Source organism: Amblyomma maculatum, chromosome 1 (assembly GCF_055883805.1).
Source record: "Amblyomma maculatum isolate TAMU_Amacu chromosome 1, ASM5588380v1, whole genome shotgun sequence".
NCBI classification, from domain to species: Eukaryota; Metazoa; Arthropoda; class Arachnida; order Ixodida; family Ixodidae; genus Amblyomma; species Amblyomma maculatum.
This window is the reverse complement of record NC_139344.1, coordinates 456,592,023-456,664,111: the sequence shown is the minus strand read 5'-3', so window position 1 is coordinate 456,664,111 and position 72,089 is coordinate 456,592,023. Positions and strand designations below refer to the sequence as shown.

Here is a 72,089-nt window from a genome sequence, read left to right as displayed (position 1 = left end):
ATTAGAATTTTTGCTTCCATTACTGCTCCCTTGATGGAACTTCTGTCCGACAGTTTCGACCTTTCGTAGTAGTCGCCAACATGCGAAGATGCCTTCAATGCTTCACGCTTTATCCTCACGGCATCACCTGTCCTGCGTCACTTCGACCCCACAGCGCCTAACGAGGTCCACACGGACGGCACAAATCAGGCTATACTGAATACGTGGTCGCCTATGCTAGCCTACACTCACGAAGGCTGAATACAATTACTAGTTTACTAAAAGGGTGTTTAGCGATTATTTGGGCTCTTATTAAATTCCGCTCTTACCTCTATGGCCGCCCTTTTGAGGTAGTGACGGACCACCATGCGCTTTGCTGGCTTTCCTCACTGAATACCCGTCTGGCAAACTGACAAGATGGGCTCTTCGTCTTCAGGAGTATGATGTTCGCGTTGTTTACCACTCCGTCCTAAGCATCCCGACGCCGATGAACTTTCCCGCTGCCCCCTTACAGCTGAGGTCGCGAGCCTTTCCTCTTCCGACGATTCCCCGCCATCGCTTCACATCAATGACATGCCCTCAGCGCAGCGGCAAGATCTCTAGATAAATTCTCTCGCCGATTTTATCTCCAATCCTACGGCTCCTTCTCCATCGCGTGCTCTCCACCGCCATGCTTCCTACTTCGCCATTCAGTTAACCTCCTCTACCACCGCAACTACGGCGCAGATGGCCGCAAGAGGTTGCTAGCTATTCCCCGGCAGCTACGTTCGCAAATCTGACTATTCCCACTCTGACCCACAATCCGGTCACGCGGGCATGTTCAAGACATACACTCGTCTCCGGCTGCGTAACTACTGTACTCAAGTACGTTCACTCATGCCTCACTTGTGAACGTCGCAAGCCATCTCCTCAACGTTCTTTTGGAGAGTTGCTGCCGTTCCCTGCCCACCACGCCCTTTAGACCGCGTCGGCATTGATTTGTACGGGCCGCTTCCCTACACTGCTGCTGGCAACAGCTGGGTCATCGTAGCCGTTGATCATCTGACGAGGTATGCAGACACCGCCGCCCTTCCATCTGCCACAGCGTCAGAAGTAGCTTCCTTCATTTTGCAGCGATTTGTTATTCGCAACGGCGCACCTCGAGAGCTGCTCCGCGACAGAGGATGCTCTTTCTTGAATGACGTTGTGAGAGCCTTGCTCACCAAGTGCAACATTATTCACAAAACCACCTCCGCCTATCATCCCAAGATTAATGGCCTCACTGAGCGTTTCAATCGTACCCCTGGCGACATGTCTTCTATGTACGTCGCCTCCAACCACTCAAATTGGGACCTCGTCCTTCCGTGTGTCACGCTTACAATACCGCAAAGCAGTCTACTACTGGCTTCTCTCCTTTTTTTCTCCTCTACCGCCGTCACCCCTCTGCTACAATTGACACCATACTCCCGTGTCAGCCAGACATAGCCGAGTATACTCCTGCTTCTCAAGCCGCCCAGCATGCGGAAGAATGTCGACAAATTTCCCGCGCATTCACAGGTAACACCAAGTACCGCCATAAATCCAACCATGAAAACCAACAATCGACACCGGACTTCCCGCCTGGCGCTCTTGTGTGGCTGTGGATACCTTCCAATGCTCCTGAACTGTCTTCAAAATTTCTTGTTAAATACTATGACCCATAATCTGTTCTGGAGCGCACCTCTCCGAATAATTATGTGGTGGAACCTCTTACGCCGTCTCATAATCTACGCCGGCGCGGAAGTGAGGTTGTTCACGTCCAGCGCCTCAAACCCTAGTACGACCCTGCCGTCTTGCTCACGCCGTAAGTCACCAGCATGGCTCCTCTTCGTCCCGCAGGTAATCGGGAAGAGGAAGAAGTACTGCACGGTGAACATTCCAGTCAGTTGCATCGTGATCGCTGTGCTTGTTGGACCTTGCTGTGTTCGCTGTCGCTGATCTGCCCAGTCTGAGTACCTCACTAAACCCCCCTCTTACAATGCGAACAAAGCAGCCCTTGATAAAGAGCCTTAAAATATGGGAACAGTTGTAAGAGTCATTATTGCGCGTACTATGAGAGATGAGAACTACAAGTACACGATAGAGTTGCGTTACTGTGAGCTCAATGGAAGGTCCAGGACAACACCTGCTTCATAAACCTGTGCAGCTGGAGATTGTAGAACTGCATTTTCTTGAGAAAGTTTTCAGGAAGATCAGCTGTTTAGGATGTATTCGTCCAGCAGAGCTCACCACAGCCAAGAAACCTGAGTGCACATCCGTGATACCGAAAATGTGGCCTAGAACGTCTGCCTAGATTGCAGGCATCGACAAAACGTATAGTAGCGCATCTAGTGGGACAGTGCAACTTGGCCCTATATAACTATCCGGCTAAATAAAGGTTTCTTCTCTCTCTCTCTCTCTATCAAGCGCAGGAAGCGTGGCACCCCTACGAAGTGCTTGACAAGCTTCCGAAAAATTCTGGCGCTACACTTGAATTTGTTTAGTCGTCGGGAAGCTGCGGAATTATCCAGTTACATATGTCTTAACTGTTCTCACTTGTGGGATGACCTGCATATTCCAGCGGACCCCTTGTCCATTGGGGAATGGTGTCACAGAACAAATTTTGTTTCTGGACCCTCGTGCTTTTGTATTATCTTACCAGTTGTCTTATCCTTGATTATCTGTTATAGGTGAGAGTACAGTTCTTTTGCATCCACTGAAAAACTTACGGTAATGCTACGCTTTCACTTAAATGCCTTAACGACCTAGCTTGAGTCCCAAGGAAAGCGCCCGTCATCTGTCGTTCCACAAATAGTCATCTTGCATGCTACAAGCTATTCTGGTCAGGAATTTACTTAAAAAGGGTGGTCTTTCGTACGTCCTTAAAGAAATTAATCCTTCTTAGTGTACCGTTTCATTTTCTGTGACTAGACTTTGGGCCTAATACAGATGCATGTCTTGTAGATGTCGAATCACTGTTGGCTTTATAGCATTTTTCATGTTGCTTTCACTGAGTGTTTAGTCATAATTTCAATGGCGTTTTCTTGTAAATTTATTTTGGTAACGCTTTCATGTTTATAACTTGCGGGATGATCATTTGGCCATGGTCCTTTATATAGCTCACAGTGTTGTACACTGAAGACACATGAAACAGAGATTCGCCGCGCCGGGGTAGCGCAGTGGTTACGGCGCTCGACTTCTGTGCCCAAGCTAGTGGGATCGAATCCCGTCCTCGAAACGCCGGGAGGCGTTTCGATGGAGGCGAAACGAAGTGGCGTCCGTGTGCTGTGCCATGTCAATGCACGTAAAAAACCCCAGGTGGTCGAAATTTCCGGGATCCTCCGCTACGGTGTCTCGCATAGCCTGAGTCGCTTTGAGACGTTAAAGAGACACTAAAGACTAAATATGAAAAAGGGATTCAAGATGCCTTTTTATATTTAGACCCCAGAGGTTATGCGCCCATTCGATGGTTGAGCCGCTTCACCGTTGGCTTCGTTTCCGGTGTAACTGGGCGAAAGAGCATACCGAACCGAAGAGAATTTATTGAGAGAAAAAAGAGCCAGGACCGAAGATTATCAAGATCTGTCAAGCTAGCTGGTAGCGATCCATTTGTATCAGCAGGGCGCACACAGTCAGAAAAAAAAGGAGAGGCAGATAGGACAGAGTGCTACAAAAGAAGCGAAGAGTGCTTTGTAACTACATATACATACACACAAGCATTTCGCACATTCCTTACCTCAATATATCTAAAAAACGCTAAAATACCTGTGTTCAAATTTATCATTGTAGGATATCGTAATCCTCCATGGAATGTTTGTTACTGAAACGGTAAATTACAGATAGCCACGCCTTTGTCTCGATCAACTGCGTTTTCAGTTAATCGGTTAATTGACACGTGCTGCATCAAAAATTTCCTTCAGACCGTCAGCTCTACAGAATTGATTGCAGTATTTGGCGTGATTGCGCGTTATTTCTGGCTTTATTGCCTCGTGTGTTACATAGATAGCGCTACATATCGTGCACCTCATGTTTTATTTCGCCCGTGCAACAAATATCCCCGGCTTCATCGTCATGTTCAGACACGAGACTCTATGCACGAGACCACTAAACTGTCGCCGCCTATCATGCCTCGTGCGAAACTGTAACACTGCAGTAAACATCATCTTCATCAAGTTCCAATTGCAAACCACTCTCGGGCTGGACACTGAGCATTCTCGTCTTCATAAAATTCCATCTGCGCCACTCCTTCTTTTAGCTTTTGTAAATGCACCATACATCTCGCTAAATACAGAGACCGTGGCCGTGACAGACAAACTGCCAAGACCATTAAACAACGAGAAGCCAGAGTAGCACATTTGCGATAAGCGTATACCTAGCGCAGAGGCGAGCCAAGATCCAAACGGCAGCAGCAACTGCGGCTGCGGTCTGTGGCTAACGCTCTTGAATTTGGGTCAAGTATGGTTGATCCTCTATAGTACTCTTTTTCTTTATTTTCAAGATAACGCATATTATGCCTCGTCCTAAATTTCTGTTTTAATGACACCTTCAAATTCTGCGAACTAGGTGCACAAGACCGTTACAAAGGGCAATGTTCCCAGCACCGAACACCACAGCAGCATCCTTCCATCCGGTATGAGTTTGCTCATCGTAAATTTCAAGCCTGTTTTCTGCTCGGCTCACGCCCCGCCTCTTCCGTTCCACCTACCGGAAAGGGAAGAATTTATTTCTTCATGCTTAAACCAAAGGACACGGTTCCTGTCCCTCCAAGTTGTAACGCGGGGACTTCTAAAAACCTGGTCGCTTAGACATAGACGTATACCGAAAGCCATCCGGGGTGGTTTGCTTAGACACGTAGCCCTCCACAAACTCCACTGATACTCATGAACTGACGCCTTCGGCCACTGCACGTGTGAGGTATATATACAAAAAATACCAGGTGGGTGGCTGCTGCTTTTATTGCGCATGCATGATCAGCCATACGACGCTATTTATTCTGAACTGATTTGCTCTATTTTTGCCTTGTACTGCCGTTGCTGTTGTTTGTCATTACAGCCTGAGCAAGACTTCTTTATTTCTTTTGAGGGGGGGGGGGGGGGGGCGTGCTTTACCTATATATCAGATCCGCATATTTACCAATACTGGATCTTATTTTTTTGGATTATAAATATTGTTCGTAATATTATCCAGGACAAGATAATCAAACTAGGCAAAGAGTTTTACACGTATCTATGCAGTAGTCGAAAAAATCGGGACTATTATGAGAACCCAACTTGTTCACGACAATCGGAACTTCCTGTTGTTCCGAAGATTGACATAAACACTTATAAGCTATTACAAATAGGGGACAGCAGCTCATAAGGTCCCTGCAAGTTTGTGGGTGTATTGTGGGGAATATCACGCTATAAAACCTAGCCATCATCTATGCGAATGCCTCGCAGCAGCATACCTTGACAGCACCGCAATTTCAGAAAAATCTAACATTATCTACTTCTTGAGAAATGTTACGAGAATTACTTGAGACAAAAAAAATTACACAGGTTCAATGCTGCTGAACCGAGTGTGAATCGAGAGCTTTGGCTCCGAGCGACCGAGCGTTACATCGAACACAACCAGCGCTCCTATGAACGCATCAACTTTCACCGCTGTTTTAAGTCGTGGTGGTAAAGGTATTTATTGCATGTAAATGTGGGGGACACTTGTGCTCCACCTTTAAGGGTATGACGCGATAGCGTAGGCTACCAGCCCACATATAAAGCGCCGCTTTAACCAAGCCGTATGAACGTGTCTTGGTGGCCTATAGGGTAACGTGAATACCAGGGACCTGTGAGGCTTATTCTGACATAACGGTTTCATGTGAAACGAGAGACCCAAGTTGGCAGCTTTTGCCATGGTGCCGCGGTGCCACGCTGCCACGCCGCCACGCCGACGGTTTGAAAAACTACAGCAGTGTAGCCTTCACTACAAAACAGGCCGACGAGCATACTGTCCGTTACGCACGCACTTTAGAACCTCTATGCTTAGAAAGCTGGAATTTCGTGATGTTTTACAACCTTTTGCTAGGCTTGATGCTACTCCGCACTTGTTATGCGCTATTTATTTACTAAGGCAATCAGCAATAAAATCAGGGTGCCCTTAAAGTTCAGTCAACTAAAGGATCAGGCAGGCATTTTTTTTTGTAATGGCTATCTGTGATAGACGATATCTACAATATTATCCAGGTTATAGAGGGATGCTCGAGATATAAGCAATTGCTATACGTGACAATCGTTGATTACGAGAAATCATCGCCCTTAATGGAAACCTGAAGAGTCATGGAGGCATTAAGAAATCTGGATATAAATTAACCCTATGAGAAAATACTAGAGGATGTGTATGGTGGCTGCAGAGCAACCATTGTCCCTCATAAAGAAACTAACAAAATTTCTCAAATTAATCGTCCTAGGCATAGCGACATGAACTCTCCCATACTATTCACTGCTTTCTTAGAGTTAGTGCTCAGAGAGAAGGATTGGGAACAGTTAGGCATACAGGTTAATGAATAATACCTTAGTAATCACATATTCGCTTATGACATTGCCTAGCTGAGTAGCTGGGGTGACGAAATGCAAGGAATGATACGGGCTTAACAGGGAAAGCTGAACGGCAGGCATTATAAGTAATATCCGGAAGACTAAAGTAATGTCTAACAGCATCGGAGAGGAACAGCAGTTTACGATAGGTAGCGAGACACTGGAAGTATTAAGGGAGTATGCTTATTCAGGACAGGTTGTGACCGCAGATCCTTATCACGAAAAGGAAATAACTAGAATAACCAGATTAGGACAGAGCGCATACGGCAAGTACTATTGGATCATGAATGGTAGTCTACCAATATTCCTCAAGAGTAAAATATGTAGCAGCTGTATCTTACCTTTACTCGCCTATGTGGCAAGAATGTGGAGGCTAACGAAAAGGCTTGCACTTAAACGGAGTAGAAAGCAGAGAGCTATAGAACTAAAAATGTTAGGTGTAACGGTAACATACAAGTAGAGTGCCGAATAGATTGGAGAGCAGCTGCGGACGTACGAGACTCCAAGAAAAATCAGAAGAAATGCATTTTGCAGTGCGAATACACGATAATGGATGATCGATAAGGGTAACAGACAGGATTTTAAGGGAATGCGAACGTAGCAGGGGGCGGTAGAAACTGAAGTAAAACTTGTTGCTGGGCTAGTTTGTTCATGATCGTATGGGCGAAATAAAAGTAAAAGCAAAGAAGAGGAACACAAGGCAGGAGGCAGGACAATGCGGTACAGAGTTAAATGGGCGGATGAGGTTAAGGTGTTTTCTGGGATCCAATGGATGCAGCTGGCACAGGACTGGGGTGAATGGAGGGGCATTTGCCTCGCAATCGATGTAGTAAGGCTTCCGGTGAGGATGATACCAACTAAAACTGATCATGATCAGTATCAGTAAACTGGTCATGATACCAACTCCTTTCAGTGAGTCATATCACGGCCAGTTTTACTTAACTACCATTTCTATTGAAGTGCACTGTAATAGTTTAATACACCGCTAATAACTTTTCTTCAAACAACTGAAGTTAGCCACAACCTGTACACAGAAACCCACGCTTGCTCAGCGATACCTCAGCCTCTAAAACACAAAAGGGTATGCAAATAAAAAATTGAGCGCCGAATACGCATACAATAACACTTATTACACCCTACAATATTTTTTTAATTTCATGCTGCAGATCAAGTTACAGACCGAAGCAGAACAAGCACATAAGTAGGTACAACACATTCAAGACCAGAATATAGAGCAAAAAGACTAAAATTAAGCATGAAGCATCACTGCGCGGTGTCCAATCACTCTGCGATTACACGCGATGTACGCGGGGAAAACAAACGAAATTTCAAGTATGCCAATTCGGGTAAAGTACGGATTAAGTGCACAGAGCTTATGGCGGCGTGCAGAGCATGTAGTTTAAAACCGTAAGTAGGGTGCAGGGTTAAGCGCCAACTTGTTATAAGCAAAAAAAGGAATTCTTGACGAATATTATTCTTTGTATGAAGGAAGTGTACATATCAAAATTCATAAGCTCAGGTAAAGACTCAAAGGACGAATATTTGGAATAAGTAAATCTTACGGCTTTTCAACTGAATTATTTCAAGGCTTTTTATAAATGTTGCTTTCAGTATAACGATCCCACACCACGCATTGATACTCGAGGTTAAACCTGGTTAGTGAATTAGATCACAATTTAACTTGAGCGGGGCTTTCGGAAGTTCATTCCGTAGTTTACATAGCTTGCGAAAGATGGAGGAGCAGATATTTCAAGCTGTCAATTCCGGGACCGACCATTATTAATGTTGCACCCGGGTGCTTTAAAGTTGCCGAACGCGATGCCGCTGATGAGAGGGTTTGTTTTTACATGTCACGCGAAGCTTTCATTAGCACTATTTCTGGCACTATGTGAGAGTGTTGGATAAAAATATAAATATCAATCTGGTGATTAGTGGACGTAGTATCACTGTACAGAATGCAGTTGTCTGCAAATAAACGAATTTCAATGTCAGGAACAATTGTATCAGCAATGCGATTAATATAGAGCCGAAATATTAAAGGGCCAAGTACACTCCCTTGAGGGACTCTAGAAGTGATTGCGAAACAGTCCGATTTCTCTTCGTAGGTTTTCATACACTGTTTACCGTTACTTAAGTATTCTAAAATCGAAAAACTAACAAAACTAACTAACATTGCTTTACGTTTTAGCTCGAAGGACACTATTTAGAAAGTTGAATATTATCCCCTTCTAAAACGGATATCACGACAGGTAGGTTTCAAAAACAGAAGGACAATGCCTTTCATGGGTTCAACAGATTGTTGTCCTTTCAAGGCTTTGTCCTTGCTTTTATACCCGTATTCAGGCGTCCGGTTTTCGCTTTTCGCATGCCTACATATATTTTTCCTTTAATGTGCTGCCGGATGCAAGCAAACTACCTTTTTTGAGGTTGTTTCGCTTTTTCAGATACAATAATAATGGGAAATGCGTGTGTTCGCTAAGCAGTCTGCTTGTAGAATTTGTCGCTTCCCAGCTACTCAGCAGTTTTCCCCTGAAAGACTCGCAGTCTTCCTTTTCATCTGCTATCTAGCTGGACCACTGGTACGTTTGTGCTCTGAATATTTTACTTTGCATGCATTGCATATAACAGGAGGCATATTGTAGCATTTAGAACAGCATACTCTCGACTCCCATTTTCATAGCCGCTGATGGCTTTTAATCACTTAATTTACCCTCAGTAAATACACAGTTCTGGGATAAAGATAGGAGCCATAAAAAGGCTTCTTCGCGCAGGCTGCTTGCTTCGGTTTATGTTAGTATATATTACCAGAGTTTAACCGTTCAATTCCTCTTTCCTCTTTATGCTCCATGATTACTCGACTGCGGACAAGCACAAATGTCAGTTAAAAACATTTGTTTTACCAAAATGCGCCCATGAATGCGATATATTGCTCCCTGTTCCTTTGCCGCCGTCTTGGGCCTCGGTGGTGACAGTAGTTTCTAGCGGGAAGCTTAACTGACGACCGTCAGCTTTCGTTAAATAAGAATGCTTCAGCCGCATCATCAAAACAATTCGGGCTTCGCACAAGCAAGGTGTGTACTCAGGGGGGACCCTTCCGTGTATAACTGTTGCTGGTATGTTTAGCAACTTCCAATAGTTGTCATACGAGAAGCTACAAAAACGTTAGGCATACTCAACGGCGCAAGTAGCATTTGCAGTGCCACAACAGCGGCGGAACAACTTTGGTAGGAAATATGCGTAATCGAATCCGGATGGTAGAGCTGTTTTTACATTAGGCTGTGGAAACAGAGAGTACTAGTTCATTGGTCGTTCATAAGGTGTACAGAAGACGAATTTTAACAGGCATCAATATAATTTTTCGCTGCATATTTTTTCTGAAACGCAGTTTATTTCTGCTGCTGCTTCCTTCCAAGAAATCTTGCAAGTGCAGTCAAATTGCCTTCGATATTGATTGCCGCAGAAATTAATTAGATTGCATTTTAATGACCCACGAAAAGTAACGCAATAATTTAAAATATTTATCGTGTTTGGAAAGTAACAAAAGAGTAGAGTAGCTTTAGCTTCATTGAAGTTCATAATGGCGTAAGAAATTACGTCACGCTTTGAATAAAGCATTTTATTGTACATGATAAAGAACCGTTCTTCAAGCGTTCATTAGAACGGCCCTAAACGCAGTTTGCATAAAATTGGTGACATCACGTTTCGATATGACATCTAGCTAGTGGTGGGTAATCCCTTCTCGCCCTCTTTATTCTGAAGACTACTTCCACTGCGTTGGCCGCAGCTGCTCCAACAATTGCTTGTTGGCGCACATCGCCCGGAAATCGTCCCGGAAGGTCATTGCCTCGGAGTGCTCCTGCATGGCCCCGAGCCTGTGAGCCGTTGGCGCTCGAAAATGTGCACTGCAGGTAGATAATGTGTGTCTCGTTCCAAGCGGTGATCTGCAGGAGAACCCTAAATTCTGGACCTGCAAAAAATCCGTATAGGTGCAAAATCCGTACAGGGACGTCTGCATTTTAATTCGAATCGGTCATAAAAATTTGAGCTCAATAAAGAAGAGGGGATGGCGCCGATTCCAACGCACACATCGCAACACTTCCGTGGTAGTAATTTCGCTGAAATGGCAGGTATGGCTTAGGGCAGTTATTTCCAGACCCCACCACATTTATAAATTATTATACCACTGAGAACGCTGTTCAATAACTACATTCAGGTGTACATTGTTGCGTTGTGCTACTATCAAATTGCATGCGCTGGAGAGGAAAACATGGCATATTACCAAATAAACTAATTAAATTACTATAATTTCTACATGTCCTCCCCGTAAATAAGCACGTTCGCCAGTGTGATGTGCAAGCCCCCTTTGCTGCCATGGCTTTCTGACTGGAAAATTTCGTTAAGTATTTATGTCGGCTCTATTACGTAAATGTGCGTCCCATAGGTTAATGTACCTGCTGTTACCATCTTCTCTTGCTCCGAAAAGGAAAAAAAATAAAATTTCTATTGAATTTTGATTCGATAACCTAATGTCGTTACTATTTGTGATCAATTAGCTTGCTTACTTGTGCTGCGTCATCTGCTGAGTGAGGAGGGGATATCCTTCTTTTCTACAATGTTTGGCATGCGGAGTACTCGCACAAAAGTCGTTGCCGAAGTCTAAGCATTTTCCCCTCCCATAGCAATACGAATATCATCTAATTTAAAAAGCAACCGCGCTAATTTACATATGCGATTTCTTACAGTGATCATCCCTTAGTGATGCATCCACGGTCGAGAATGAGAGCACGTTTATTAGGCTACAGCATTATGTAGTTGCCGCGCTCCTCTCTTGACCCAAATAAGTGTTTAATGTGAATGGGTTGCGTAGGCAAGCTAATAATATCAGGACACAGCACGCTGGATGGATCTAGTGCCACGGAGAACAATATAGTGTGCACGCCTAAATACACTGGTCAGATAACGAAGAGCCCCTGTAAACACTCAGTCCGCGCTGTCCGGCACCCGACGCTGAAGGCGGCTTTGCTTTTATCGCGTTTGCTGCCCCACTTAGGCGTCATTGGTGTCGCAAGATCACCACGTCAGAAGGATTTTGTCTCAAGTGAAATGACGCATCTGTAAAAGTAAAGCATCTAATGCCGCCAGATGCGAAAAATAACAAATTTCTTATTTGGTTTAATCACGGTACGAAAAAATTTCATAGTTCTGGAAACCTTGAAAAAACTACAGTGTAACTGAGGTCGCTCGAGCACGCTGAATTTGATTTCCGTCTATGTGGTGTACTATTTAGACATGGAGGATGCCTTCAAAAAAAAAAAAAAATGTTACTTGTTTCCCATTTTTAAACTTGCTTTAAACTTCATGCTTCAGCGCATCTTCCAAATTCGTTCAATTTTTATGATAACTGTTGATTAGTCTGAAAAGGCGGCGCACTCCTTTATAGATAAAAAAGCTTTGTCGTTCCCGTGATTGTTTGATCACATTGTCAGCACAAAAAACGGTGCAAATTCAAACCTTGGGCTCAATTGGCATTCATGATAAGCCCTCTAAGCACATCCATTCATGTTGCAAGGTTTTTTTCAGTGCTTTCAATTACTATTCATGCCTTTTTCTGTTAATTTTCGCAGGACAAGGGCATATAATTCTTCAAAGAATGTGGGAGCTGGTCATCGCCACCGTAGTCCTCCTCATTGTTCACTGGCTCATGTGAGTTCCTCCTTTCCATATGGTCACAACTTAGCAGAGATTACAATTCAGCCGTTATTTCTTAGTAGAAGTAGTGACGCCAGGTGGTTACAAATTAGGCATCGCATGGAGCAAGCATTATAAACCAACACCTTTAACTAGGTCCAAGTTTTAGCTGGTTTAATTATTTACAAACTACTCGGTGCCCTTGCAGACGTGGCGCATGGGTTTACTCTTTATATAAACAACTTGAGACAAACAAAATTCACAAAACACATAAATTTGCTAACTGATAAACAACCACAAAGCTGCATCTCACCCGATCGCATGTTCTCGGGCGTCCTCTGCGGGTATCTGATGCTGATGATGATGATGAGCGCTGGGTGGGACACTAAGGCGCCCTTTGTTTGGACAATGGCGTACTTTAAATTGACAGCATTCCAGTGGCCACCGCATGATGGAACTACCACGTCAGGTCAAGCAAAGAGAATATGAAACGCAAACATACACTGCTTCCGTATTAATAACTGCTTCCGTAATTGTAGAATCTCTATTCACCCACATATTCTTTTGCATGCAACTTATGATACCATTTTCGGTGAAAGACAGTACGGCGTAGTTATAAACTTCGTTCGCACCGAAGCCGTACGAGCCTACAAGAAAAAGAAAAGAAGCAGTACTACCCTCTTTCTGTGACCTAGTCGGTGGCCTGTACATCACCCATTGGAACTGCTATGGGTTCGAATCGAACGTCAAATAACTGACATTTTTAAGCGCAATGAATTGGTTTAAAAATAAATCATTACTTACATACCGGAATCTTTATTTCATGTCACTTCATATTATAATCATTTTCACTCAGCGCGTGACGTAACTCTCGACGTGAGCATTGGGGGGTGTTTCAGGTTCCCGCTTGAGGTCGTGTGGCTGTGAAGTGATGACTCTGTGAACCAATCAGGATTTTTGCTCCCGCGAACTACACCGAAGCTGGGTTGTGAACTGAGCTCCTTAATGCTATCGCATTAAAAGGGTCTTGAACGTTGTTACTCAAAATCGGATAAATGGAGAGTCTTTCAGCCGACATATAAACAGCAGTGGCGATGTCGGTGCTTTGTGAAGTGCGGTAGCATATTTAAAAAGCAGAACTCATAAAGTGATGTAGACCCAAAATTTTCTGCAAACAAAGCGGCAAGTTCTAAGAGTTAGCACCCACTTGTACAGTGAGTCCCAAGTTCCAACTACAGTGGGATTGATGTGGATATCGCGGAGGTACAAGACGATTAGTAGAAAGCACGCTGTAATATCAGGAATGTACCCAAGCAAAAATCTTTCATATAAGAACACAGTTATGAGAAGCGTCATTACTCAAATTTGGTTATCCCTTCGGCCTTTCCAGCATGTTCAGTACGTAGCTTAAAACGTTTTCATTTGAGCACAATGTGCCTATAAAGGTTATTCACATGGGGAGAGGAAATAGATGTTACACAAAATGAGTAGCTTTTACGTGGTCTGAAGATTTGTAGTTACAGCTGCAACGCTGCCACTCTCAACAAAGTGTCAACAAAACGTGCCCTGTGTGTAGCTGCCCAGCACTGCAGAATGTGTCTACAGTGATCACATCTGCCACTTGTCTACGCAGAAGCGAATCAAATTACATGGCTTAATTGATTTTCTCAGCCATGCACTTACAAAGCCAAAATTCAGCGCGCCGTAGTTAACTGTGCAATACCTTTGGTTTAGCGCGCTTGTAATAGTAGTCAGCGTAATTAAAAATAGCTGTCACAGAAATTATAAGAGGCGATTACTGTTCAAGAGTAGTGTGTGGCATGATCAGAGAAATGCGCAACGGAACAGTTAACAGCTGCTGTTGTAAGGGGTGGAACGTTCCCTACGCAGAGGAGCAGAGTTAGAGTAGAACAAAACATTCTCTTGCGCAATGGGAATGTTAAAAAGCATTTGACTTCACATGGTGCACGAAGCAATTACGGGACGAAGAATGTCTCTGCTTCTCGCTGTCCTGTTGTGGGACCGCTGTGTAGCATGTTTTGTGCATTGTACAACTTCAAGGGCCGTCCATGCAGAATATGCAACCTCTATCAGTCCATTAGTTCAGCAGCGACAATGTTCCTTTTCGTTTTCTCAATTGCGAAAAGATCAAAAATGTCTTTCTAACTTCCTGTAAGTTCTTCCGCATATCTGTGTGATGCATGACACCATATAAATATTTTTGTGAGAATAAATAAGTACCCTTTCTTTTGCAGGAAAAGAAGAGAACATTTTCACTTCTTCAGAAAGTTAGGTATACCTGGGCCAACGCCGAATATTATTTTCGGGAACATGCTAGAAATGTACAGGAAGGTGAGTGTTACATTACAGGCACAACGTATGGCAGTTACAAAACCGCACTGAAAGTCGGAGCAAATTTTTCAGAACCGCGAATTTAAATACTTCCTTGGCGGTATCCACCTGTCACCCGTTAATAATTAGGAGGTATTATTACCGATGCGCCCTTAATGGTGCGCACACTCCCAGACACCCTTAGAATGAGTGGGGGTAGCTTTTCCGGTCGCAAAGGAGATGCCCTCGACCTGCGTGGCAAGCTCAGCCGGAATTCAACCACCTTGTAGTGACAGAGGGGGTGGCCGTTTGGTGCCCAGCTGTCGCCGGTTCAAGCCAGAGTAAGGTTCGGAGTCAGAAGTAACAAACAAAACACAATTTATGCACAGCAAGAGACGATACAAAGGAATACACAAGAACACTTGAAATGCACAGACGAGAAGTTCACAGAATGCAAACGCTAAGCATGCAACTACAGAATGATTCAATAACACAGAGGCTTTACAACAGATCAAACACGAGAGAGTTACATAAACAAACACGAAATCGTTCACCGGGCGCTGTTGTAGTCCGACGCCTCAAGAGTCACGATGTGGCCGCCATACGAGACGAGCGCCGCTCCCTTGTCCGTGGGCTTGCCAGCAGCGGGCGATCCCCGGGAGTCCAGCCGAAGCACTGGCGAACACGCCGCAACCACTGGCTAACTGACTGACTTCACAAGCGGCGCGGTCTCTTTAAATAGGGCGCGCCGCGTCTGTTTGTTAACCCGCGCCAAAGCTAGCGCGCACACACGCTTAGTTTCGCTGGTTAGAGCGCTCCCTTCTGCTCCCGTCGCGCCGCGCGTCGTCATTAGCTAGGCCCCATAGAAGGTTCTCGATTTTTCTGGCATATTCCAGCTTGATGAGTCCGCGTGATCACCGGGTGATGGGAAAGAGGGCGGCGGCGCTCTCTCGCGTGGGGAAGGAGGCTTTTCTCGAGCTTTCCACGCGACGCCGCGCGGGCCGCGCGCCGTGTCGGCTCAATAAAAATGTGCGCGGATTTCGTGACACCACCATTGTAAGTACCAGATTTTTACAGCCACCGCCGCCCCCGACTTCCCGCTAGCCGCGTCCACGTAGGCGACCTCTCCCGGCTTCATTTTCCCCGCTTTCTTTGCGAGCGTCTCGGCCCTCTTTTGTCTCCTCTCCTTGTTGTACGTAGGGTGCATGTTTTTAGGTAGGGGGGGGGGGGGGGGGCACTATTATATATTCGCGACACTCTCGTGGAATGTCTACTTTGTGGCTTGTTCCTCTATCTGACTGCAGTCCCACCCAGCCGAGGGTGGTTCTGCCCGTGGTGGTTCTGCTTAATCTTTCTAGTTGCGCCATGCGCACAGCCTCCGCTATTTCCGTCCAATTGTTGTGCACCCCCACTTCGAGGAGGCGTTCAGTCGAGGTCGAGATGGGTAGTCCCAGAACCCTCTTCGCGCATCGTATGATGAGTGCGTCTATTCTCTGCTTTTCGTCTGATCTAATGTTCAGGAATGGTTTGGCGCAACATATGCGGCTAGTGATGTAAGCCTGCATTAGTTTCAGGATGCTTCGTTCCTTAAGGCCCCGACCCTTTAGTGCGATTCTCCTGAACAGACCCGTGACTTGTGTGGCGTACGCGTTCAGTTTCTTTACCGTTGTATCGTTGTACCCATCTGCTTGTAGAAACAGCCCCAAGATCCTAATTTGTTCGACTTTTGGCACTATTTGGCCGTCTACTGTTACGCTGATGTTTATCTGGCGTTTACACCTGAGCGCCTTCGGGTTGTAGATAAACAGTTCCGATTTTTGTGGAGAGCACGAGAGGCCCCTTTCGGCCGCGTAGGACACCACGGTGTCCGCCGCCGCTTGCAAGCGCTCCTCGATGCTCGCATCACTCCCCTGGGTAACCCACAGGTTGACGTCGTCCGCGTACATGCTGAATTTCAAGTTTTCCTCTTTCCTCAGTTCTGCCGGGAGGTTTCGCATGGCAACATTAAAGAGGAACGGGGACAGCACCGAACCCTGTGGCGTACCCCTGCTTCCTAGTTTGACGGTGGAGGATTCAATGTCCTGAAACTTTATCGTTCTATCCGACAGGAGTCTTTTACGCAGTCGTACGTTTTCTTTCCGACCCCCAATTCTTGGAAGCCAGAAAGAATTGCCGCGTGTTTTACGTTATCGAACGCCTTTGTCAGGTCTAGACCTAGTAGTACCCTCGCGTCCCTGGTTTCGCTTTCTATGATATCGTGTCTCAAGCGGAGCATTACGCCCTGTGTGCACAGGCCGGGCCGGAACCCAACCATTTCGTGCGGCCACAGGTCCCCCGCCACCCCCCCCACAGGTCCCCCGCCAACCAGCAGCAAGCTGTCCGCCTGGCGGCTGAAGCCGCGAAGAAACACTGTCACTTCGCCTGTCTTTAGTAGCGGAGGCCCCGGCCTCCGTCCCATAGGCCTGCGTGCCGGGGGCGGGGAGCAGGGGGCCTCCTACATCGGTGAAAATAAAGTTCATAACAACAACAACAACCAGATTTTTACCGCTTTGAGACGTTGCACCTGTTACGTTTCGAACTTCCCAAGTAACGAGACGATGCACGTGTCGAAATGAGCGTCCGTTTTTCTAAGAGGACCGCACGCGACCACCTCGGAGTTCGCGGACCAGAACCACCCAGGACGCAGCAACGTGGTGTCGCATGTCGGCAGCGACTGCAGCAGTTGTCCCAGTTTGTGTCCGGGGGACTGTGCACAGAGGCGCTAACGAATTCGCCGAAGAGCGGGCGAGCCTGTGTTTGGAAATAGAGAGCCGCGGCGCCTGCGTGTTAGCACCGAGGAGAGAGAGCGGGTCATCTTCCCCCGTGGTGAAGAGCGGTCACTGCATTCCTTTCCCGCGGAGTGCTCCAGCGCGAGGGGTCCGCGTGGGTGGCGCGCGGTTCCGACCTTGGACAGCCAGCAAGCCTCCTTGGGACCCCCATGCCTGACTTCCCCCGGCGGAGTCGCCATCGTGCCGCTAAAGTGGAAAGAGTGCGCTGGGGGGACGTTTCTAGTGGGCGGTTCCCGAATGTCTGCAAATCAGGAACTCAAATGTGATTGGACTTTGACCAAATAGAAAATTCCCCAACTAGGTACTTGGGGACAAAAAAGTTGTTAAAAACGAGAGCACGAGTGCTCTCTCGTGTGTACCTTCTCAGATTCACCATGTAAATAAACCTTCGTTAAGTTCTCTAACTCTCGGCCAGTCTCTGTTTGGGTGACCACCGCCCAATGTTCAAGTGCCTGCAGCCCGACGTCTGACTCGGCTTTTCGCTGCCCGTTGGTCCGCTACTGGAGTAGACCCAACGCAACACACCCCATAAACCACATAAATGGCCCCAATTACTAGTGTGGAAGCTCTACTCTCGGATGCCAAACCTCAAGGTCATCTGACTCCTAACATTCGACCTTTAACTCTGGCGCTGTGCAGCAAGCACCATCATCATCGTTCTCCAGGTTTATTTGCCTCCACAAGCTAGGTACTCATTTATTATCAGTATCATTTGCGCCTTGCCACAGCTGCACCGCCACAAGAATTGCAGCGACTCAATTTTCAACAAGCGCCAGAGCGAACAAATTGGATTCCTTGGCCCTAGCTCAGGCAAAAGAGCACAATGCTGTCGCCGCAACAGATCACACCTCGTGTAAAACTACTACACATTCTCGCGCTGCGGAGCAGACACCGTCATTCTCATGAAGTCTCACCTGCGCGGCTTCTTCATTTGACCTAGGCGAATATGCTGTACACATTGGCCGCCCAAAGAGCGCGGGCAAGTTCCGCGAGCATAGTATCGTGCGAATCCCCCAGGCAGTTTAACACAATGAGGCAGCGTAGAGTAGAGCAAGTCACTCTAGCTAAAGGTAGACACCGCATCTTTACAGGCAAGCTACCAAGAGCATCGAACAACGAGAAGCCACATTATCCGTTGCCGAGAACCTAACCAAATGCGGACGCGAGCCAAGATCGAAGCACCAGCAGCGTGTGCGGGTGGGGCCGATGGTTTACGCTCGTGAAACTTGATTCAAACATAATTGAACCTCTGAAATTTCTTTTTTTTTTCTTAGCACCTTGTTTTCGAAGAATACTCCAGTCATGCACGCTTAACCTCATTGTACCAGATACAGGCAGCCCCATATTCACTGCAGTCCTCTGTATACCATCTGCAATCAAGCGAAGATTGTTCAGCAACCATGAGTAACTGCGTGTTTTTTTCGTTGTCCTGAATTGCTTTATTCTGGGCCAATATTGCACATGACATGTTTTAAACATCACTCTAAAATAGCAGCATATTTCATGTTTTGGGGCAAACAGACCCTTTCACTTGGAAGACACTGCTAAACCTAAGGAGTCAGACACAACTTAGGAAGGCAACGCCAAATACCCTTCAAAGCATGGCTATGTAGTGGCGCCCACTGCTTATGACGACGTTGCGAGCAAACCTGTGCTAGAACGGCTAATTGGCATAGTTGTTAAAGATTTATATCAACGGAGCAGCGCGCACAGACGACGGACGAGATAAGGACAAGTGGCTTGTTGTCTGTTTTTTGTCTCGACCGTTATGTGTGCGTGCTGCCGCGTTTATGGTACAAGTCGTATTTTGTGGATGATACATCCATTAAACTACGATTTTGCGCTAGACAATCACTACGTCATGAGTATCGGTCGATGTTATTATTTGGAAGGCATCCTTTAAGAAGCGATACCTGCTGCCTTCTCGAGTTATATACCCTTTTTACAAAGAACTCATTTGGGAGCTTCAGCCTTCGCTGGCTTCGGTTCGGGTACACCTGTCTCAGCACATCGCACCTGCCGGGACAAGTGTTCCACTCATCGGTTTTTTACATGCAACTCAACTATTTCCACGCCTGGGGCTACTTTGTTTCCGCATACCGCTTATACTCGTTCTCCCCATCCATGTCATCCAAACATTAACGCATACCGCACGAGCTTTGAAACACGATCCCCCTTTTTCATTTATCACATCTGCCACTACATGATCACATTCACCGGCTTTGAAGTGGGAGCCTCTATATCCGTGTACTGCACCTGCCGGCAACGCGCACTCTCGCGACAGAATGTGAAGCGCCATGGTTCTACACATGTCGCACCTTTCGCGACAAACTCCACTCTTATGGCGCATTCGGTTGGGGGGACGAGCAGTACAGAGCAATGCCGGAGCACGCCGAGCGAGGGTGTAACTGCACCCCCACGAGAACGCTTTCTGCGTGTAGAGAGCAGAGCGTCACGACCATGGAACCGCACTTCTCTCCCCAGCATTCTCCGCCTGCCCGCAGTGGCGGCCGTTGCAACCCGAGAAGAGGACAACGATCGGTATAAAACCGCTTGTTTTGTATGCCTTTGTTCTCACAGCGCGGCGATTTGCCTCCTTTTGGCCCTTTCGATGCCAGCAGCGACCCTCAAACATGCATACTGCACCTGAGCAATGCTTCCCGCTCGCCGAACCCACGTTTTGCAGCCGCTATTTTGAGCGTCGCCGACTCAAAAGAAAAAGCAAAAGGCGCGGATATGACGCTTTATGCCATGTTTTAGACGAGGGAGCAGCCGGGAGTGCACTCGGGTGCTCTCAGCGTAGGAAAAGCCCTCTTCCTCTACCATTGGAAGCCAGTGATTGTACTCCTGCTCTCCCACTGTAGGGCGCCCGCTTGTCTGAGAGTGCGCCTGCTCTCCCATTCGAATTCCCCCTTAGCTCGTGGCACTCCACTCTTTACATACCAAGCCTGCCACGAGACGCGTTGTTTCCGGGACTTTCCTACGCAAAAACCATCTCTCGAAACATTGTCCTCGCTCAACATTGCCAAGATATTGGTGGCTAGAGCATGACCCTGGGATGCTTAGACCTCTGCGATGAGATGAGAGCCATGATGACGCCAAGGTAGAAGAATTTTGCAAGCGATAACCAGCGTACGGCCTCCGGTGAAAGGACTGTGCGTGCAGGCCACCTCTTGCAGATGCTTCCTCGTGTAGCTTCACGTCTTGCACTTAAGGCTTCATTAGCACAAAAATGTTCTTCTATGCCTCCACTCGACGCCTTCCACAGTGGCAGTTTATTAAAAAATATCCGTAACAGGACATATTACTGCAAACTTTTGCGAATGATAATTGCGACTTATCCCGCTATCGCTGCCCGTTCCAATGATATGAAGTTTGGCCCGAGCTAAGGTTTTCTTTAAAGGCTAACAGCAGGAGTGCTCACTGGTTTTAGATCCGCTGCATACGGCAGGTGCAGGGCTGGATCGCCAATGTCACCGACTACTGAAAATTGCACAATGCACCCGTCGATTTCCCTGGCCTGCTGTTGAGCTCTTTCGGGGTTGTATGCTCTGAAAATCTGTAGGCGAAAAGTATCTTGCGCATTAGCGTTTTTGGGCCATACTTTTATAAAGCCATTTCAATCTATCGTGATCATTTTTAATGCGTGCCGCTTTAATCGCTCTGCGTTTTCCTGTCGTAGCTGAACCTTTTTTTGAGCTTCCTCGTGCTTTCTGCTGACCTTAGATGCAATATATGACCCGTGTCTGACCAAATATGAACTAACTGGGAATAGAGTATACTAAACGACGGGAATCCTGTTGTTTTCCGTCAGTTGCTTTACCATTCGCTTTTTGTCAGTGACCGTTATAGATTAGAACACGCATTCCGGTCGATACTCTTACGTTGACCGGAACATATATAGTACCACTTGTAGGCAGGAAAAATGAATTTTACTTATTTTAAACAAAATAGAGCCGGAGTTGTGTTTAGATGTCGGCAGGTAGCAATAAATAATATTTCTTAAAGAGAATAACGGATCATCAGATGTACGAGAAAAACCCGTACTGACAACGCTTTTTTATGTGTTACTCAAGATCCACAAGCCCAAACGTGTTAACATGCTAGTAGCTTTATTTAGACGATTGTTAGCACACAATCTTCCTGATTGTTTTCTGCTAATAAAGAAGAAAATTGTGAATGGAGAAAATTGCGTTAAATATCTGCGCCAGTGCGACTCAAAAGGAGAGGTGTAATTTCTTGCAAGCATGAATCCATCCAAAGTGAGGAGTCTCAATGTTGGGAATCATTTTTATAAATAAGATCTGTCGGACCTGGCAGATCCGACATAGTCTGTTGTTTTATACTTCTAAACAACTTACGTACTCCGTCCAGTCTGGGCGTTCATGTTTCTTTCCTCTGTTTTGCCTTTTTCTAGTCTCCGGCCAAGGCTTATAGAGAATGGATTGACAAGTATGGCGACGTTGTTGGGTACGAAATTCTTCATATCATATTTATGCACTGAATGCAGTAGACCAAATTTAATAACATTTGTTATTGGGGCATATTTTACGTCGCAGGGCAAGTAATCTAGGATATGTTTATTATTTTATGTATAGTTACTTTTTTTTGTTGCAAGAGTCATCGGGAAACCTAAATTTTTGAAAGCAAGAACCCCTGCGGACAAAGGCACAAGAAGGTAACTTCGAACAAAGAAATTTGAACTACTGTCATTTTCTAACACCTCACTGAAAGCAAGTTTTTAAACCAATTGGTAGCACATTTCGGCTTCTGCTGTAAACAGAAAGGTTGTTTTTATAGCTAGCGTGAGAACCGTCACACAGGGCTTATAAGTACGTTCTGCACACATCCCGAGCACCTTGACAAGCGTGATTTCTTGTCTTTTTTTTTCAACAGGAAACAACTTATGAGCGTATCTTTTTTCCCATTGAATGGTTGCACCACAACATTACAATATCACGAAGGCTAGTTGATTTAGCATTGCAAAAAGGGGAAATGACATCGCTTTGTCCTGTGTTTTCGCAGTTCCTCTTTTTAGAAACATTAAATATAGCGACACATCAACCTTTGCGATGCTTGTGTTTTTCTGCCACTTATTTTCCGTTATAAATTGTGTTGGTAATCTATATTAATAATTGGTAATCTTTGTGCGAGTGCAACACAAACTTCTAAAGTAAGAGTTTCTTCGGCATCCAAACAATAAATCATATCCATTAGTGTTTTCGTATTATTGTTTTTGAAGAGTCCGTAGGTGCCTCAAAATATATATTCATTTGCGCAACTCATTGTTTTTCTATGTCAGTCTTATCTACTAGCTGGGAGCAGGAAAAAAATATTTAAAAACACAACTTCGATACGCATTGGTAGGTTCGACCTTCGACCACTCCAATTAATTATACGATCATAGCAGTGTTTTACAATGTTGCACAGGTGACTCGGCATTCAAAATGATGTCCGATAAGGGTGAACTTGTTACGTAGGATGGCACGAAAGCTATCAGCTTTTGTTTACACATGAAGCGCAGGCTTGTTTGTCGTGTCGGTCAGCTGGTTAGCGAGCAGTGTTCATCGCACTTTCTCGCGACCCGAGATCGTGGAACAGAACCACGCGTGGGTCGTCAAGGGAAATACTTAAGTGCTACAGATCGTAATGTAGACAGTTGTATTTATTTTGGAGCCTTAAAGCTATGAGCTGCATCGAAGCCTTCCGTACGTTTCCTTGTTTGCACAAACCATCGGTCCAGTACGGCACTGCGTTGGCAATGCGCTAGTCCTATATGTGGTCAGACATGAATTAATGAATCAATCAATCAATCAATCAATCAATCAATCAGACAATGTAAAATATTGTGTGGGATATAAAGAAGTGGCACAAGAGCAACTTGACAGGTCCTTAAACCATCCGGTGGAAGCAGCAGCCGAACGAAAAGAAAAACATTTATTGGGTGGCAAACCAAAGAAGGACAAAGGAAGAGAGGAAGAAAAGCAGTCTGATAAATGTATTCATAAAGCATTAGGAATAAAAAACAAACAATACAATAAAGAAAACAAAACTACTTGTACACAAAGTAGAGACTAATAAGCGCCAAAATATCTTAGTGGTATGCTCTTAGGGCATAAATAAATGTCAACAACGCCATGGACCAGCTTCTTGAAAAGTGTCTGCAAGTTGCACGAGAGCCTTTGTTGCGCATAGTTAGTGCGTTGATATGGCACAAACAAATGTCCTGGAAATCTTGCAGCATAATGCCTTCTATTTTGTGCCCACTTTGAAATAGACCTGATATGATTCATTCCTTTTATATTCATTACCATATGTCAATGCTAAGGAAAACTTGAAGAGGTCAAGCATACCTAAGTCTAAAAATGAGTGAGTTGGAAAGTCAAATGGGGCTTTGCACACAGCACGAATAGCCCTATTTTGCGGAAGGAAAACGCAATTGATATTGCTAGCAGATGCTGTGTCCAAGCAAGACAGCCATAATAGAGGCAGAAAAACCAAATAGGTTTATGGCAAAAGCTTAATCTTCTGGGGAAGATATTTAATAGTGTAAGGAAGATGAGAAACTTGAGACAGGTTGCTGGTCAGAAGACTGGTATAGCAATTGCGGCATTTTTAGGACGAGTCGTGATCAACGAAAAACACCTGATGTTTTAATAGAATTAACGAGCGTGGTTTTGACCAACCAAGTACAATATCGCTACTAAGCATTCTTACTCCCCGCCTAAAACAAAACTACTTTTGTTTCTTCAGTGTTAATTATAAACCCATATTTGGCAGACCAAGTACATAGTATTTAGGCACACAGTTCGCACTTAATGTTCGAGGACATAGTTCGCAACTGTAGCCAGCGCTGCAGCATTACTGGAAGAAAACAACGAAGTTGTATCATCAGCACATATAAGGAATTTTGTTTAGCGGTGTACATTAACAATGTCATTGATAAAGACAATAAACGTAAAATAACCCATGACGCTGCCATGCGGAAAACCAATAAGTAGAAGTCTAAATTGGGAATAAATGTTAATGATTTGCACAAATTGACATCTTTGCAACAGGTATAACCTTATGAAGATTAAAGCAATGCCACCAATACTACAGAGACATTTAAGTAACAGGAGCTCGTGGCTGATACAGTGAAAAGCCCTACTAAAGTCGAAAATTCCTGGAGTGAAGAGACGTTTTTGAAACATTTTTTTAATATAAATTCATTTTGCTGAAGCAGTGCAAGTTGAAACAATCTGTTTTTTTTTTTTCGAACAAAATTCTAATATTGGGCCATTGTTTGTTCCCCTGCTAGAGTTCCTCTCCCTAATATGTCGCGCAAGTGTGCACATGCGAGAGTATTTTTGCGTCAGTGTGCTCCAGAAATGTATTCAAATGGGAAAGGTTTTGGTAACTATAGGGTAGCACGATGACGCTCTATACGGAATTATTCCAAGTTGACACTAACAGATCGTAGGGAACAAAATGTAGCGCACCAAGACAAGGACGAAGAAAGAACACACACACAGCGCTTTCTCCGTCCTTATCTTTTGCGCAACATTTTGTTCTCTTCGATCATGTACCAACAAGCCCGTGTCTACCCTTCTTAATGACAATAACAGGTTCTTGTGCCGTGCTAAAAGCCCGGGGCTCTTTATAAACCGTGTAATACGAACTTGAACAATGATAATAAAAAGCGTGTTCGCGTTTTAATATATGCCTGCAGAAGACATAAACCTAACCGTTACCGTAGCCTCGCTCCTGCACCTTTCTTTTTTATGTCTTAGTCTCACGTTGTGGGGAATTATTACCCCTGATACGTGTTCTTTTCCACAAAGTTCTGTACCATTTTCTTTTAAAAATATCCTGTGTTTTGTTTTTTATTCTTTTAACCTCGTCGCTGCTCTGATGCCTGGACCGCATAGTCGGATCTGCGCAGAGAAGGGTTATAGATCACCAACTTCCATAAAAGCGAGCTACGAGTGGCTTTTATCTGCCTCTTCTCGCAGGTACTTCAACGGTTATCGGCCAGTCATCCTCGTGGCTGACCTGGACCTACTACGACAGATCCAGATTAAAGACTTTCACGATTTCACGGACAGAGGAGTGAGTAGAGCATAAAATGAACCACTGCTGATAAACACGCAGATCAGACATCAAATGGGCTTGTTACCATAAAGCGGCATTACTAGGGACGCCTAAAGGGATGCAAGGGACATCCAAAAATTTTTTTTCAGACATTTCTTCCGCAACTCTCTTTTCTTTCTGATTATCGTTAAGTTTGCCCGGAAGGAAAACAGCTATTTATCACGGGAAACGTTCCATTAAAACTTTCCCCGCCATTAAGCTCTACCTTGTGACGTCATCGCTGTAGGGATCTCTGTGACTACACTGTGCATATTTACGGCGGTGGGCCTAACCTTGGGCGTCCGCTAAAAACGTCTGCCCACAAACGGCAGAGTGCATGCGCTTTTTCGTATTCATTTTTTTTTTTTAGAGCTTCATAGTGCAGTTAAACAGGCAGGCTCCAATTTGTACTTTGTGCCCCTTCATGTATTGCACAGATAACTGATACCTTTCTTTGATAGCAACTGCATAGCCAGAATAGTCCGTTTGCTGAAAAATGGAGAGACATTACTTGGATAGTTCTCGGGTATAACATAATAATTGCTGACATAAACTAGATATTATTTCTTGCTCGTTTCCCAAAGAAAACTGAAAAATAAAGATTTTTAAAGCTCAGGAATAGAACCTCTTTCTGGAAAAAGAAAACATGCGACAGAGCACAATATGGCCTTAAGGCATCCTTCCAACCCGTTCTCAACATCATACATAAACTCGTTCAGTGGCTAGGGCATCTGGGAACGAACATGTCAAACAAAACAATTTTGCACGCAACAGAGAGCGCGGATTCTCACTCGAATGTCTATATTATGTTCCTTTCAAGTTATTCTCTTCTCGTGCCACCTTTTCGTGTATAGGGCGTATGTATTCACCTGAAGGCAGGGGCACCATTCCAGATACGGCGCACAGCTTCAATACTATAGTAGCCGGCGTGGTGTACTATATATATGCGACTGTAGCCTTTGCCGTTCAACATGCTGAACAGAATGGCTGTTACTGTACAGCTCGTGGTTACTATGTAAGGGTTTCCAAACAGCTTCTCGGCAGTTACTTTTAGGCATGACGCTAACTGCAGGGGTTTAAGATTTAAAGTAATAAATATCGCAATCACGCGTCGTCGGTATCCTAGAAAGTCGCGTGGACCATAAAGGGAAAAGCTGCCCCATGAGATGCACAAAAAAATAGAAAAGGACGTTCCAAGAGGTGCCTACCATTCACATCCCATCATTACCGTGCGAACCAAAGGTGCAAAGAAGACAAAGCACGAATTTTATCGCCTATTTACTGCGTTCGATAAAACTGAAAGAGGCCAGAAAGATATGAAATAGCAAATCAGGTCTACAACGAAAATAACTTTTTTTTTTCTGTCCGCTCCATATTCAGTATTTAGTGCGATCTTTAAAATTTAGCTTTTTTGTGCAACTAACTGTCCTTTATTTTTACAGCTGCTGTTCCAGGCCAAGCGTCCCCCAAGCCCTCACGACAAGAGCATCTTTCAGCTGACCTCCACCCGCTGGAAGGAAGTGCGCAGCGTCCTCACGCCTTCGTTTACCACCAACAAGCTTAGAGTTGTAAGCATGCATCACAATATTTCCGTTCATGTCACTCGTGACCTTCACACAACGCCGTCGTACGTTCACGCCAACCTTTGGCTCTAAGTAAGCCTTTACCCTATTCTGCTTTGTAGCGAAAATAGGCTTGCACAACTTCCTAATTTCGTCAGGTAATAATGGCACGCTCTGCCCCACGACACATGCCTTCTTGAAGTTGTTCATTTACAAACTAATTTCGCTGTGCCGTTCACTTTTGATACTTCCAGCTATTTGAAATTACATAACGATGCTCGTTTTGCAAAGCAATTTTTTCGAGAGTGTTAACCTCTTCGCTAGATGCTGTGCAACATCACTGGGGTGTATTTGCAATCGCTATCTCGTTCAAGGCGCACGAAGTGCCGCGACTAAATGTCACCTCGGTTTAAAATAAGACATTTTTTGTTGGCTTTGCGAACCTTACGGAGGGCTTTGAAAGGCACGCAGCCAAGTTGGCAGTAATGTTTCATTTTCGACAATTTAAGAATCCCTGTGATGTAAAGTTGTCTTGAGGAACACGGTCCCAATGCTAAAGTTGTAGATGCTATTAAAAATCAGCCGACCAAAATGTTTCCACCAAGCTGCTGCTTGCGCAAACCAGTTTTTTTACCGGTCTTAAACGATAACCTATATTAAAAGCATCGTCTACGTGAAAGCGGTTCTACTTCAGGGCCCCAAGACCAGTGTCAGAGAACAACGCGTTCTTCTGTGTGGAGAGCTGTACCCGATGACGCTTTGCGTTCACGCTTAACTAGAGGGGTTCATCAGCAGCTGGTCAAGTGTTGGCTTTCTTTGATAGGAATCAAATAAAGATGCGTAAATTTAACTTCGATAGAAGCATAGCAGCTCGCCATTTGCCGAGACGATCTATATCTTTTGCGTCGACAATTTGTTCATTAGGGCTATTTCAAAATGAAGATCAAATTATTGTATGCTAATAAATTCAATTTGTCACACGAAAAAATGCTGCAGGATAGTTCAAGCCACTTTGTTTTCACTGGAGCTAGAATACTGTGTTATTAAAAAGCTTCATAATATTTGGCTCAGATACCTGGTATATGCAGAAGGCACACTACGCTAAGCAAGCGCTTTTATAAATTGCAGTTTTTCTTTAATGTTACACGAGTCTATATATTCTATCCTGAATGTTAAATAAATGATTTTTATAGCATGCATATTTAAGCATACCAAACTCGGATATTTCAATTTAGAATACCGAAACGTGATTCCAGTGTCGGCCATATAATCTGGGAATGTGCTAGCTCCCCAGGGGCTAAAACAAATATAAATTGTAGAGAAGCCTGGGAAGCCCTGCTGCGGAGCGAGGTCCTTGCTCCACAGCAGCAAGCCATCCGCCTGGCAGAAGAAGCCGCGAAAAGCCAGGACCTCTTTGCCTGCTTCTAATCGCGGAGGTCTCGGCTCCCGTACCTTAGGCCTGCGTGCTGGTCGCGGGGAGTGGGGGCCTCCTTATCTGGTGGAAAATTAAAGTTATCACATCACATCCAGTGTCGGCCACATAAAGATCGCGAAGCAAAGTCAGATTCTCTTATATATAGCCGCCACTGGATTATTCACGCGCCACAGACGAATGTTGATCAGTACAAACAGAAATGTAATAGCCTCCACTGCAACCACTGATTATTGAAGAGGAGGCCATTACATTTAACATTCACTTAGCGCAGTGTACTTCAACGTGGCTCACCGCTGTTTGCCAGTCTAAAAAAATAACTTCATTACCACCGTTTGCAAATTCACTCCCCACGATGAAACACGCAGCAGAATAGGTGACAACACATCGAAAAGGTGCACAGACACAAACACACAAATCAGTTCAGTCGTTCAGTCGTGTCCGGCTCTTCGTGACACTATGGACCATGCACGCCATGCTTTCCGGTCTCTCACTATCTTCCTAACATCACATAACTTCATCTGCAGTGCCTCGAGGATGCCTTCTAACCCTCGCGTTCGCTGCCTACCCCTTCTCCGGCGACCCTCAACCTTTCCCAACATCAAATCTTTCTCCAGCGACTCCTCTCTTCTCATCAGATGACCAAAGTAGCTGAGCTTTAACTTTAGAATTTGACCCTCCAATGAGCAGTCAGGGTTTATGGTTGACAATATCGACTGATTTGATCTTCTGGCAGTCCAAGGAACTCTCAAGAGTCTTCGCCAGCACCACAATTCAAACGCGTCAATTCTTCGGTGGTCAGCCTTTTTCACAGTCCAACTCTCGCATCCATACATCACAACTGGAAAGACCATAACACACACATAAACAAGAACGATGCTGCGCTGACAGCTAATTATTTGTACACCAACACCTTCTTCCTTCTCAACTTCTAGGTACACATCATTGCATCTTTATAAACAATTACAAATAAAGTAAAAATCATTAGTTGTCAGTGCAGCATCGTCCTTGTTAATGTGTGTGTGTGTGTGTGTGTGTGTGTGTGTGTGTGTGTGTGTGTGTGTGTGTGTGTGTGTGTGTGTGTGTGTGTGTGTGTGTGTGTGTGTGTGTGTGTGTGTGTGTGTGTGTGTGTGTGTGTGTGTGTGTGTGTGTGTGTGTGTGTGTGTGTGTGTGTGTGTGTGTGTGTGTGTGTGTGTGTGTGTGTGTGTGTGTGTGTGTGTGTGTGTGTGTGTGTGTGTGTGTGTGTGTGTGTGTGTGTGTGTGTGTGTGTGTGTGTGTGTGTGTGTGTGTGTGTGTGTGTGTGTGTGTGTGTGTGTGTGTGTGTGTGTGTGTGTGTGTGTGTGTGTGTGTGTGTGTGTGTGTGTGTGTGTGTGTGTGTGTGTGTGTGTGTGTGTGTGTGTGTGTGTGTGTGTGTGTGTGTGTGTGTGTGTGTGTGTGTGTGTGTGTGTGTGTGTGTGTGTGTGTGTGTGTGTGTGTGTGTGTGTGTGTGTGTGTGTGTGTGTGTGTGTGTGTGTGTGTGTGTGTGTGTGTGTGTGTGTGTGTGTGTGTGTGTGTGTGTGTGTGTGTGTGTGTGTGTGTGTGTGTGTGTGTGTGTGTGTGTGTGTGTGTGTGTGTGTGTGTGTGTGTGTGTGTGTGTGTGTGTGTGTGTGTGTGTGTGTGTGTGTGTGTGTGTGTGTGTGTGTGTGTGTGTGTGTGTGTGTGTGTGTGTGTGTGTGGTGTGTGTGCGTGCGTGCGTGCGTGCGTGCGTGCGTGCGTGCGTGCGTGCGTGCGTGCGTATACATGCGTGTATGCGCATGCGCGCGTATACGTGCGTGTGTGCGCATGAGAGCGTGTGCCTCTTCTTTGTGTTGTCACCTATTCTGCTGCGTGTTTCATCATGTCTGACCGCCTAGCTCGACGTATTATTGTCACTCCCCCATCTTTTGTTTGTCAAATGTAGTCAGGGCTTGAAGTTTTCTTTAAACGTCGGTAGAGCAACATTCATGGCATCCGTCAAATTAAAATCATCCGCACTGCAAACAAAAATTTTTCCTACCCTGTTAACGCTCTTTGGTCTTTAAAGGAGTAGCGAATGTTCTACTGTGCTCCTCAAAACCATGTTGGGACGCTTGAAGACTTTTTAACGAGGATTGCGCTGGCGCTTTCTGTCTAAATGCATATATCCATGTAGATAGTAGAATTAGCATTCAACACGGCATTACTGCTCGGAACAACATTTATCAATATCCTTTCTCATGTTTTTTTTACTAATTGGAGAAATTTCAAAAACTTTTTCCGTTTATTTTTAGGACGCTATTTAAAGCATTTTCCGTTGGTTATCCCCAATTCTTCTGTTTCTTCCGATTCAAGATGTCTCCGGGCATCATCTCAGCTGTCGAGAAGCTTGTCTCCAAGATTGACCAGAAGGCGGAGACAGGCGAGGAGTTCGAAGCCGGCGAAATGTACGCGGCATTGGCCCTGGACGTGATCTGCAAGAGTGCCATGGGCATCGACTACAACCTGCAAGACCACCCGCGACATCGCTTCCTGGTCTGCTGCAGACTGCTCTTCGGATGCGCTTTCTCCTTCATCGCCGTGTTGCTTAGTACGTATAGCAGACCAACACTGCTGTCATCCGCGTTCAATTCGCTTACCGGTAAATAATCCATTTCGGATTCCTATATTGCGCACTTATTACGGAGTGTAAATTTAGCAATCGCGATCATAAAGTCCTCTTTCTGTTTCAACATATTTCGTTACCCTTTTTGGTAATTATCAACCCCTGTACCTGCAAGTCGGCACGGTTATCAACGTGCACTTTAAACCTCAAATGTCGAAATAACGTGTAATAATATTGTAGTGTGCTATAAAATCATTGTGACCTTATCTAGCCCCGTAACAAGCGTTGCTGCTGAAAGAGCATGCTTTAGTATCCCTTTTTTAACTTCCGTCTATCTCCTGCGTGAAACTTCTCGACAGGTTAACTTGTATTTCGACTGACATTGAAGAAATGTACGGCCTTAACGGACACAAACATTTACCGCCTACAGCCGCATTCCCGGGATCAGCAGGCCTGCTGCAGTTCATCAACTTTCGCCTGCTACGCTGGCAGAACCGCGGTGTACATCCATTTGTCGAAGTGCAAGAAAAGTGCAAGCGCATTGTGGAGCAGAGGCAGCTCGACTCGACGGTAAGTAATTCGCTGGTCCTAATGGCTGAAACTCTGTCGCTTCACTTCGAGTCCATACACTAAGCTTCCACGCGTATATCCAGCCTACCGATGTCAAAAAGTCTCGAGTGGCTACTTTGAGGAAGCTCGCTGAAGCCTAATGCATACCACGCAGCTTGTACCATAAAGGTAAAGCCTTAAGTTCAAGTTATTAAACCTGAACAGCAGGCTTATTTGCGAAAAAGAAATGTCATGATGCGAATTTAGGTAAATCCTCTTGGTATTTCGCTATGCTGTTGGCATGCTGCAGAATACCTAAATCCACAGAAATTGTTGTTGTGCACGGCATTCAGTGTAATTTTTAACGTTACCTAGCCACCTACACATTTCGCCGAAACCATTAGCAGGAGATCCGCCTGACTCGTCTTTCAACTGAAGTCCATTGTAGCTGTAGGTTTTCTTTTTTGTCTTGCTTTCACTTGGTTTGCCTAATCTAGCTAATCATGCAACAGCCAAAGCAAGTCAAACCAATAGTAAATCTAAGAGAAAGGAACAAAATACTAAGAATACTGATAAGGCTGACCGCGTAACTATGGGAAGAACGAGGAGAAAAGAGAAGGACAACGTCGTCAAGGGAGAAACGAACGTGACGCTTTTTGCAAATTTTTTTGTGAAAAGAGAAGGACAACTTCGTCAAGAGGGAAACAAACGTGACTCTTTTTGCAAAATTTTTTAGTGAACAGTTATCTAGTTTTGGTCATTAATCTTTACTTTCCATCATCGTCATCATCAACTACGACACTGCAGGGAGAAGGCCTCTCCCATTTTCCTCCAATTAACCCTGTCCTGTGCTAGCTACATCCACTTGCCCCTGCGAACTACTTAACCTGAACCACACACCTAATTTTCTGCAGTCCCCTGCTACGCCTTCCTTCCTTTTCAATCCAATTGATCACTCTTAAATACCATCGGTTATCCTCTCTGCGTACGTGTTCTGCCTATATAGTCATACACCTATTCGCTTTCATCTGCTGTCGTACTGGTTAGGGCTCAGAAGAATTAAAAACGTGTGTGTATTTTAAGTCATGCTTCTGAAAAAATGATAAACCCTTGCCGGTAGCCGCTCGCTTTCACGTCCCGATAATTAGCGAGGCGGTAGGTTAGAGGCATCGGAGCGTAGACTCCGTGTAGTGCACCGGCTTCACAGTACTAGAAAGGCACTTGTTAAGGCGAAAGCCTTTATGGCTTACACTGTCACCGTCCGTTTATGCGGTCCGACTATAGCTGTCAATCAAATGACCTCATCACCCGAAATTGAGACCAACGTCATCAGAAAAATAAAAATCCGGCCTCAAACGCGAATCGAACATCCATCTCTTGTATCTCCATCCGAGCCCTTTAACCAACTATGCCACGCCCGGAATAACTGTCTACCATGAGGAGGATAGTTAAAAATAAATAAATTACTTCCCTATCGGGAACACCCGGGATAGTGAAACACACAAAGTATTTATCCTTGTTAGCAGTAAGGATGATAGTAGCTATAGCAATGATGCTACGGTTAGTGTTAATGACAACGATGACATTAGCGATGATAATGACTGTGCATTTAGTTGATAACAATAATGAGGGTAAACGGGATGCACTGTGCGCACCACACTGCACTCGGGATTTTTTATGCAGGCTCGCACCTATTGGAACCACAGTGTGACCTACAAAAATTCATTAAGCCTCACCTTAGTGTTCTCCGGACGGCCGCCATGTGCTCCTTATGTTCTGGCACCAAGGTCACAGGCGGCGCGAGAGAGGCGAATTGATTTCATGCTTAAAAACATTAGGGAATTACTCTGTCGTGCAAGACGGATGACACAGCAATGCTGTTTGCGTTTGGTTCGACTACGTTATAGTAATTGGTTCACTGGAAAGGAAAGGTGCAGTATCTGTCACACTTGTTCTGTGGACACCTGACCCGCGCCGTAAGAGGAGGATTATATTTCAAGACATCATAGTGTATATGTGTTGTCTTCGGCGAAGAAGTGCGTCCTGTAAACCAATTTGAATTGCGCCTGATTCCTGCTGTACGGCATCTACTTCTGTATGTTCTGTGCTGTGACGTTCGAGGAAGCGCCAAATGAAAGGCGCCGCAGGGACGCCTGGATTGGACGCCCGGTAGGGTGAGCTTCACCTAAGTAATCTCGACCATGACCGATCAGATCTCATGATGGCAGTTCTGGTTATTAGACATAATCGGAGGTGACGTCACGTCCGATCGTGATGACGTCATTACTGAGAACACATGCAGAACACGAACACACAAGTACATCATGGACTTTTTGTCAGACAGAACTGCCGGCATGAAATTTCAAGACATTCAGTCCCCCCCATGGATGTTAGGGAGCTGGGGGGTGCAGCAGGACTTGGTTCTCTCCCCGTTTCTTCTAAACGTGGCAGCGAGGGGCCTCCCAGAAGGTCTGGGGTCATAAAGGGGCTAAATTTCAGTATTTTTGCGGATGACATCAATCTCTGGATTAACCAGGGTAGTGATGCGAGCATTGAGGAGAGCCTGCAGGTGGCGGTCACTGTCGTAGACTACGCTGCCAGTAGGGGTCTATCATGCTCGCCGCAAAAATCGGAATCATTCATCTATAACCCAAAGTCACTCTGATGTAAGCGCAACTGGGAATTTGACATTAAAGTAGGAGGGAAACCAGTTCCAAAGGTAGATAAAATCAGACTCTTAGGACTATTCATTCAGGAGAATGGATATAATGACGGAAAAATCAGAAAGCTAGAGGGATTCGCCACACAAGCCATTGGAATATTTAGGAGAACTGCGTTTAAAGGACGAGGCCTGAAGGAAAGAAGCTTGCTTAAACTCATCCAAACTTACGTAATAAGTTGCGTGAGCTATGCCACACCGTTCTTAAATATCAGGTCAGAGGAGAAGAAGAGGTTAGACTCTCTCATTCGACGGTGCATAAAGAGGGCCCTGAGCTTACCAATTACCACATCCACAGAGAAGCTCCTTTGTATGGGAGTGCACAATAGCTGGGACGAAATAGCGGAGGCTGTCGGAGTTTCGCAGCTGCAAAGAATAAGTCGAACGACCACGGGCAGAACTGTACTCGAAATTGTAGGCCTGCAGACAGATTGGGGACTACGAGAAAATCAAGCATCCCACAGGACTACTGAGAAAATCTAATCATTGCCCCCCTCCCTCGTAACATGCATCCCATATTCAACACAGAGAGGAGGGCGAAGAGGGCAGGAAGACTAATCAGACGCTTCGATTCGATGGACAGCAAGTCGGTTGCGTACGTGGATGCGGCAAGTGGCAAAACGGGTGCGGCGGTCGCCTCGGTGGTCTATGGCCGAGGGGCCCCGGTATCAGCCGCCACCATTAGAAGCCGCAACACGGAAACGGCTGAAGACGTTGCAATAGCGCTCGCTTGCGACAGAACGCAAGCCAATTTCATAATCAGCGATAGCAAAACGGCTATTTGAAATTTCGGAAAGGGTAGGGTCTCGCCTGAAGCGGCAAGGATTCTGGCCAGTATACGAATAAACAGGAAAATTCGCCTAATTTGGACCCCTGCACATACGTCCGTTCCTGGCAACGAAGCGGCCCACAAGTTAGCCCGAGCTCTCTACTTCCGGGTAACTGTGGAGCCGCCCGACTGCCGGAACATGGACGAGCGTCTGCAAAATTATACGGAGATTCTTCAAAATTGCAGGTTAAGCTGGAGACTGGTGCCACCACCGGATAAAAGTCTAACAATACGGAGGCCATCGCATGGCGGTGCCTGCAAGCTGGAAACTTGAAACCCGGTCTGGGCATATTATGTCCAGATGGACGATAAAAAAAAAAAAAAACGATGAATGCAAGCACTGTGGGGAGAGAGGAGCCCTCGACCATATAATCTGGGAATGTGCGGCTAGCTCCCCAGGGCTAAAACAATTTAATTGTAGAGAAGCCTAGGAAGTCTGCTGCAGAGCGAGGTCCCTGCTCCATAGCAACAAGCCATCCGCCTGGCGGAAGAAGCCGCGGAGAGCCAAGACTTAGTTGCCTTAATCTGATAGCGGAGGTCTCGGCTCTCGTCGTTAGGCCTGCGTTCCTGGAGCTGGGATTGGGGGCCTAATTATCTGGTGGAAAAATAAAGTTGTTATCACATCGCATCCCACGCAGCTGCGCACGCTGCACGGAATAACATCAGGCTTAAACACCATCGCTGTTTAAAATGATGACCGTTTTATCCGCATATGCGGATGGCTGCCTATGCGACGTTAAAGCTGGAACTTATTTCAGCCTGCACGTACGTGCTGCGTGGAATTTGTGTAGGAGTGCTACGCAACAAGTCGGCTAGTCTGACCTATATTGTCAAAAGAAGCTTTGAGGATTTTGACGCAAACACGTGCTTCTACTTTCTTCGAAACTAAAGCTCCGCAGGAAGGATCTGCTGCAGCTGATGATCGACGCGAAGCACACCAGCGTTGACCTGGGATCGGTGGGGTCCAGTCAACTCACGGCGGCCGAGGACAACGAACATGAACTGACTGACACAGTAAAAACCGGTAAGTCTGTTAGTGACAGTGCTAACAGTAACATTGAGAATGAAGATTCACCATATCAAAAATGATAGGTAAATTTCACTGCGCGATACCTTCGCGGAACTTAATGGTTTTCACAATATCAATGGGATGCGTTTTTTATAAGGAAATTGTGTATGCTGTGGGAGTTCCCGAATTCTTTTTCAGTTTTTGGGCTCCCAGCTTACTTTTTTGACATCGAAAGTACTCGGTAAACGTTTTTATGTATTCGTAATGTGATGAAGCAGGTACAGTTATTTTGTAGAGCATGCAAAATCATATTGTCTAATACTGAACTCATCTATGTAATTAGCACCTTGCGGGTAGTAGGGATTGTAGAAGTATTTTACATATACCTCGTAGTCATGTATTAACTTAAGATCTTTTGGCCTCTCCCTACACTGAGATGTTTTGAAATGTTAGAAACCGATAGTCTCTGAGAAGGTATGAAAGACAAGAAAGATTCAATTTACGTTTAGGCCGTTTTCTTCTCTCTGCGCAGCTTGGTTTGCACTTTGAAAGTGTTGCGTGGTGTGTTTGCTTTTTATATTGTCGAAACTTTCGAACGCAATCATTCTTGGCTTTTTTGTTGCTCCTAGACTTGTAACTGGCACGCCTTGTATGGGGACCACATTTCTCGTCAAGCCACCTTTTGGCTTTTGATTTTGCTTCGCAACACCATGATGCTGAAATAATTGCTTCATTAAATAATAAAATGAATTTAGAGAAAGACAAGTAAGAAAGGAAATTGACAAGCAACTCCTCTCGGTGGATTTGTCCAGAGTAACTGTCGCAATTCAACAAAATCCCTTCGCCTATGTCGACATTAAACTTGTTTGTTTATGCGTTTAGGCCAATTGCCAATTTCAGTTTATTAGTCCATTTCGCAGACATATTATAAAACTTGTTGGGTTGGTTTGGGTTTTATAGCGCACGAGTAACTAAGGTCATCGTGTGTCAAACATAGGCGTTTTATACAGAGCGGTTTTAGAGTGATTTGAATCGCGCAGGAAGATTCGCATTTATCCAATACAATTACAGGAATATCAAAAAGGGTGTTTAGGTTCCTACAAGAAAGCGCTACGTTTATGTCACTATCTGCAATAATCCGAGGTTAAGTGGCGGTTGTTTGCATATAAGCTTGACACAGTGCGCCGAAATTTGGGTTTAATGACGAGAACTTCATCTTACGTCGTCCCCCGTTTATTTCTCGTACATCCGGTCGCACCGCGAACATGTCATCATCCCTTGCATGCAGTCTGGACTTCGCGCTTCGACCAATCTTCTTTCGCATCTTTGCTCTCACTATCAGACGCATAAATGCCCCCTCCTCTTCCTCCCCACCTTCGAGAAAGAAAGCAAAGGAATATCCTGCGGTGTATGAATCACAGAGCAATTTAAGTAGTGATATCAAAGCTGCGTTTGGCAATAAATATAAAAAAATGTATCGCGGAACCGCAAATTGATCATGTACATAGCGTAAACGTTGCTTAATAATGGCGCGGCAGATAATTCAGACGTCATAATAATGTTGTCAATAACTCTAAATGGCCTCCAGACGCCCCTGAATACTCAGGGGGAAAATACATGCCATGCAGTGCTTCACTCAGCAATAATGTGTTGTGAATTTGTAGAGAAATAAAAGCAATCCCTTGATATTCTTAAACCAAGATCTTCCGGCTTCAAAGTGCTCAGTCGAGTACTGTAAAGTTTGCACGTTTTGTACAATCGATATCACTTAGTGCTGTCACGTTGCAAGGGGAACTCGAGTTAGTCCGATGCATGGCCTCATTCTGCGGTCTATAGCAGCCTAAACCAGTTCTCAACCCGAGATTTCACGGTAACTAGCCATTTATATGACGTTAAACGGCGCATAAGGAGCTATGACTATCAAGCGCCAAGCGCAGGTGAAAAAAATTGCTGTAATAGAAACAAATAAACGCTCTTTCTTAATTTCAAAGGAAACTCATCATGGCCGATTAAAATAAAATATTTCCCACACACTAATACACTGCTTTTAAGAAAATGTTCGAAACATGCATATGCGAGGAAAATTCTGAGTACTGCTGCTCTACTTTGTCACATAAACGACACGTCTCTTTTCCTCACCAATTCAACAAGAGGGCTGCCAATTTTTTTGACATAAAGGTGATTCGCTGTAAAAAATAGCAATAGATGAGCTTATTTGAATATAGAGAGTAAGAATGAATGGCACCATGCTATAGAAACGCGCTTCCTGCAGCGAAATACCACCCGCCATCGTGCTGAAGGCGTACCTCTACAATAATGCTACAATGAAGTAGGTTTTCTGAGCAGCCACCGCCTTCCGCAAGATTTCTTATTCGTGATAAGAGGTCACCACCTTCAACATGATTTATAATCCTGATAAGAGTTTATTGAAGGCAGCAAAGCCGAAATTAAATTATGGCACTCAGGTTTTGGCCCCGTTTTCGACACCGAAGCATGCATGGCGAGGCTTATTACGTGGCCAAGAGACATTGGTGGCGATGGCTGCGCCGCTTGATTGCGATGCGGCGTCAAAAGCGTACGACAAACCGACCGCCCTCCTCAATTGCATTCAACGTTCAACTCTACAAAATTCCATGATGCTTCCTCTGCCAACAGGTTTCGGTCGCCATGTAGCCGACCAGTCGCCGTCCACAGAAAGTGATGAAAGAGGCCCTGTTGAGATACGCCACTTGTGCGGGCTGGACGCGAAGTCAGTTACTGAACTCTCCGCTTAACACTATTTCGCAAACACGAAAAATGATATAATTTTTTCATGGCATTTTCATGGGAATTTTCTTACTCTTAATGAAATGCGTACGAAGATTATACGATCGGTTATTATTACCTCTTACGATCTTCATTTACACTCCTTCCTGTGGTGCCCATCTTGTTGCGTCCACAGACGTTTCTGGCAACGGGAACCTGTCGGTCTTCAAAAAAGCTGTCCTGGATGACGACGACATCACGCAGAACGCTTTCTCCGTTCTCGTTGCCGGGTGAGGCATTCTAGCTACATTTGAAGACGGAACGCGTTGCTTCGCTTGCTCGATAAAGCTTAGACTAGCAAGTAAAAACATAAAAAAGGGTGCAGTTGTTTTCCAACAACTGGTGTTGATCGTAATATTTAGCCTCAGCCACTCACGTCAGCATGAGCTTTATGTCTGAAGATCGCCATCGAAGCAGAGAGCAAATGAGCACATACTCGTGTGTGGTAGCGATCCGGAGCTACTCTTTTAACATAATGGCATGCTTGACACGGGGTGTGTTCGAGAAACAAAAATCATTCCCTTCATAAAAGTACAGGAAATGACCTGGCCTATAAATTGTGCGTCTTTGGTACGAGTGTGCAGATATTGCTTTTGTCCACAAAAGCAATATCACACACCAGATTCAATACAGCTTTGTCAGGTCATTAAGACTGCAGCCAGGGCATTAGATGACCCATTTAAACAGCACCTTGCACCCCGCTTTTGGGTAGCCTCACCATAGTATATGGTGAGGCTACCCAAATATAATATAAAACAGTGTAAAAATGATGCAGATGACGCAAGTACGGCTGAAACAAGGGTTGGCGTTTGAAGTTGAAGTTCAAATTTGAAGTTTTGAAGTGGAAAAATGTGCTTCCAATATATACAAACAAACGAATTATACAATTCTGGATTGAGATGGGGTTTCTGGACGGCCAAAAACTACCTTAGCACTGTCGGTGTTAGGCAGTAAGTTTGAGTATAAACCTCTGAAGCTCTGCAACCTATACAAACACAAAATAAACAAACGCGGAGGCTTACTAATGCAATTTAAAAAACCTTTACTGTAAGCGGGAGCACTGCACAATGCATAAAATGTTTCGATAAGGCATCGTGATATTTGTACCATTATGTATGAATACTGCGCTGGTGTAGATATATCACGCTGGCGCAAAGCTTTGAAAAAGCAGATATTGTAAGTGGACACAGCAAATGCAGTGTTACCTCATTTTAAATATCTTATGTAGCCCGTCCGGCTAAAGGAACCGAGACCGAAAATTGTTCACATAAATATTCTGCTATAAAATTATTCACTGTTCATATATTAATATTTCAGCTTATATCATGTTTCTTAGAGCAATAAATGTCTAGAACAAAGGGCTCTCAAAACACAATTATAATCTCTCCGCCTCTTGAAAGGCTAAGATTAGGCTAGGTGTCTCTTAAGTTTTATTTCTTTATTTTTAGTAGCTGAATGAAATTATGTCTTTTGTAACGGACTTGCTAACAAATAGAGGTACTAAAAGCTTTGCTCTGGTTTGAGGCCACAAAGAGAGCAGCCCACTCTTAAGCAGATCAGCAACAGTTCGAAGCCTAAAGTTACCTTGCATTGAGAATTTGTCTTTCATGAGTCATTAGTAAAGCAGTTTCTCGTAATGTTAACATATACTCGACAAACCTGCGTGGCAGTCTACTGCAGTGTTCTAAACCCATATGTCATGTTGGTTTATTTCATTCCTTCATTCCTTGATATTGACATTGCCCCTCTTGAAATGAAACGCGTTTTTCTGCCTCTTATACGGTGATCCGTAGCTGCAGAAAAAAACACAAAATATATCTTAAACCGCAATGATAGAAGCCTGCACTTTTTCGGGGCACAAATAGAGCAACTGTTTCAAAGGGGCAAGTCGACACACACTGATTCTCTTGTTTCGCATATTCATTAATGATTTTATTCCCTTTCTTGTCCCGCGCCGCTTGCTTCCCTGTCTCCGTATAGTTTCGAGACGACGAGCAACACGATGTCCCTGGTGACGCACACGCTCACGCATTACCCAGAAGTGCAAGAGAGGATGAGGGAGGAGCTGCTCTCGGTTCTTGGACCTGACGTGCGTGTTGTACCCTTAAGTATCTTTTATTTTGATAATGCTAGAAATGACCTAGAAGCGAAAGCTCACCGGCGTCGCTTGTGAAGCTTTATCTTCAATCAGTGGTGACTGAGGAGCATCAGAGGTAGACGTGCCACAACGACGGCAGGCTAAGCTGAATAGTTGTAACGTCCCATGGGCGCGAAGTCACGTCAGGCGGAAGGTCGTCTGAAGGTAGCGGGTTGCTGCGGTGGATCACAGCTTAAGTCCGGAGGACTACTTGGTAAACATCGGTTGCGGCGGAGTCCCAAAACTAGACGTGTAACATATCAGGCTTCCAGGACCGAACTACTCGTCCCTGGCTTGCGCACCGGGCAAGCGACTTTATGTTTCTTATTTTCTTCTTTTCCCCACTACATAGCAGCCGCCAAGACACGAAGCGTCAAACTTAGCGGCACCGCATGGAGCGTCGATGGGCGCTACAGCCTCCCGGGGGCGTAACTCCGATCTCTCAACTGTAGACCCCAAACCCTTCATAAGCACTGGTTGTATGTAAGTGAGTTAAGCGGTGATCCCTGCGCATAAATGTCTCTGAACGCAACCTGAAATTGCGACACTCCCATGGAAGGCGGGAAATAAATGTGGCATTAAATAGTGCCAGCGTTATCATACGTAAGCATTAGATGTCTCCTCCCAGCTCATTCCCGGCCGGTAGTGCGGCTAATTACAATATGAAAATCATATAATGCAACCTCAAAAAGAACACATTCCTGTGGAATATCGTACTAACTTGTTTTAGTCTCGTCAGTTGTAGAAAAAAAAAGAGCATGAAAAAAAAATGCCACACGAAGTGGATTCGAAATGCTATTTCGATGTTCGAAACTGCAGCCTTAATTCATCGCACCAGATAATTTGTATGCTAATCAGTGGACCCTATTGTTGATAGAACGAATCGTCCCTCTCGGCTGTCATCAAACACCTGTTGTAACGAAACACCAGCTGCATGGTTATAATGAAATATTGATTATACAAAAAAAACCTGCTATAGTATGATATGCCGTCTATTACTAAACATTGTCTATTGCAACTTGATAGCGACAGTACAGAGGCGATAGTTTGTGATAGGGATTTTGTGCCTTTATACGTTGCGATAACTTCGGCGGTACGCTACATACCATAGGTTGCAGAACGATACAACAACGGAAGAGAAAGTAGTGAAGAATGCATTGAAATACAATGATCACCCTATTTTCCTTTTTGTTATCTAAAGCTCATCGGAATGGAAACAGTAAAAGGTATGGTTTGATGGAGCATACCTCAGCAATCTGCTATTCGCGGATGTCATTGCCTTGCTGAATATGGTTCCCGAGTATGGTATGCCTTGCTGAGCATCTGAGTATGCGGAGTTTGGTGCTGAGTAGGAAGAATGATCAGTGACCTAAACAGAAAAAACAGAAACGTAGGAGAGGACTAAGGTAATGTTCAACAGCCTCGGAAATATACAACAGCTAATAGGTAACCAATCACTGGAAGGGGTCGGCTAATATGCATACTTAGGCCACGTAGTAACCGCAGATCCGCACCACGTAAGGTAAATAACTGGGAGAATAAGTTACGATGGCGCGCATTTGCCACGTGCTCGCAGGTTATGACTGGCAGCTGACCGCTATTTCTCAAGAAGAATATTTATAACAGTCGAATTTTGTTTGTACTCACCTAAGGGGCTGAAATGTGGACGCTAACGAAGAGAGCTCCACTTAAAGTTGGCGACAAAAAAATATGGATCGGAAAATGTAGGTGTGTAGTTATGAGATAGCGTGCAGAATGGGTTAGGGAACAAACAGTTATTGGCTGAAGAGTAACAAATTGGATTCCAAGGGAAAGCAAGCGTAGCCGAGGGCAGCAGAAATGGAGATTTGTGTAAAAGGTTAAGTTCGTTGGGCTAGGTGGGTGCAGCTAGCTCATGACCAGAGCAATTGGGAAAAGATGGAGGCGTTTCCACTGCAATGGGTCTAGTCCGGCTGCCACTGCTGATGATGATGGTGAAGCTTACATCTGAAGCTCAACGTTCGAGACTAAAACCGAATATTCAAACTTCCTCAGTCACCGCCGTTTGGGTTGGATCTATAAAATAGATTACCTAGTACATTGAGCAGCATGCATGAACAGCAGGTATACTTAAGCAGGCGTATCAGGCGTATCATACTGCAATTGTTTCTGAGTGATTAAAATAGCGCACATAATCGACACCTTCCCTTCTGCACATACTTCCTCCGCTAACAGCCGATTTGTCTCATTAGGACTAATCATTAGAGGCAATTTTTTCACTTAATATAGAAGGCCTTGTTCGATGAAAGTATAACTCTGAACCGCAATTTCTCCCCAGGAGAGCTAAGCATTGGTTTGATTTCACAAAGTTGTTTACTTACAGTAATGCCTAACTTCGAAAATGTTCTTCGTGTTTTGGCCTCACTGTTAAGCGGCATCAGCTACACAAAAGTAGCATTTATGATGGGTTTTGAATTTTTTTGACAGTACAGCATACGACATTTTATTAACAATAATTCCTCAACGCTCTCTTCTAAATAATTTCATAAAAACTTTTGTCCACATAAGTTTGTGAATACTCAAACAGCCTTTCATGAGATACTAATTACATGTCCTTCACTGTAATTTGCTAATCATTGTGGGCATAGTTTTTTAATAATCACCATAAATTTGAGCACATACGCAGAAAAGATGCTATACGCGAGTCATTTTGTGGGCACTCAAAAGAAGTGACTTTCAAAAACAAGAACTTTAAATTGTTTTTGTGCGATGTAGAAATTGTTATGCCTTATCGGAAACGTCGTATGTAGTGATTAGACTGCGGCTTATTGCTTCGCGTCTGCTTTAAACGCGCGGGTTAATGTATTACTCAAGTTTTCATAGCAATAGTTTGCTTTCAAGCAAGTTTTAGGGCAATGCGCTTTACGTAGATATTAGAATTGCGTAGACCATGTATATGGCTCGATATGGGACCACCCTATTTAAAACAGGTGCAGTGAGCATATTCCCATTTCAAAGAGTTTAAAATCGCCTCAGCGCTAATCAGATCACCCAATGGCACTGATACTTCAGCAGCCGCGTGACAAGGTGCGTATTACGCATTGCTGTGAAATTGTCCAGATTACTTGAGCCTTTCCTGATATAAGCAATGTTTCCGAACACTGCCAACATATTCAATAAAGGCCAGTAACGCAGGTTATTCTTATCTTCACCAACAAATCATCACTTCAAGAGCCTGCTAAAACCAACTGCAGAACCGACGTCCTGCAGACGGCTATTTTTTTTTATGCCCATACTGCCCGTATTGTTAGAATCAACCCGATCTTTAACCTGACGTCCATGGTGCGATCTGAACCAGGTGACCACAAGCGGGAATGGGCGCACTCCCTAGAGCAGGATTTCGCCACACTGGTACAGTCCTTGGCTCCCACCTCCAATACGAATACTCCAATAGACCGATAATTTATGTTCTATTAAAGGTAAATATCCTGCCTGCATATAGAACCATGCCTACATTTACAGAAAGGTTTCGGGAGTGAAAGTTGATTCAGAATGCAATCTGGCAATCCGAAATTCGAGCATCTGTTACTGCACACGGGGGCAGTTTTCATCGGCTGTTACTCAGTTTCATGAAGTATGCTATGCCTTAGCTCCCGTGACCTGAACACCGTTGACGATTAATTCGTTCAAAAGTGTTCAAAATACTGCAATTGTTTTGTAAATCCATTTTAAAATGTAGAGTTTAAATTGAGAACAAGTTTTAACTGCGAGCTGGCGTTATTTTTTGCTGCATATATGAACATGGGAATGCTTCCATCGCCTTGTAAAATAAAACCTGATGGGCCAGTAATCGCTTCACCGGAGCGTCTGGTCTTAGTCCTTTCGTACCAAGATGTAATGGTGGGATTTCTGAGTCTATGCACAGTGTCTTTTCTTGGCCCTGTGTACTCCTTGTGTCCTTGTCAAACGTCTGTTTTTATTGGATTATCTTATGTTTACGTCTATTTTTCACCTTAAGAATACGATATACAAAACGACCCCTACCGAAGTATTACTTATATTGCTTGCCTGGGAGTGCTTACGATCAGCAGTGGTGTGTGTTTTTTTATTATTTTGCTTTTTTTTTCAGGAGCCCATTACATACAGCACCATTCAAAACCTCCCCTACATGAACTGCGTCATACAAGAGACCATCCGCCTCTACCCGCCAGCTTTTGCGTAAGTATAAGCATGATGCGCGTAAAGTATATTCAGACTTTAGATGCTGAGCAGCGAATTTTGAAATTGGGACCGTGATATTTGCACGACCGCGTCATTCTTCTCCCATGCCTTTTACTCGCTTGAAGGTCTCTAATAAGATGCCATGTGGTAGCCAAAAAAATATCTGTGGCATTGCTGATACAAGTTTCTGTTTTCCGCGCGAGATACTCTCATTAACCATAATCCTCCCGCACGAAGCCGATACAAACCTGATACCGGCCTTCCGTAATCCGCCTCAGACGAGGTTACTGTAGGCGCGTAGTGATTTCAATGCGGTGGAGCATCCCTCGAATTTTTTTTTTTTTGTTATTTACTGCGCTCAAGTAATCGGAAAACGACAGTGCTATGCTCTGCAGCTTAGCGCATCAGGCATCGTGAGATATTTGGCGGTAATTGACGGGTCGCTTTACTACTACATATCATGTATGGTATTATTAAATTGGTCGCTTTGTCCCAGATTGCATTGCACCCATCTAAGCTATCCGAAAGGCAGAATATATAGACTCCGTTAAACTCGGAGCCAGCTCTGTACATACATGCATTTCACGAAATTCCCCCACCAGCCAAATCCTCCCACGGGCACATCGCATTCCCCGTCATAACCAACATCCCAGAAATCATATTATTTACGGACTTTACGCAACAAGAATCACTTCCTAACTAACGTGGAGACCATTATCATCGTCAACTAATCAAATCGGCCACTTCAAAAGCACTTTAATGAATACAAACTATAATCCGTCATTGTAAATCCCTATAAATACTTTTCTTTTCGCCGGAATATACTCAACTACCATGCAGTGCTCTGAAAGAGACCTTCGAGGATTAAAAAATTGCTGGGCTTAGTTTTAGTTAAGCCCGGTAAGTTGCGAAAGCGATAAAAGCATGGCTAAGAACAAGTCGACAAAGAGTCTTCACTGTTCAAAGCGTCCACTACATTCCATTCGGAATTGTCACCAGTTGAGGACGATTCAAGAGTAGCGTCATCTAGCTGCATCTTGAGTGCGCCGTCGAGCGAGATGCTGTTCCCGTTCTTCATCTGTCTCTGTAGCCCGCTGTCGTTTTCTGGCTTCATCACGGCAAACTAACGTTTGAGTTAACGTATATAGAACTAAAATCCATTTACCTTTTTTTGTTTTCTCAACGCTTTGTGCCGACATCTTTCGGACCACACATGCCACGTTCACCCGCATGGTAACAATTTCGTGCCATAATCTCTTTCTTTTTTCTTCAACATCATCATGCAGGTTCGTGACACGTGAGGCCGTGGTGGACAAACAGTACGACAAGATACGCATCCCTGCTGGCACAGTTGTCATGGCGGCCTCTGAATACATCCAGAGGGATCCCCGACACTGGGATGATCCGGACAAATTCAACCCCGACAGGTAGGACAACCTATTTTTAACAGGGGTGTCTTTGTATGTAGGACGTATACCACTTGGTATAGGAACTACACGGACATATCATGCCTTACAGGCCTGCAATCACGTGGCGTCTGCTTCGGTATTGGCTTGAAGACCGCGAGGAAAACTCATTTTATCCCACGTTTTTACAGGCGTGCACTCGACAGTTGCCGCAAGAAAGGTGGTGCGCATGGATCTTCTCGCACTCTCGCTCCCTGACGATGTCATGCAAGCGCTTATGTGCCCTTGACAACCAAGGCTGCGAAGCGATGTTGGCATTGATGCCAAGTTAGAGGTTTAGAGGTTAATGGCATTCTAGCATAAATCAAGGAGATAAAATGGGCACCGGCAGATCGCGTAATGAAGAGACAGGGTAGCCAATAGTATCTAAGGGTAACAGAATGGGTTCCAAGGGAAGGCAAGCGTTGCAGCGGAGGTCAGAAAGTTAGGCGGGCGAATGAAGTTTGGAAGCTAGCAGGTATCAAGCAGCTGCGGCTGGCTCAAGGTTAGGTTGATGGGAAAGATATGGAAGAGGCCTTTATCCTGCAGAGGGCATAGTAAGGACAATGATAACGCAAACGTTGTTCTCATCGCACGTACAATATTTACTTTTTAATACAAACCAACTGATGATTTCCAGAAAAAAGTTGTCTGTAGTCTGTTGTAATTTCTTGCCTATGCAGGTGGGTTCGACCAAGAAGAGGGGCAGTTATTCCGCACGGACTTCTCCCACGGGTTGTATTTTTGTGCGCTCGGGCAGTAGTGTGTACCCAGCGTTTGCTGATTTTCAGCAGTGCCTCTTGCATGACTAGCATTCAGTTTATGATTATGTTTATGGCATGATACTATATGATATGATGGGATATGATATAATGATGTGATTATGTTTGTGACATGTTACAATTATGTTGCAGCTTACGCTTATCAAGAGCATTAGGTTTATGATGGATTCTAATAACTCAAATATTGCGAAAAACCTCGACTTGCAAGCAAACTTTTGATCAACTGTCTCTCTGTGTCGCAGGTTCTTGCCTGAAAACAAATCTAAGATCAACACGATGGCCATGCAAGCCTTTGGCAACGGGCCCCGCAACTGCATCGGCATGCGCTTCGCACAAATGGAGTTGCGGTACACGTTCGCCCATATCTTGCGGAAATACCGGCTGGTAAAGACAGAGAACAGCGAAAAGGTGCGTTGTGTAGTTTGAAGTTGAACGGCTGGAGTGACGCTTGGACGCAGCGTTGAAAGGTTACCGTCACAATTGGGCCACAATTTCGTTAAAACATTAAAATCAGAGCAGTTTTCTCCCTTCATTTTCATTCTTTTTTATTACCTTTTTCATTATTTTCCTTGTCCCACTCCTATTTGTTCTTGTTAGCTATCATGGCACATCTTTCCTTCACCAGTAAGTTTGTAGAACAGCTATAATGGGCGATATTAACATCACTACGCAGTGGGCACAAATTAACGGCTCTCATTGAGATTTGAAAACAGGAAAAACGCAACAATAATTAGAATTCACCCACACACACCTCTGGCAACATAAAAACGCTACAGAAGTTTTCCTCGCCTTGCGCAGCCGATTGTAAAACGCTAAAGGTTGTAAAACACGTCAGGCCTTAAGGCGAAATCCTTTAATGGCTCTTGCTGTCGTGGACAAAATGCGTCCCGCTTTTGCGGCGGCTTTGATTGGCCGAGGCGGGATGACGTCATAGTGATCTCGGCCAATCACAGCGCACCACCACAGTATGCGCGAATGCGTGCCTTATATGGCCATATTCCAAGGAATCATCAATTACTAATTAATTAATAAGCAATTCCTAATAACTGACAAAGCACGTAATTCAATCATTACCTAATCAAGGACTAATTACGTGATTACCATTTTCACTTTCATTATTAACTAATTAACTGACTACTTCCTAATTAGTGCCAGTTGCGTAGCAGAATGCGGTACTCAGGCTGTCGCCTTTCACTGTTTTAGTCGCTAAACTCCCTGGTAATGTTTTATTTCCTTTAAATAACCACTGAAACTATCAATATGTGCACGCTTAACAGAAAGAGAAAATGTTGATTTCTTTGATTTGCAGGGTTTAACACCCCAAAGCGACTCAGGCTATGAGAGACACCGCAGCGGAGCGCTCCGGAAATTTTTACCACCTTAGGGTTTTAACACACACTGTCATCGCACAGCAACGGGCGCCTTGAGTTTCGCTTCCATCGAAGAGCCGTTGCCGCGACTAAGATTCGATTCCCTAATGTTGGGCACAGTATTTGTGCACCCTAATCACTATAGGGGTGTGACAGAAAAAGGACAGATACGCCCTCTGCAGTGGCTGATTGGATAGAATGCTTGACTGCTAAACCTAAGGCCTTGGATTGAAACCTAGACGAGGCGGCCTCTTTTCTACGGTGACGAAAAGTAAGGCGACACGTGTAATTAGAGATGGCGGTGCATGTTAACCAACTCCAGATAGTCAAACTTCCTGGAGCCCTTACCTGCGGCCTCTCCTAGGCGTACAGACGGTACGAACTATCATTTGCTTCAGTACTTAAACGTAGTGACTAACGTAACCTGATCAGTCCCTGAGTAATACTTGTCAACTTGTACACACTGGAAGCTGTAGTTTTGCCTAATGTTCGTTCCGATGCCATAGCCGCTTCAAATAGGTTTAATGAGAGAAGTTCGCAAGTAAGGCGGAACGAAACATTGAGATAGTGAAGCTTTTTATGTCATCGGCAAGTAGGGCGAATTCTTTTTTGCGCAACGGCATAAGCCACATAACGCTCTGTGTAATTTTTCTTAGGTTAAATATTAGGCGCAAGATTAATAATCCTCCCGCAAGAAGCCGAGCTACTAAGAAGAAACACCTTTTGGACCAGCAGCGAAGCTAGCAAGTTTTCGGGCGCATACAAAAAATTAATTTCTTAGGTTTATCTCTGATTTATTAGCATGCATGACTGACGAGTAGTCAGATAATATGCAATACTATTCAGTTAGACTTTCATGCCCCTCTAAATTTTACTGCGTACTTAATGTAGAAAAGGACAAAACGTAACTGCAAAGACATTCTCTTAGCTAGCTTATTGTCCATTTTTAAAACGGTGCTTAGTCGGTAGAGAGCCGAGTTTCGAGGACAGCCTCAGCAACTCATTACATTTTTTTCTTCCTATTATATGACTTATCGGCCTCGTGACCTGAGCGCCTTTTTGTGCTTGTTCATCTCACGCGAACACGTATGGGAATACATTTAAAACAATTTTAATAACCTCCAGAAATTATCAACCGACTCATCAGCATAAACCTAATCAAGCTTTGACAAAAGTCGTCTTAAATGATCATGTCCTAGTCCTATTGAAATATTCCGCAATAACTATAAGGACTTTCTTGACAAGCACATCACTTTACGTGAATCGTGCAAGATAACATCTTTCGATCGGAGAGCCATATCACGAGATCGAGAGACGCATACCTTTTAATAGAACCTGTACACTATCAGCACCAGCATATGTTAAGCTTCTTGAGAGCTCCTGGCTGATGCTGCCATAGTCTGTGCTCGATCACATCAAAATGTAATCTCGATAAGAGCTGGTTTTTTAACATTTCTGCTTGTTGCGTACATGGTAAATTCTTCTAGCAAAAGGCAGCGCACAGGCACAAACACGAGGCGGGAAGGAACAATAAACAGTGCTGTGTCTTTTCTCTTCCTCCCTCCTGCTTGTGATGGTGCGCTCCTTTTTCCTTGAATATCGTACCAACACCCACCAGTCTGCGCCATGGGAGATGAATATATTTTCAGTAAAATAAAAATTTCTGGTTGGCTTAATTTAGCATATTCTGCACAGACATCACGACGTAAACATTGAATGATCTAAAAAATTGAACGAACCACGTGGAAATCAAAGCACTTTAGGGATGTGGCGTTTACTAAAACGAAACATATATTTACACATATACCTCGTTTCCCTTGTTACCTGACAGTTCTCAGTTGGCTTCCCAGGCCTTCATTATTTAAACAGGACGTTGCCTGCATTTCTCTCACTAGAGGCAGTTAGCAGTTAGCGTAAACGTGGGCCAATTTACCGGATGCCTACTGTTAGTAGGGCTATGGCTGGGGTAGCCACGGTGCGTGCGCAGCTACCGTTCCCTAAATTCGTAAGCGTCTAAGATAGTAACACGTATCTCTGCACATGGTCTCTAATGTTTCGGCGCTTTACGAGATAACTCTTTTGAGTGTTTTAGGTCCTGACAGTTCTCGGTGTAACGGGACGTTGCTGAGAATTTATTGACTTCATTGATCATTTATTTTGCAACATAGAAGCAATAAAGTAAAGATATGAAAATGCGAGCCAGGAATGCACAATAGTTCTCATGAATCGCCGCTCATTCCATTTTTGACTTGGATGAGAGCTATTTTTTCAAATCTCGTGCCCTATTGTACCTCACATACTGGCACCGCTTTCTTTCAGGACCCACCTCGTATTGAGATGAACCCGATCATCTTGAAGATTAAAAACGGCGTCAAAGTCCGAGCAGTGCCCCTGTGAGCCCATGCCCAGAACGAGGAGACCTGGTGACTTAAACGAGGACACTTTGGCATTTCTGCTTACATACCCACGTGCAGCAGTGTTGCGTTGTCTTGACAGTCTTCTATTCCAGCCAGTACAAAACAAGGACACGGAACGCATGCCCTCCCACAGGCTTGGGAATTGACGGCCTGTTGGTGGATATGCCTTCCTTGTTTCGTTTTCCTTGCATTTTTTTGTGCAGCTCCCCTCGTTACAGTTCCCTTCGAGCAGCTGTGTCTAGCTCTCTACTAAGATGCGTTGCATCAACGCCGGACAGTTTATCGCATAAATAAATTTAAAATAAAAGTTTTCTTCAATCTGTAACATTCGGTGCTTTTCTGAAAATGGGGATTAAAGAGCCATTTTTATCTTGTGCGCAAAACGTATTTAGAAAAGCAAGCTGATTACAGGGCGCACATCTATCTTTGGACCTGCCCTCTCATTTTACCAGGCTCTGCTGCCTTTTTAGGGCACAGACAAAATACAAATGCCGTTTGCAGATAGCTATTTTGTGATAAGTTATTTAAGTACTTCATGCGGTTTTCAGAGCGCTTGATAGAGTTCTGATCAGCTACTCTGAGTTAGCCGTCTGCTTCAAACCAAGGAGAAAATTCGTTTTGTCCAAAAAAATAGAAACGATAGGCATGTGCTCATGATTTAAGCTCATAGGTTTCAGTGGAATGGCATACAGAAAAAGAAAAAAAATGAAGGAAGAGAAAAAGGAGAGACACACTGTCTATTCAGCGATGCAGAAAAAGCTTAAATAACTCAGACGAGTGCAGGCAAACACCGCGCAAGAATAAAAGATAAACAAAATAAACGGTTCACTGACCAACTCAAGCGATATTAAGCTGAAAGATATATTACATGTCTGATGGTTATGATGTGAAAGAGGGCATTTGGAATAAAGTTTGCGAATTGTTTCGGTAACTTATTAAGCCCCTTATTGATTGTTACAAGGGAAAAAGGTAACAGGAAAAGGTACCCTAACAGAAAACCGATCCTTTTTCATCAACTGTGAGTCTTGATATATATAAAGAGTGCCTTGTTCGCATTTGTCCTCCATTGAAACGGGACTGTCATTAAACTGAAGCAAGCGACCTGCAACACACACACACACACACACACACATATATATATATATATATATATATATATATATATATATATATATATATATATATATATATATATATATATATATATATATATATATATATATATATATATATATATATATATATATTGCCACCTGACGGTTTGGAGGTAGCGCTTGAAAGATGAAGTTGTAGACTCTAGCGCGCTTCGGCTAGCTAGGACTGTGGACTCTTGAGCCTGTTTCTCTGTGTTACCGTTTCCCGTGAACCCCTGTCTTGACTGTGTGTTTCTGTCCCTGTTGCCGCTTTCCTATGAATCCCTGTCTTCGTGACAGTTTTGGCGGAGGTGCTGGGTGATTGTCCTCTCAATGTTGCACACTCCTCCGCGAACCAACGATACCGAGCGTTTGCCTGTGGACACGCCAGTTCATCGCGTAAGCCGGAGGGACCAGGGCCTTCCTCCCGAACACAGGCCCTTAGAGCCCACTTCAACAACGAGCCTCCGGCCAGCCACGCAAAGCACTATGTCGGTCATGCAAGGTACTCCTGTTTACCTTCAAAACCCCCAGTGCCGAAATCGTTCCATGGCACTGCGCATGAAGACGTTGAGGACTGGCTAGCTCAGTTCGAACGAGTCGCATCTTTTAATCAGTGGGATGACAACTTAAAGCTAGGGAACGCCATTTTCTGCCTGGAAGACCATGCTTTGACATGGTATGAGAACCGAGAAGGCACATTATTATGGCCTCAGTTCCGCCGTCTTATCATAGAGGCGTATGTCTGCCTGGATAGGCGCGATTGAGAGGAACGAGCTCTATATTCTCGGAAACAGATGCCAAACAAATCCGTCATGATGTATGTTGAGGACATGACGAAACTATTTCGACGTGCGGATCTCAACATGTCTGAAGACAGAAAGCTGCGCCACCTGATGCGTGGGGTTAAAGAACAGCTTTCTGCTGGTCTTTTACGTAGCCTGCCAACTACAGTTACCTCATTTTTAAGAGAGGCGGTCACCATGGAAAAGATCCTACACCAGCGCTCGGCTGTCTACGACAGCCCAATCCTCGCTACGATTGCTGCCGAGCTTCTTACAGCTCCTTAAGAAATACTGATCCCCTCCGAGATCTTATTCGTGCAATTGTACGCGAGAACCTGTAGAAGGTTTGTGACACGTTCCAACCCAGGGGTGATTCTCTCGCACATATAATCCGCGAAGAGATTCAGCAAGTCAGGCAGCCATCTCTGCATGTTGCTGAAGCTCAAAGTACCCCTGTTCCTGACTATCCTCATCCGACTTACGCTGACATTCTCCGACGCCCAGTTTCCGTCCAAGCTCCGTTGTCTACTTTACCACCAACCCAGTGCATGCCCGTCCAGCAGCCAACGCAATACATTCCTGTACAGCAACCAACGCGGTATATGCAGACAGCGCGGTCACACATTCGACGAACGGACATCTGGCGGGCCCCTCGGACTTGCCGCCTTTGCTATCACTGTGGGGAACCTGGCCACATTTTCCGGTGGTGCCCTTATCGGAAACTCGGACCGGAGGGTTTTCACACCAACGCACCTAGACGCACGTTCGGTCAACTACCTCGTGACATTGGAGACAACCTCGCACAAGAGAGTCTACAACTTCTTCATCTTTCACGCGCTACCTCCAAACCATCAGTTCAGTTCAGTCGTTCAGTCGTGTCCGACTCTTCGTGACCCTATGGACCATGTCACACCACGCTTTTCGGTCTCTCACTATCTTCCTAACATCACATAACTTCATCTCCAGTGCCTCGAGAATGCCATCTAACCATCGCTTTCGCTGCCTACCCCTTCTCCGGCGACCCTCAACCTTTCCCAACATCAAATCTTTCTCCAGCGACCCCTCTCTTCTCATCATATGACCAAAGTAGCTGAGCTTTATCTTTAGAATTTGACCCTCCAAAGAGCAGTCAGGGTTTATGGCCGACAATATCGACTGATTTGATCTTCTGGCAGTCCAAGGAATTCTGAAGAATCTTCGCCAGCACCACAATTCAAACGCGTCAATTCTTCGGCGGTCAGCCTTTTTCACAGTCCAACTCTCGCATCCATACATCACAACTGGAAAGACCATAGCACGAGTTATACGGATCTTGGTTGGCAGACTAATGTCTCTGCTCTTTACTAGGCAGTCAAGGCTAACCATTGCTCTCTTTCCCAGAAGCAGGCAGGCGTCTCCTAATTTCATGGCTGCAGTCTCCTTCCGAGGTAATCTTGGAGCCTAAGAGCAGAAAATCTGTCACGGCTTCCACTTCTTGTCCATTGATGCTCCAGGACTTGATAGGGCAAGACGCCATGATCTTTGTCTTTTTAATGTTCAGTTTAAGCCCAAACTTCTCACGCTCTTCTTGTACACGCATCAGAAGTCTCCTGAGTTGCACTTCACTTTCTGCCATTAAAGTGGTATCATCTCCATATCTTAGGTTTTTTTGCAGCAATCTTCACTCCAGCTGAAGACTCGTCCAGACCGGCCTTCCTCATGATGCACTCTGCATATAGGTTAAATAGGCAGGGCGACAGTATGCAGCCTTGCCTCACTCCTTTCTCGATCGGAAACCAATCAGTAAAACCATGCCCAGTTGTGACTGTGGCCCCTTGCCCTTCATACAGGTTCCTGAAGAGACAGATGAGGTGAATTGGAACTCCCATCTCTTGGAGAGCTTGCCACAATCTGCTGTGATCTACGCAGTCAAACGCTTTCGCATAATCAATAAAGCAGAAGTAGATGGGTTTCTGGAACTCTCTTGCTTTTTCCATGATCCAGCGAAGGTTACCAATTTGGTCTCTAGTTCATGTGCCCTTGCGAAATCCAGCTTGCACGTCCCGAAGCTCCCGATCCACATACTGCTGCAGCCTACCTTGGAGGATTTTCAACATCACCTTGCTAGCTTGCGAAATAAGCGCGATCGTGCGGTAGTTGGAACAATCTTTGGCACTGCCTTTCTTTAGAATGGGGATGTAAACTGACCTCCTCCAATTCTGTGGCCACTGCAGTGTTGTCCAAAATTTCTGACATAATGTATGCAGAATGTCAACAGCGTCATGGTTGAGGTTTTGAAGCAACTCAGCTGCAATGCGATCAATTCCGCTAGCTTTGTTCTTAGCAAGGCTGGATAAGGCCCATTCAACTTCACTCTTCAGGATGACCGGCTCGAGATCAGTAATCACAACCGTCTTATGCTGGGTTTGCACATTCGGGTGCTTCTTGTACAGTTCTTTGTGTATTCCTGCCACTTTTTCTTTATCTCTGAGGCTTCAGTGAGGTCCTTGCCTCGTTTGTCCTTTATCACGCCCAGCTTAGCACAGAAGCTTCCTTTGATATGTTTGAGTGTGTTATACAGAGCTCTTGTGTTTCTTAATTGGCTGTTGTCCTCCACTGCTTGGCACTGTATGTTCAGGAAGGCATTCTTGTCTCTCCTTGCTATTTTCTGAAAATCTGCTTGAGAACCTTGTATCTTTCTCTTTCCCCCATAACTTTTGCCATCCTCCTTTCCTCAGCTATTTGCAAAGCCTCTTCGGATAACCAGGTTGCTTTCTTGCATTTCTTTTGCTTTGGAACTACCTTAGCAGCAACTTCTTGTATTATATCACGAACATCAGTCCACATCTCTTCGGGCTCTCTGTCTTCTATATCTAATTCTTGAAATAGATTCCTCACTTCCACAGCGTATTATAGTGGAATTTGATCCAGATCATACCTGAAAGGCCTTCTAGTTTTCTGCGTATTCCTCAATCCAAACCATCAGGTGGCAATAAATAAATATATATATATATATATATATATATATATATATATATATATATATATGAAGGAAAGAAGCCAACATATATATATACATATATATATACAGGGCGTGGGTTGAAGCGTTCTAATCCGACCACGAACCCAGGCGCGTGGTGATGATGGCATGTACAAATGAAAGAAGAAGAACATGGCATGTTCAAATGAAAGAAGGTCCACGGAAGGCTCGAACAATCTGTCCGGGGATCGGAAGCGGCCAGCCTGGCCGCTCCTAACTAAACGATGCACCGCTGTACACAAACGGTTTCTAGAGAGAAACATGAACAATTATCATTTGAACGGTGGCATCGATTGGCTGGGAGATCAACAGGTGTGACTTTGTAATGAACTGAAGAAGTTTGGCTGATGACCTCGCAGGGACCAAGATAGTGGTGGTGGAATATGGCACTAAGGCCAGGGGTGCGCAGTGGTGTATAAAGCAGCACTTCGTCACCAGGAAAAAAGAGATCACGCGATGCGTAGAATCGTAACGACTCTTGCGGTCTTCCTGACACGCTGCTGTGTTGAGGCGGGAAAGATGACGGCATCTGCCTACATGAGATAAGATCTGGGTAGGCACTGATGTGGAGTAGTCGGGCGTAGAGAAGAAGTGGTGAAACTTGTAGCGGGAGGACGGCTATAAATGAGGAAAAAGGGAGAGTAACCGGTAGTCCGCTGTACTGCTGTGTTATAGGCGAATGTGACGAATGGTAGAGTAGTGTCCCAATTTCGATGATTAGGTGTGATGTACATAGAGATCATATCCGATAAGGTGCGATGAAATCGCTCAGTCAGACCGTTAGTCTGGGGATGGTAGCTTGAGGTTGTTTTATGAAGAGTGGATGACGCGTGAAGAACTTCGGCAACGACTGTCGATAAGAAGGCCGTCCCGTGGTCACTTGGGAGCACCCGAGGAGCGCCATGACGCAATACAATTGATCGCAAAAAGAAATTTGCTACTTCCTGAGCGGAACCAATCGGTACAGGTGTAGCCTCGGCGTGGCGTGCAAAGTGGTTTTTTTATTGCGCAAGTTTTCCCTTCGGCATAAGGGTTTAAATATATTGATACAGGCCTGCGGCAGCAATGAATGCCAACAGCTCTCGGTGGTGTGGGCCATGTGTCCATACCCCTGTCTCGGGCGGTCTGGTAGGGTGGTAAGATTAGCTTCTAAGGTGTGTTTTGCGGGCCACGCGAAAACCAGGACAAGTCGTTAGTAAGTGGTCTAGTGTGGGCTCCATAGCAGGGGCTGGGCAGAAAGGGCAGTTCATGGGAGCAGTCTGGGTGGTCCAAGAAGATTTTACAGCAGGCGTTAACGCAGCACCCACGCGGATTCTTCTCAGCGCCACCTCCTCACGGCGAGTTAAACTGCTGGGAAGGTTTGATCCACACGCTGGAATTACAGCACGCGTGGAGCGGCGAAGAAATTGTTTTGCAGGCACTACGGCATCTCCTGCGGACAACTTTAACATAGGCAGAGGATATGTCACTTTCTGGGAATAGGATGCATCATCAGTTTCTGTGAGATGGAGCATAGTGCGGGGAGCCCACACCATACGCACAGGGCAAGGATATGTTTGCACAATATTGCAGATATCGTTGACGATGTCGAAGGTATTAGCTATACTCTGTAATGCTCGGACTGCTTGGCTTGATTCTGTATGCAAAATCAGAATGGTCGGGGGTGCAGCATATAGGCTGTCTGCTAATGTAGACAAACCGTCGCGAATGGCAACGAGCGCTGCTATTAGAGAAGGAAAGGGCGTTGGTTCTGTTCTATATGAACATCCCTAGTGAAAAAACCCTATGAGTCACAATAACCTCATACAAATTCTCATACTAAACTCGTACTAATCTCATACGAATCTCATATAATCTCATACTAGATTCATTTATCATATGAGAAATATATGAGAATTAATGAGATTTGTATGACATCGGTATGAGAAATCTGTTGAGGTTATTGTGACTCATACGGTTTCTTTCACTAGGGATATGTGGCGTATTTCAGGAAAGAATGGGCAAATGAGGGTAGTATGTAAAATCTCATAGTCAGTGCTTGCCTTTACATAAGCTTGAACTGCCCTGTAGTGTCTGTGTAATGATCTGGCTCAGCTTATTGCACCGAATGTTGAACTCGGCGCTTTTCTCGTAGCGGACGGTTGTTTGTCATCTGTGGCCGATTCCTTGGAGGTTCCGAAGGCGTTGCTTCAAGCAGTGTACAAGACGAATCAAAATAATGCGCTAATGCAGACGCTGCAGGAATAGCTTCACGCTTCAGGTAGCCCGCTGCTCGACGCTGCTGGACGAGCTCATCAATGGTGTTCAGCTGGGCCTCCGCTTGGAGAGTAGAAATGGATGTCAGGCGAGGGAGGCCAGTGATGGCTCGCATTGCCTCTCTATTGACTGCTTCTAAGCGGTCCCAACCTCTTGATGTGAGACGTTGAAATTGGGCTTGATAGACAAGCCGAGGCTGTAACACAGAGCGCACTAACGTCCGACCCATGTTGCTGCAAGCGCCGCCTGTTTTCTGGGCTATGCGCCGAAATAGGTGCAGTGTACTAGCGGCTTTCTGCCGTGCAGATCGAACCCAAGGCGCTGCTGAACCAGAACTGTCCAGTTCAACACCAAGGACTCGCATCGACGAAATGGCAGTGAGCAGATGCCCGTTCAAAGACAGCTGTAATGGTGCTTTTAAGAGCCTGCGCCTACCCCATCGGTTTGAACCAAACATAAAGTTTGTCTTTTCTACTGAGAGGGCGATGCCAATTTTCGTGCACCACTCAGATGTTTTGTGAAGAGCAGTCTGAATGCCTCATTCTTGGCGGCTTAGATCCGTGTCTAGGGACCACACTGTGACGTCGTCTGCATACGTCAGATAAAATATGTCCGGAATGGTTGCTAGTTGCAAGGCCAAAGATAGAAGCGCCATGTTAAATAGTATTGGTGCCAGCACAGATCCCCGAGGCACACCCCTCTTTACGCTGAAGTGTCCAACACGTTCTTTACCAATCCTTATGGAAATAGAACGGTCTTCTAAGAATGATCTTACAAAGTTACATACTCTGGGTGGGAAACGTAGCCAGTGTAGAATGGCTAGAATCGCTGAGTGGCTGACATTGTCGTAGGCCTTGTGGACGTCCATTGTTAAAATGGTCCGGATTTTGTGGGAAAATGGTCCGGATTTTGCGGGATGGTCCTCCTAACAGTACTATACTTGAAAGGTGTTCCAACCTATCTTCAGTGCCAAAATGAGGGCGAAAGCCAATCTGAGGTGGATGGTACCAGTTGCATCTTTCAAGCCACCATGACAGGCGCATAGCTAACATGCGTTCTAGTAGCTTGTAAAGTGTGGTTATAAGCGCGTTGGGCGAAGGTTGCTTAACTTAGTGGGAAGCTTCCCGGGCTTTGAGATTGGCACCACCTCAGCGTGTTTCCAAGAGGTCGGAACATCTCCAGAGGTCCAAATTGTATTCAGGGCCTCAAGCAGCCACTGTAGAGCTGGTTGGTCAATTTTTTTAAACACTTCGTATCTCAGGCCATCCAGCCCCGGAGCTTTGGGCGGTTTCGTTTGGTCAATAGCTGCCATAACCTCGGCTATTGTGAAATGTTTAAGGTGGTCGACAGCTGTTATAATTCAATGGTTAACCCCATTGGAGAGAGGTAGGGGACCATATAAGTCGGTACCGACTACGTCGAATGGCGTGGCGGGACAGGGAAAAGGTTGTAGAAGGCCAGCGAGCGAAGAAGTCGGCCGTTTGCGACGTTGGCCCAGAGGGCAAGATGCGACGTATTTGGCAACGCGGGATGATAGGCCAGGCTAAACGAATCGTTTGTTTCACGCGGTCACAAGTTTTGTCAAAAACAAGGCGACCTGCAGAAGCGTCATCCTGGAGGACCGCAGTATACGCGGGCGAAGCACACACGGTACGACTGGGATCCAGTGAGTTCCATCAGGGCAATACACGTAGCGGAGTAGGATGCCATCTTCGAGCCTAAAATTGCAAAGTTGTCGGCGAAGCCGCGCATTGCGTGGGTCGGAAGCGCAGATAAGGCGGTCGATGATGGGACGGGAATAGGCATCAGCTAATTGCTGCGAGCGAAGAGCGTGTTTGTTCTCAGAGTTGTCAAAAGAAACTGTTATGATATACATCCGGGAAAGAGATGGTCGGCTGGGGACATAGGTGGAAATGCATTGGGAAGAAAACAGCAAGCTAATTCCGAAAGTGAACAGCGATAAACAGCGTCGGCGTCTTGGTGTTGGCGACCCGATTTATAAGTGACGTCGAAATAGTATTCTTGCAAGCGTAGAATCCAACTGTCAAGTCGGCCTGTCAAATTTTTGAGTGAAGACAACCAGCAAAGAGCATGGTGATTGGTCACAAATGTGAAGGGCCGACCGTGTAGGTAAGGGCGAAATTTTTGGACAGCCCAGACGACGGCAAGACACTTCTGCTAGGTAATGGTGTAGTTTTTCTCAGCTGGCGTCATTGTCCGACTGGCGAAGGCAATCACTTTCTCACGCTAAGTTGCATCCCGCTGCAGTACAGCGCCAAGACGGTGACCACTGGCATCAGTGCGCAGGATGGTTGGAGCGCTGTCACTGAAGTGGCCAATAACAGGATCTGATGTGAGGGCGTGCTTTAGGCTGTTAAAAGCCGTTTTTGCACTGTTCAGTCGACACGAAAGGGCTGCGGGCTTTAAGTAGTTCATGTGGAGCAGCATTAGTTGCAAAATGCCTTAGAAAACACCAGAAATAAGACGCCAGGCCGAGAAAACTGCGCAATTCTGTAGTCCGTTGTGGAGAAGCGAAGTTCAAGACCGCGATGATTTTTTCAACGTCTGGACGAAAGCCGTCATGGCTGACCAGATGTCCCAATATTTTAATTTCCTTCTTTGCAAAGTGGCACATCTTGGTGTTTAGCTGAAGGCCTGCTGAAGCGAGACACGTGAGGACTTCATTCAGGCGCGTGATATGGTCTTTAAATGTTGACGAAAAGATAATGTCGTCGAAGTAACATAAAATAAACAGGTTCGCCATTTTAGGCCAGGAAGTACAGTATCGATCATTCTTTCAAATGACGCTGATGCGTTACTAAGTCCGAAAGGCATAACATTAAATTCTAAAGGCTGTCGGAAGTTGCGAAAGCGGTTTTTTCTTTATCGTCCTCGTGCGTAGGTATTTGCCAATAGCCTGAGCGGAGGTCCAAAGTCGAGAAATATTCGGCGGCTTGGAGAGAGTCAAGGGCGTCATCAATTCATGGCATCGGGTATACATCTTTGCGGGTAATTTTGTTGAGTGCGCGGTAATCAACATAAAAGCGTACCGAGCCGTCCTTTTTTTTACCTAACACTACTGGGGAGGACCATGGGCCTGTTGAGGGACGAATAATATTGCAACGGAGCATGTCATTTAAATTTTCTTCAATTATTTTTTTGTTCAGAGAGGGAAACCCGATAAGGCCGTCGTCGAACGATAGAGTTATCTTCAGTAATGAGGCGACGATGCGCAACACTAGTCCGTCCCAGTGGTGGGGAAGTGGCATCAAAAATGCTTGGCGGTATCGCAGCAATGTCAGCAGTTCTTGGCGTTGGTTCGGCGTGAGGTTAGGTTCATAGTTTTTGTGAGAACAGAAATAGAGACGTCTGACAAAACACGGTGCTGAGGCAGAGGGGAGGTGAGCACCATCAGGAACAAAGGTTGAACAACCACCATGCAAGGGAGAGAGGTTCCTTTTGGGAGCACGAGGGATTCACGTGAAGTGTTAGGGGCCGCTACTGTCGCTTAGCCGTTGCAGAACCGGACTAGACTAGACGGGAAGGCGATGCCACGTGCAAGGTGATAAGATGGCGCGATGAGTATGTCCCCGGCAGTGATTTGGTCACAAGAAACAGTAAGTAGTTTTTCGCACTGAAAAGGCAAAACAATATCAGCGGCGGCAACGAGGGGATAATGTCGTTCAGAAATTTCAGATGAAAAATCGCTGTCGGTCATATGGATAACACGGTCGCCACAAGAAATTAACGCAGAAGCGGTTGACAAAAATTCCCATCCAAAAATCATCAGATGGGCACAAGGTGAGAGCACAGCAAACTGGACATGATGACGGACGCCGTCGATAACAACTCGTACGGTGCACTTCGCTAAAGGGCACAAAGGGACGTCATTGGCTCCAAGGAGTTCAAGCCCATAATATGATGTCAAAATTTATTCCCATTCAAACTTCATTAAACCTACAGCAGCTTTTGGTATTCAGGTGGTAATTAAAGCCCGGCATTACTTCGACCTACCTACACTTCGCATGTTATATTTCTCCTTCGTACATAGCAACCTCTCGTATTGCATATCATCTTGGGGTAACAAATACAACACTCACCTTTCATGTGTTCGCCACCTTCAAAGTCAAGCACTCCGAATGTTTACTTTCAGCCCTTACGTGCATCCGTTGTCAATTTTTATCGCAGACTTGACATACTGCCACTGTCGCTACAGCTTAATTTTAGGTTGGCATCAATTACCGTTAAGACGCGTAATTATCATGTCGTTCTTAGTGGTTTTGAGTCCGCCAAGCTCTTCAATAATAATAAGATCAGATTTGCTAAACATCATAATCTACTATTACCAAAAATCGGGACTAATTATGGCAAACCAACTGCATACTTCTCAGGCATATCTGTGTGAAATTCACTGCCTTCCGTAATCACATCACAGCGTACTCTTCATTCATTTCATCATTCTTTAAGGACTTGCTTATTTTCTATCTTGTTTTCTTCCTCCGACTAAAGATTTTTCTCTGGTTCATATCTCTGTGTTCACATGATTTCCCTATTTTTGCAGCAAATTGCATACTCAGATTTCAGCAATTAGCGCACTTTTGTTTCCAGTTCTTGATTATATAGAATTTTCTATACTGTTTGTAGTTTCCATTCTATTATATATTATTGTTAGTATTATAAGTTGTTCTCTGATGCCAGTATATTCTTTTCTTATAACTGCCTAGTATGTTACCCGCGAATTTATTCATTTTGTCATAGGAGGTCCCCCGGCCAGTTTTTACTTCGGGACTGTAATACTGATAACCATGTACGTACATAAAAATAAAAAAAAAATAAAATAAAATAGAAAATAAACGAGGGCTACACCTTGGTAGGCTTGAATTGTGTGCCATTACATACAGTGAAAAAGGGACGAGGGGGGGGGGGAGCTTTTGCCTTAAGCATGATATGCTTTCAGCTCATTTTATCGGCAACCTTGAGGTGACTTTGAGACAAAACCGAAAGCCAACATCCGGGCACCGATTTCCCGTCATCAGGGAGCCTAATCTGCATCATCCGGGTACGGAAAGAGATTTAATGATACGAGTTTGCTCTATACACCCTCATAGAGGACCGGCATACAAACTCTAAATACTGCCCAAATGAGATACAAAAAATCCAGTGGACATTAAAGCCTACGTGCGCCAATGCGAAATCGTTTCTCTCCTGTTGCTGGCTTGGCTGTGCACCTGTGTCCAGACTTCTAATGTTGCATTGTGTTGTACATGCAGTTCCAATAATATCTAGAGTGTTCAGGCATGTCTGAGAAAAGCTTGTTGATCTGGGCACGCAGTCACGCCATCTACGTTGAGCTGCTGTTACGTCATACACTGCAACCATCACTATGACTAACCATGACTATGATTAACCTTGAATATTAGCATGACTGCTATGGCTGTCTAACTATGAATACTATTATGACATTGACTAATATAATCGTAGTTATCATGATTGATTATCAGTGACTGACTACATATTTTGATCTCTGGATGATTAACCGATGCGAAGGACGTTTTCTGGTCACACGAAGCATGAAGCAAAAAAGAATTTGCCTTAAAAATCATTGTTACCAATTTTTTCTCAATCTTCCAAAGATATCACTGAAGTTGGGAATTTAAGATACGGTGAATTTTAATTTGTCATTTCTAATGACGGGATGCGAAATTCAGATACGTGACACCATAGCCTCCTTTATACTCTCTGTGCCTGTCAACGCGCCGCGCGAACAATACAGCGACGCCGTGAAGTAAAATTGCGCGATGCTGCCGTTCCCGTCGCTGAGGGCGCCACTGACGTAGGTGTCGAGGCGCACGGGTACGAACGTCGGCGCGAGGACAAAGCGCTGTTTTTCGCTCGCGGGATAACTGTCCCTAAGCTTGAATTGTGCATATTCAGCATATTTATTTGTAAGGCCGACATCCTCTAAGCATAACAAGTGATCACGATACTTGTTAGGCAATGACACCAACACTATGACACTTTTATGTGAGGCAGCTTCAAGAAATTGTGCATGGCTCGAAAAACTGCACGACTGCTGCGCTAGCGCCAATGGTAATAGAAAAATTACAATGCTAGTCTATGTTGCGGTAGAACAAAATTTAAGAAGAAAGGCACCAGCATTTATTTACACATTTCACAACAGCAGTTGTGCTACGAGAGTACCAGAAGTGTGATGAATAGTTGCCACAAGTAGGGAAAAATGCTCACGGTTACTGCTGTCACTTATAGGGCATTTCAGAAGCCAGCTTGATTTACAGATGATTGGAACGACTGCATCGCAGTATGCCATTGAGATCTGTACGGAGAACAATTTCTGTATCAGCTGTTACTTTCAGTGATTCAGCGCGTCCTACAAACTTTCTTTTTACATGAAAAGCAAGGAAGACAAATTTACGCGTTGCATCTTTCTGTTTCGCTCACTCCAAAGTAATCATCACAATAGGTAAAGCTTGTGTTTTTATTTTATCACAGAATTGCGCAGTTAGCGAAACAAAAAAAATTACCGACGATTACGTTACTTCCTAATGCGAAATTTGAGCGCAGCAAATAAGCTGTTTCACCTTTTCGATAGATTGAGGCAAAGAAATCGAGCAACACATGTATGCGCTATCACAGAACTTTTTTTTTTATTTTTCACACGTATTCCTTTAACAAAGACTCCCTTCTCGGCGGCGGCGCTGAGCTTCTGCTTCAGCCTCGCTTACACCTGGTTGCTCTCGACGGTGGCGATGAGCCTCCACTTCGGCGGTGCGAACGGCAGAGTCTTCTCGACGGCGGCGATGAGCTTCTGCTTCAGCCTCGCTTACTGCTCTGGATTCTGGCGGCGACGGCGCTGGGCCTCTGCTCTGGCAGCTCGTTTAGCAGCAGCAGCAGCAGCAGCAGCAGCAGCAGCAGCAGCAGCAGCAGCAGCAGCAGCAGCAGCAGCAGCAGCAGCAGCAGCAGCAGCAGCAGCAGCAGCAGCAGCAGCAGCAGCAGCAGCAGCAGCAGCAGCAGCAGCAGCAGCAGCAGCAGCAGCAGCAGCAGCAGCAGCAGCAGCAGCAGCAGCAGCAGCAGCAGCAGCAGCAGCAGCAGCAGCAGCAGCAGCAGCAGCAGCAGCAGCAGCAGCAGCAGCAGCAGCAGCAGCAGCAGCAGCAGCAGCAGCAGCAGCAGCAGCAGCAGCAGCAGCAGCAGCAGCAGCAGCAGCAGCAGCAGCAGCAGCAGCAGCAGCAGCAGCAGCAGCAGCAGCAGCAGCAGCAGCAGCAGCAGCAGCAGCAGCAGCAGCAGCAGCAGCAGCAGCAGCAGCAGCAGCAGCAGCAGCAGCAGCAGCAGCAGCAGCAGCAGCAGCAGCAGCAGCAGCAGCAGCAGCAGCAGCAGCAGCAGCAGCAGCAGCAGCAGCAGCAGCAGCAGCAGCAGCAGCAGCAGCAGCAGCAGCAGCAGCAGCAGCAGCAGCAGCAGCAGCAGCAGCAGCAGCAGCAGCAGCAGCAGCAGCAGCAGCAGCAGCAGCAGCAGCAGCAGCAGCAGCAGCAGCAGCAGCAGCAGCAGCAGCAGCAGCAGCAGCAGCAGCAGCAGCAGCAGCAGCAGCAGCAGCAGCAGCAGCAGCAGCAGCAGCAGCAGCAGCAGCAGCAGCAGCAGCAGCAGCAGCAGCAGCAGCAGCAGCAGCAGCAGCAGCAGCAGCAGCAGCAGCAGCAGCAGCAGCAGCAGCAGCAGCAGCAGCAGCAGCAGCAGCAGCAGCAGCAGCAGCAGCAGCAGCAGCAGCAGCAGCAGCAGCAGCAGCAGCAGCAGCAGCAGCAGCAGCAGCAGCAGCAGCAGCAGCAGCAGCAGCAGCAGCAGCAGCAGCAGCAGCAGCAGCAGCAGCAGCAGCAGCAGCAGCAGCAGCAGCAGCAGCAGCAGCAGCAGCAGCAGCAGCAGCAGCAGCAGCAGCAGCAGCAGCAGCAGCAGCAGCAGCAGCAGCAGCAGCAGCAGCAGCAGCAGCAGCAGCAGCAGCAGCAGCAGCAGCAGCAGCAGCAGCAGCAGCAGCAGCAGCAGCAGCAGCAGCAGCAGCAGCAGCAGCAGCAGCAGCAGCAGCAGCAGCAGCAGCAGCAGCAGCAGCAGCAGCAGCAGCAGCAGCAGCAGCAGCAGCAGCAGCAGCAGCAGCAGCAGCAGCAGCAGCAGCAGCAGCAGCAGCAGCAGCAGCAGCAGCAGCAGCAGCAGCAGCAGCAGCAGCAGCAGCAGCAGCAGCAGCAGCAGCAGCAGCAGCAGCAGCAGCAGCAGCAGCAGCAGCAGCAGCAGCAGCAGCAGCAGCAGCAGCAGCAGCAGCAGCAGCAGCAGCAGCAGCAGCAGCAGCAGCAGCAGCAGCAGCAGCAGCAGCAGCAGCAGCAGCAGCAGCAGCAGCAGCAGCAGCAGCAGCAGCAGCAGCAGCAGCAGCAGCAGCAGCAGCAGCAGCAGCAGCAGCAGCAGCAGCAGCAGCAGCAGCAGCAGCAGCAGCAGCAGCAGCAGCAGCAGCAGCAGCAGCAGCAGCAGCAGCAGCAGCAGCAGCAGCAGCAGCAGCAGCAGCAGCAGCAGCAGCAGCAGCAGCAGCAGCAGCAGCAGCAGCAGCAGCAGCAGCAGCAGCAGCAGCAGCAGCAGCAGCAGCAGCAGCAGCAGCAGCAGCAGCAGCAGCAGCAGCAGCAGCAGCAGCAGCAGCAGCAGCAGCAGCAGCAGCAGCAGCAGCAGCAGCAGCAGCAGCAGCAGCAGCAGCAGCGGCAGCGGCAGCGGCAGCAGCAGCAGCAGACGGAGGACTTCCACGGTCGTCTCGCTCATGGCTCAGAAAGAACTGGCAGATAATTTCGCAGTGGCGAACGGCAGCGGCAATTTCGGCTCGGGCGGTGCACATATACAGATCCGCCGCCACCGATCTGGCTCTCTGATTGCCACCGCACAGGGGTTGCATTGGAGGAGGAGCGAAGAAAGGAATTAAGTTCGAGCCGGCGCTTTGACAACCGGAGACTCGCAGGAAGAGGCGGGAGGGGGGCGGCGTGTACACCCAGCGGCAAACGATGGGGGCAGAAGCGCGCGCAGCAAGCGGACAACGCGATAGAGGGAGGAGGGAAGAGATAGCAGCGACTAACTGATGCTGCTGACGCCGATAGTGAGTCAACCCCAGTTGCGGAGGTGGTTTCAGGGACAACACCGCCGATGCCGACGCAAACAATATGATACCCTCGCTTCCGCAGCGCCAAGAACCAGGTCTAGCTGTGGGAAGGTGGTCACGTATTCGTCGACGTGCCGGGGCCTACGTGAAATAACCGGCGCGCCGGCAACTGAAGAGCACCCCATCCGCCACACAGGAACAGGGGGGGGGGGACCCTCCCCTCCTCTTTCTGCATGGCGGCGACGGTGTTCTATGCAGTCGCGTTATCTTGACTCTCTAGCGGTGTCAGCGGCATCTAGCGGTATCAGTCGGTCGCTGCTAGCGCTGGGGGGATGAAAGGGGGGCGGAGCTGGTTACGAGGCCGACGCCGACGCGAAACCCAGGAACGGACGCCAAAGAGCTGCGCTCTAAAATACTTTGCAGGAGCACATGTAACATACTACAGACGAGCCAACCAGGGAAGAAGTTAGCACTATAGTCCAGAAAATACACATGCATATTTAATATTTCATTACCTTACTGATGCATAATAGTGCAGTGATAGATTGCAGTGATAGAGTGCAGCGGTGGCGTAGCGGTAGAACATCCGCCTCGCATGCAAGAGGACCGGGGTTCAAATCCCGGTGCCGCGCAATTCTCCACCGGATGAAAAAAAAAAATCCGCGTGTCGATGGAATTGCATAAACAGGTTTGGGGTGCGACCTGATGCCGGTGAACACCTCCGGCAACGCACTCCCTCACCAGAACAGGAGTTGGCCACCCTGGTGCAGTAATTGGCCGCAACCTCCTATGATAAGCTCCATAAAACCCCGGCCCTCAGTCACCAGCGGCTGCGGAACAACTGACCACGGCGGCGGTCAGACCTGTGACGCAGCAGGGGGTGCTAAGAAAGTCTGGCTCCGCTGGACAGGCCGCCATTGGAAACTGACCCTGGCAACGTTTAATGCTAGAACCCTAGCTAGTGAAGCTAGTTTAGCAGTGCTGTTAGAGGAACTAGAGGGCATGAAATGGTATGTCATAGGGCTTAGTGAGGTTAGGAGGCCGAATGAGGCATATACTGTACTGAAGGATGGGCATGTACTGTGTTATCGAGGCTTACCAGAGAGGCGACAACTAGGAGTAGGTTTCCTTGTCAATAAGTATATAGCGGGTAATATAGATGAATTCTATATTATTAATGAGAGGGTTGCAGGCATCGTAATTAGGCTTAATAAGCGGTATAAACTGAAGGTTGTACAGGCCTATGCACCTACATGTAGTTATGATGACCAGGCAGTTGAAAGCTTCTGTGAAGATGTAGAATCGGCAATGCGAAAAGTAAAGACGCAGTATACTGTACTAACGGGCGATTTCAATGCCAAGGTAGGGAAAAAACAGGCAGGAGACAAGGCAGTAGGTGACTATGGCATTGGTTCTAGGAATAGCAGGGGGGAGTTACTAGTTGAGTTTGCAGAGCGCAATAACTTACGAATCATGAATACCTTCTTCAGCAAACGGAAGAACCGGAAATGGACATGGAAAAGTCCTAACGGAGAGACTAAAAATGAAATCGACTTCATAATGTGTTCAACCCCCGCCATTATGCAAGATGTAGAGGTAATCGGGAAATTGCGATGCAGTGACCACAGGATGCTGAGGTCCCGAATTAGCCTAAATCTGAAGAAGGAACGCAACAGATTAGTAAGAAAGAAACCCATCAGCGGTGAGGGAGAGGGCAGAAGAGTTCAGGATCTCGCTACAGAATAGGTTTTCAGCTCTGAGGATGGCGACTTTACCCTAGAGGCAAGGGACAATAATTTCAGAGATATCATTACTGAGTGCGCGGTAGAAGTAGGCGGTAGGATAGTTAGAGAGGATACCGGTAAGCTGTCTATGGAGACGAAAGATTTGATTAAGAAACGCCAGAGTATGAAAGCTTCCAATCCAACAGATCAGATCGAATTGGCCGAGATATCAAAGCTAATCAATAAGCGCAAGGTGGCCGATATAAGGAAGTATAACATGGAGAAAATTGAGCATGCTGTAAAGAACGGGGGAAGCCTTAAAGCGGTAAAGAATAAATTGGGCATAGGCAAAAACCAGATGCATGCGATAAGGGACAAGGCGGGCAACGTCATCACTAATATGGAAAAAATAGTGAAAGTAGCCGAGGAGTTCTATGCTGATCTCTACAGTAGCCAAAGTAGTCAGGACCGTAATGAGATTGGCGGTAGGGAAAAACAGTCAGACGTTCCACCAGTGACGAAGGATGAGGTCAAGAAAGCACTAGAAACTATGAAAAGGGGGAAATCAGCTGGAGAGGATCAGATAACTACAGATTTGCTGAAGGACGGGGGGGATATCGTGCTAGAAAAACTGGCCACCCTTTATACGCAGTGCCTGGTGTCATCGACGGTACCCGAACCATGGAAGAATGCAAACATTATCCTCATTCACAAGAAAGGGGACTCTAAGGACCTTAAAAATTACAGACCAATCAGCTTACTGTCTGTTACGTATAAGGTATTTACTAAGGTAATCGCTAATAGAATCAGACAACCTTAGACTGCAATCAAGCAAAAGATCAAGCAGGGTTTCGGAAACGGTACTCTACTATCGATCATATCCATGCCATCAATCAGGTGATAGAAAAATGCTCGGAATATAACCAGCCCTTATACATAGCATTCATTGATTACGAAAAAGCATTCGACTCAGTTGAAACCTCGGCGGTGATGCAGGCATTGCGAAATCAGGGGGTAGACGAGCCGTACGTGAAAGTGCTGAAAGATATATATATAGTGGCTGCACAGCAACCATAGTTCTGCATAAAGAAAGTAACAAAATTCCCATAAAGAAAGGTGTTAGGCAAGGAGACACAATCTCCCCAGTACTATTCACAGCTTGTTTAGAGGAAGTATTCAGAGACTTGGAATGGGAGCAGTTAGGGATAAGGGTAGATGGAGAACACCTCAGTAATCTGCGATTTGCTGATGACATTGCCTTGCTAAGCAACTCGGGGGATGAACTGCAAATAATGATTGATGACCTAGACCGGAAAAGTAGAAAGGTAGGCTTGAAAATCAATATGCAGAAGACTAAGGTAATGTTCAACAGCCTCGGGAAGGAACAGCAGTTTACATTAGGTAGCGAAATACTGGAAGTAGTAGGCGAATATGTCTACTTAGGACAGGTAGTAACCGCAGATCCGGACCACGAAAAGGAAATAACAAGAAGAATACGATTGGGATGGAGCGCATTTGGCAAGCACTCGCAGATTATGACTAGCAGCTTACCGGTATCGCTCAAGAGGAAAGTATACAACAGTTGCATCTTGCCTGTACTCACCTATGGGGCTGAAACGTGGAGGCTAACCAAGAAAGTTCTGCTTAAGTTGAGGACAACCCAGAGGGCTATGGAACGAAAAATGGTAGGGGAAACATTAAGAGATAGAAAGTGTGCAGAGTGGGTCAGAGAAATAACTCAAGTTACCGACATTCTAGTAGAAATTAAGAAGAAGAAATGGACATGGGCAGGGCATGTAGTGCGAAGAGAGGATAACCGATGGTCGCTGAGGGTAACAAACTGGATTCCAAGGGAAGGAAAGCGTAGCAGGGGGCGGCAGAAAGTTAGGTGGGCGGATGAGATTAAGAAGTTCGCAGGGGTCAAGTGGATGCAGCTAGCACAGAACCGGGTTAAGTGGAGAAATATGGGAGAGGCCTTTGCCCTGCAGTGGGTATAATCAGGCTGATGATGATGATGATGATGATGATGATGATGATGTACGTACATGTATCTAACAATGAAAATAAATGTGATGATGTGTGTCACTTTTCGCAAATGGTAGCACAAATCAGAATGAATGACAAAAATTGTGGCCCCTGTATCAGTCAATGCTTCGACCGGTAATCCTTCAGCGAAAACAGAAATCACATTATACGAGCGATCCGGAGTACTTTTGTAAGTTCGCAGAGTGCAGTTCGACCTCCAGAAACTGCAACGCTTAGTTTGCCGGATGGCGTACAGGGAGAGTTGTTGCGGGTCGGAGAGGGTAAACTGAGAGGCGTTATGGGGATGGAGACCGGAATCGGGATACATGGGTCCCACGAGGCGCAGACGAGGATTCTGGATGTAGGGAGGATCGTCGAGGTGGGCTTGTAATAAACCGACGTTGATAATATGACGTTGAAGGCATGTCACTTTCGAAAGTGTCGTCACCACGGCGCTCGTTCTGAAGGCAGCGACGACAGAAGCGGGATATATGTCCTCTAACACCACAGTAATAACTAATGGTCGGGAGGGGCGCCAAGGTGCGTAATCGGGTGGTGCAGGCTGAGCCGTCGCCATTGTATTGACTTCATTGTAAGTTGGTGCCGGTCGGGGCGGGGGAACTAAAGGAGGGGGGGATGCAGCGACGTGCGCGTAGAATGG

The 72,089-nt window shown here is 45.8% G+C and overlaps 1 protein-coding gene across 3 annotated transcripts; it reads left to right on the top strand.

The window, feature by feature from the left end:
* Positions 1-12,195: 12,195 nt before the first annotated feature.
* Positions 12,196-51,339, top strand: LOC146209726 (cytochrome P450 3A6-like). Of its 3 annotated transcripts, none has more exons than XM_084587448.1 (14): positions 12,196-12,248; positions 14,489-14,585; positions 21,810-21,862; positions 25,387-25,483; positions 26,947-27,072; positions 30,848-31,082; positions 31,528-31,667; positions 36,086-36,218; positions 39,145-39,238; positions 40,989-41,097; positions 45,254-45,342; positions 46,632-46,772; positions 47,815-47,980; positions 51,262-51,339. In XM_084587448.1, exons 1-14 carry the CDS (start codon positions 12,196-12,198, stop codon positions 51,337-51,339), a joined length of 1,611 nt encoding a protein of 536 aa, XP_084443574.1. The 3 variants fall into 3 exon arrangements, with proteins under 3 accessions (XP_084443574.1, XP_084443575.1, XP_084443573.1); XM_084587449.1 differs by having other exon boundaries at positions 36,086-36,245; positions 39,184-39,238; XM_084587447.1 differs by having other exon boundaries at positions 31,528-31,682.
* The last annotated feature ends 20,750 nt before the right edge of the window (positions 51,340-72,089 follow it).

Excerpts from the sequence above, each read along its gene's own strand:
- LOC146209726 (XM_084587447.1), top strand. The coding sequence starts at position 12,196 with ATGTGGGAGCTGGTCATCGCCACCGTAGTCCTCCTCATTGTTCACTGG. Across the intron at positions 41,098-45,253 it reads TCTCGGTTCTTGGACCTGAC|GAGCCCATTACATACAGCAC; the intron begins GTGCGTGTTGTA and ends TTTTTTTTTCAG. Across the intron at positions 47,981-51,261 it reads AGACAGAGAACAGCGAAAAG|GACCCACCTCGTATTGAGAT; the intron begins GTGCGTTGTGTA and ends GCTTTCTTTCAG.